The sequence below is a fragment of the Anoplophora glabripennis genome, unplaced genomic scaffold (assembly GCF_000390285.2).
Source record: "Anoplophora glabripennis isolate ALB-LARVAE unplaced genomic scaffold, Agla_2.0 scaffold270, whole genome shotgun sequence".
Lineage (NCBI taxonomy): Eukaryota > Metazoa > Arthropoda > Insecta > Coleoptera > Cerambycidae > Anoplophora > Anoplophora glabripennis.
The window spans coordinates 1-57,070 of NW_019416411.1; the positions used below are offsets into that span (position 1 = coordinate 1).

The 57,070-nt window shown below is 31.2% G+C and overlaps 5 protein-coding genes across 7 annotated transcripts; 3 read left to right on the forward strand and 2 right to left on the reverse strand.

The window, feature by feature from the left end:
• The first annotated feature begins 737 nt into the window (after window positions 1-737).
• Window positions 738-2,258, forward strand: LOC108911232 (general transcription factor IIH subunit 1-like). Its single transcript, XM_018716110.2, has 2 exons — window positions 738-906; window positions 998-2,258. Exons 1-2 carry the CDS (start codon window positions 856-858, stop codon window positions 1,112-1,114), a joined length of 168 nt encoding a protein of 55 aa, XP_018571626.1. The 5' UTR covers window positions 738-855; the 3' UTR covers window positions 1,115-2,258.
• Window positions 2,259-4,235: 1,977 nt separating this feature from the next.
• On the reverse strand, window positions 4,236-9,720 carry LOC108911211 (hyaluronan mediated motility receptor-like). The gene is made up of 6 exons (XM_018716085.2): window positions 9,675-9,720; window positions 9,368-9,519; window positions 8,279-9,058; window positions 6,941-8,161; window positions 6,687-6,887; window positions 4,236-4,678 (listed from the first exon to the last, which is right to left on the reverse strand). The coding sequence occupies exons 1-6, from the start codon at window positions 9,718-9,720 to the stop codon at window positions 4,487-4,489; spliced, it is 2,592 nt and encodes an 863-aa protein (XP_018571601.1). The 3' UTR covers window positions 4,236-4,486.
• A 935-nt stretch (window positions 9,721-10,655) lies between these two features.
• LOC108911230 (ganglioside GM2 activator) lies at window positions 10,656-12,067 on the forward strand. The gene is made up of 4 exons (XM_018716107.2): window positions 10,656-10,806; window positions 11,275-11,430; window positions 11,566-11,739; window positions 11,809-12,067. Exons 1-4 carry the CDS (start codon window positions 10,732-10,734, stop codon window positions 12,034-12,036), a joined length of 633 nt encoding a protein of 210 aa, XP_018571623.1. The 5' UTR covers window positions 10,656-10,731; the 3' UTR covers window positions 12,037-12,067.
• A 375-nt stretch (window positions 12,068-12,442) lies between these two features.
• On the reverse strand, window positions 12,443-19,320 carry LOC108911249. Of its 3 annotated transcripts, XM_018716136.1 has the most exons (9): window positions 17,398-18,505; window positions 16,813-17,243; window positions 16,425-16,580; window positions 16,182-16,364; window positions 15,329-16,106; window positions 14,700-14,941; window positions 13,962-14,150; window positions 13,387-13,906; window positions 12,443-13,025 (listed from the first exon to the last, which is right to left on the reverse strand). In XM_018716136.1, the coding sequence occupies exons 1-9, from the start codon at window positions 18,443-18,445 to the stop codon at window positions 12,601-12,603; spliced, it is 3,972 nt and encodes a 1,323-aa protein (XP_018571652.1). In that variant the 5' UTR covers window positions 18,446-18,505; the 3' UTR covers window positions 12,443-12,600. The 3 variants fall into 3 exon arrangements, with proteins under 3 accessions (XP_018571652.1, XP_023310243.1, XP_018571653.1); XM_023454475.1 differs by lacking the exons at window positions 16,813-17,243; window positions 17,398-18,505 and adding an exon at window positions 19,227-19,246 and having other exon boundaries at window positions 12,446-13,025; XM_018716137.1 differs by lacking the exons at window positions 16,425-16,580; window positions 16,813-17,243; window positions 17,398-18,505 and adding an exon at window positions 19,227-19,320 and having other exon boundaries at window positions 12,446-13,025.
• Window positions 19,321-20,351: 1,031 nt separating this feature from the next.
• LOC108911251 (neurotactin) lies at window positions 20,352-29,936 on the forward strand. The gene is made up of 6 exons (XM_018716139.1): window positions 20,352-20,907; window positions 21,372-21,507; window positions 21,570-21,848; window positions 22,094-22,229; window positions 22,493-23,306; window positions 26,652-29,936. Exons 1-6 carry the CDS (start codon window positions 20,662-20,664, stop codon window positions 27,246-27,248), a joined length of 2,208 nt encoding a protein of 735 aa, XP_018571655.1. The 5' UTR covers window positions 20,352-20,661; the 3' UTR covers window positions 27,249-29,936.
• Window positions 29,937-57,070: the final 27,134 nt, after the last annotated feature.

A 57,070-nucleotide genomic window follows, 5' to 3' on the forward strand; every position in this document is an offset into this window, starting at 1 on the left:
AAAAACGTTACAAAAATGCCCCCGAACGACTAAGGAGGAACGACTGAGTAATTGTGCCTAGTCGCACGCCGTTTCGAGGCTCGCGGAGAAGGAATTTTATAGGGCAAAAAAAATCGGATTTCTCGGCCTTTCTAGACAGTGCATTTTAACGTATTTACGGCCGCATTTCGAATCCCGCGTTTGATTTCGCGTAAATTTGTACATAAAAAGTTGGAAAAAGGCACCCGGTCGATAAATATTAGTATTTTCGGCACGGTTTTAAATAAAATATCGTAGAAAATAGGGGAAATAAAAAATAAAAAAGCCGTACCCGCGCGCGATTCGAGGCGATCGGCGGCCGCCAGATTTCAGCGGGTGGGCGTGTCGGACTATCGCGTTTCACACAAAAATTGGGCCGCGCCCCTCGCAGAGCCTGGGGAATTCAAAGAATTCACGGTGAAGGCGTCGAGTAATCGGGTTCTAAATACGACGTTGGGACGCGGGAAGGACGTCGCGACGGGGGCCGCTACGCGGCCCCGGGGCGAAGCCTTTGCTAACACAAATCGGCTCTTTTTCGAGGCGATCGTGCGACGCAGACGGAGCTATAGGATTTTAATATATATTGATTGAATTGATTTAATTGATTTATTGATTTATGAATTTTTGTATGAATCTTGTATACGATATAATTTTTTTAGCTGAATAATTTGCAAATATTTCACAAATGGCGATCCTATTTTCTTAATTTTAGAACTAGTTCCTCCGGATATAGAAAAGGAAGTTAGAAACCTATATTTGGCTCTCTGTGAATTGCTCAATCATTTTTGGAGATGTTTCCCACCTACAAATTCCAACGCAGAAACTAAGTTAGTAAAAATGCATGAGGCTTTGAACAGGTTCCATACAGCTAAATTAAAACCTTTCGAGGTGAGTTATTGTTATATCGTTTTTGAATTGTAAATTCGTCTTGCAATTTTGAACTTTATCGCAGTGATGAAGAAAACCTATTTCTTTACAGGATAAATTAATTAGGGAACTTTCCCCTCTGTCGCACCACTTAACGAAACACTTAAACCAGCTGCTGAATGCAGCGTACCAGAAGTTTAACAACTGGCAGAAAATCAAAGGACGGTAATTAAAACAGTTTACGAGATATTTATAATTACGATTATAGCAATACGAGTACCTTTGTGGGTATTTACTAATAATAAGAAAATGATTTACTTATAAGAAAACTGATGTAATAAAAGACACTTTTCTGTTGTGGCCCGACGTGGGTCATTACTTAATTTTTTCGCCTTGTCTATCATACAAACTTAGTACAGATCTTTGATATTTTATACCAAATATTCAAGATATTAAACGATAAACTGTATTACTACCTTTAGTTATCTTCATTACTGATTATTTATTTTTTTGTAAAAATGTATGGTACTAATTTTAATTTTTATTACTTTTTTTTGTTAATTAAATTTTTGTGTTCGACGTTTATGTTAATCGGTTACAAAATATTTCATTTCAACAAAGATAGTTTTGCAAATACATATATAAAAACCCAAAAGCAATAAACATAATTTTGGGTATTGTTAGTAGTATGAAGATTATATTAGAAATGGAATTTTAGGAAAAAATGTACATTGCAGCCCTTTTGGCTTTTACACAAAGATGCTATCAAACTGGAAAATTATATAATTTTGATATATTTGTCACAATTATCACTCAACATGCTTATTTTGCTTACATTTATACGTTTTTAAAATTTGTTCTACGCAGTTGTCAGCTCAATATAAAAAAACAAATTTGCGATTCACTAATATCACATTTTTTGTGGAACAGTACTTGTATCTATAATTTTTTCCAAATGCCATTCTCCATTCGTACTCTTAAATACAGGGCGATTCACATAAAATTCCTTGGTCTTGTAACTTGACAACGGAAAGAGATATTTTCATTCCATAGCTAGTTGATTGAGTTATATTTAATATATTTTTCAAAAGTATCTCACGGGGTGTCCCGATTTTACTGATACAGATCCTAAAGTTCTTCGTTTTTGAGATAGACGGTGTTAAAGTTTCCTGGATGCAAAGGCAGTTTAAATTCGACTAGTTTGGGATTGCTACCATGAACAAAGATAATATTTGTACATTATGAAATTCGAATATTTTCAACTTGGTCGTGAAATATCTCGGAAACTATTGAATTTTCGACACATGTCTATAGGAAATAGTTTAAATAGTGAAAATCGATATACTTAAGAGGGCTCTATAGCAAATAGGCAACCAGCAATACATTTTTATAAATTTTAATACACAGTTTGTCTAAATGTGAATCAATGCACAAATGACAGACTTTCCTCCATTTTAACGCAGATTTTCTATAAAATGGAGTTAGTTTGAAACTCAAATAACTTTTTGTTGTAAAGAAATTTGTAATTTGCCGCTTTAGAACAAGCGGCATTACAAATTTCTTTACACCAAAAAGTTATTTGAGTTTCAAACTAACTAACTCAGCTTTAAAATGGGGCAGTCTGTTATTTGTGCATTAATTCATATTTAGACAAACTGTGTAATAAAATCTATAAAAATGTAATGCTGGTTGCCTATTTGCTATAGAGCCCTTTTCAAAATTCCTACAAAACTAAAATTTGTTGCAACTTCAGTGCCACCTACGATTTACTTTGGAAAAACTCTACTTGAACGATTAATTGCTGCCATGGAGGATTCTATTAATTGACTTACAGAATCATAAAATCATTATAAATTATACAACCACACAAGAAAAAAGTTGTCTGTACTTTTCATGTGACATATGTTATCCGCAGTATTTTTGTCTCCTGATCACGAATCTGGTGTCGGAATTAAGCTAACACATCACAAGAATTTCCTAACCTCAAAAAACAGGTCAAAAATAGCAAAAATTCACGAAAAAGTACTAGGAAAAATACAAACTTTTTTTTTATATTGAAATGTTCATTTATAAGACCCTGCCGAACGTGAATAAGTTTTGCAAAATTCAAGATGGCGGATCCAGGATGGCCGACCAAATTTTCAAAAAATAACCCATTCGCGCTAAATTTGGTATACGGGGGTTTTCGGGGTCGCTGATGACGGATCCGAGGTCAATTTTGCAAAATTCAAGATGGCGGATCAAAGATGGCCGAACAAATTTTCAAAAAATAACATTCGTACCAAATTTGGTATACGAGCATTTCGGGGTCATCTGAAAATTTTTGTATTTTTCCTAGCACTTTTTCGTGAATTTTTGCTATTTTTGACCTGTTTTTTGAGGTTAGGAAATTTCTGTGATGTGATAGCTCAATTCTTACACAGGATTCGTGATCAGGAGGCAAAAATACTACGGATAACTTATGTCGCATGAAAAGTAGACAACTATTTTTTGTGTGTGGCTGTGTTATCGAACCAGAAAATTTTATGTGAATTATCTGTTATATTGTTTTCCTGTACCATCGAATTATTTTTAATTCGTTTTTTTATTAATTTATTTATTGTACAGTTATTATAAATGAAAAACGATAATAAATATCAACTTTGTGTTAAATGTATTTTTATTCCTACTTAACCATTTGAGTCGAAGAAAATAAGATGAAAGGAACTTTGTTGTTGAAAGCGTTGGAGCTAATTTTTACCAAGGAACATCCTGCAGAAGTTTGGCAGAAAAATTAAGGAACATACACTTCATAAAAAGTAACATTACTGATCACTATCTTTATTCAAAATTATACAAAATAGTAAAAATGAAAAACGTCGTGCTCGATTTTAACTACTCGACTTGAGATCATTTTCTTTCAGACTGAACATACAGGAGAAAGTGTCAAGCCTGAATAATATTATGCTGTGGCACTAATACAGATCCGATTGTAACATAAATTATTACGCAGAAGAAAATTTATTTTCTCTCAGTTTTATGCTTTGTACTACAAAGCATAAATTTCAAAAGAGCAAAGTTAAACATATATATTTTTTCCTGCAAGGCTCTTTTTGTTATCAAGAGAGTTCAAAAATTTTATTACATGTATTCTCATCTTACACTCATTTTTTCTATTCATGAGCAAAATACTTTACAGAAATGTACAATTTTAGAAATCTTTATCAAAGCAGATTCTCATTAAAAAAAATTGATTGACATATTAATCATTTATTATAAAGAGATTTTATTTTTATTTCAATCTGAAAAACAAAATATATTAGAAAACATTTCTTAACTATAATAACTCAGCCTTTTTAAAAGAACGTTAACCTAAGTAATAATATTTGGTATAAGTTAATATATTAAAATATTTTACTTACAAGCTCTGTAAAATAAACACACTACAACAGCGTCAATAAAACTGTAAAAGGATACAATACGGAGGTCTTTTAGTAATACCTAAGAATTATTTTATATAATCCTAATGTTAATCGAAAAAAGTTAAAGCTACTACTCTAGATAAAAAAAATAAATAAATACTATAATTAATTACAATTAATACAAATATCTAACCTATACATCAGTTCCTCTCTCTGAATGGTGATTCAACTCTACTAGAATTCAGGGAACGATTAGGACTATTAATATTTTCTTTGTCCTCGGGATGTAGTTTTGTTTTTCTTAGACACTTTTTCAAGTCAGTATTCTCTTTTTTCAGTTTTTCCATGACTTTTAATTGTGACTGTACCTTTAACTCCAAATCCATATTAGCCTTAAAATACATAAGAAGTTTAGCAAAACTCAATATACAAAGAAAATGTTCAAATAAAGGAAAAACTATTTATTATAACCTTCCGTTAACTATTTAAATATATAAATACTGGTGTAAAAGAATATGTTCTTATAGATTTAAAATCATAAAATTCCATTTAAAAAATTGAAGAAAATACAATTTGAAATTTGTAGAATTGACATGTCAATAGAAAACACCTTGTATAAAATTATTAATCGTACAAACTTGAAAATTATTACAGATTTTAATTGTATATTGAAAATACATTTAAAATATACTTTATTGATCCGTTTCAACTTTTATTTGAATGCCTTTTTGTTGTACAGTAAAACCTCTAAATAAGATACCGCTAAATACTATGTAGCATCTCTTAATAATGGACTGTCACTAAAACACGAAAATATTTGTAGTTATTATTAACTGCAGACAGAGACAGCACCCTGTTAGTGCATATACCTACTAACTATTCGAATTGATTGAAATTGCACGAGTAAATTATGCTGCTCCGCTTGCATAATCCCCCACTCCACACTCTTTGACTCTGCTTGATTGCTGTAAAATGTATCAATCTTTTTTGCATCAGAACAGTTAAAAGACATTTCCGATTTAAACAAATTTTCATAGTTATAAAGTCTTAGCTTCAAACAATCTAAATCACTTCTGACTGTTTTTGTACAGTACATTGTTTTGGCATAAACTCACTTCAATTTTGAGCTTTTATATCTCGATGACGATTCATCGTATCCACAAGATCAAAAGTGGATTTTGTTCGTCAATCCTTCCTCTGTTTGATCCTATAATTACATTTGAAGAATATGCAAATACGGCTCTAAATGTTTATAGGTTTTTAAAAGAAATTTTGAAAGAATTCTAATTGTTGCAAAAATGGATAAAATTGAAAATTTTTAAATGGGGAATGATAGTTGAGACTCCAAAGGGTATGTATATATAAAAATTGGGAGCTCAAAATAATCATTGGTTTTACTGTGAGAGAGAGAATTGAAAAATAAGTATAATTCTGTATTTTCCTAATTAACAACTGAATCGTGCTAAGTCTACTACGCCGATTTTGATGAAAAAATTTCTGCAATACTACCATGTCATGAAGTACTCAGAACCATACTTTCTATATGGTTGCTCTAAAGTCAAGGTCCAAAATAAATTTATGAAAAACATTTTTTTTTCAATTTTTTTTCGGTCTATACTGTATTGCAGCAACAATAATGCACATAAAAATTTCGGACCACTTTTATTTTGAAGAGAATCACAAAAGGAAATGTTTTTTCCTTTGACTATTTTCTCCAATGTCAATATTCTACGAATTATACATGAAAGAAGGGAGAAAAATGCGCCTTTAAAAATTTTTTTTTACATTTTCTTGCGTTAACAATTACATATGCACAACTTTTTCAGCGGGCGCATATCGCAATTATCATTTTACATAATATTTTGAACTATTTCCAACAAAAATTAGCGTTACTATATGAAACATCCATACAACCTACTTTTAAAACAGATACCGACTGGACTAAACAGTTTTTTTGCACCCTTACATATCCTTTTTTCCATTTAATTTGTGGCAAGCGGACAACATAATTTAAGTATTCAAAAACCCGTTCAAATGTTTAGTGTTGGAAAAACGCAGGTTAGCGATATATTTAAAAGTAAAAGTGAAATTAAAAAATTCTTTGAGGAAAATGGAAATGGAGAAAAGAAAATTTCCAAAAATTCTGGTGTGGCTGTTGATAAAACAGTTTTTGTTCTGTAAGATGTGAAATAAGAATATTCCCATACCTCTACTTAAAGAAAATGAGTTGGAAATGGCTTAAAGTTTACAACTAACTGACCTCAGAAAAATTCATATCCACAGAAAGGAATAATGCCATTTACATCCAATAATTAAATTATTAAAATTAAAGATAAATTGTATATTTAAAGAAGGAAAAATTAAATATATAGGTAATTATTGCAATAACTCTATTGTTACCTTTACCAACTCCTCATTTTTTGCTTTTAGGTCCACTACATGTTTTATCTTCTGCTTATTATTGGTGTGTCCTGCTAAGTCTGCATATTTATCAGACACTTTCTTCAGCTCATTCTCCAAAAACTGTATTCTTCCTAATAATGTGTCTTTCTCCAGTTCAGTTTGTTTCAGTCTATTTCTCAGTAATTGGTGTTCAACAGTCTAATAAGTAAATAATATTTCTGAACAAGTTTTTTTAACCAAACTTAACTTACCTTTTCCATATAATTTTCTTTCTCCTGGCAATTCTTAGATATTCTTAAAATTTCCTTTTGATTTTCCAGATTTTCGCGTTCTAACTGCTGGAACTTTTGTAAAAGTTCATCATATTTCCCAGAGAGTTCAATGTATTTCTTATGGATATTCCCCGCATCTTCCAACTCTTTCTCATATTCCAGTACCTTATTCTTGCAATATTCAGAATGATGGAAATATGACTCACATTTGTCCTGTAGGTGTGCAACCTGCTTTTTGAAATCGTTAACCTCGTCCTGTTTCATTTCTAACAAATCTTCTAATTCCCTGACGTTGTGTTCCAACTTTTCTTTAAGATTACTCCAGTCCATTTCTCTTATGCGATAATCCTCAAGTTCATTTCGAGATTGCTCCACCTCAAATTCATACTGACAATTAGTAGTATCGAAGCATTTAAACTCTGTCTTCAATATCTCTATTACCTCATGAGCTTTGTGAAGCTGTTGCATGATTTCCTTTTTTGTTTCTTCACTTTCTATTAACTTTTTTTCCACTTCTTTTCGGTAAGTTTTGACTTTCTGCCATAACTCAGCCTTAAGTTGTTGGATTTCGCTGGTATTAAGCTTTATCGCGGACTCATGTTGCATTTCCAATTCTTCATTATAATCCTGCGCTTGTTTAAGAGCAGACGCTAACTGCATACACTTGTTTTCGTATTCCAGTAACCGTGCTTCGTTTTCCGAGACTTCTTTCTTTAATTGCTCCACATCTCTATCGGAATCGATCAATCTCTTTTTTATAACTTCTATAGTATTCTGCGAACTTTTGATCGTAACTAAGTATGTTCTATTTTCTTCCAGATATTTCTTTATTTCGTTGGTTTTGTTACGTAATTCATTACTTAAAGTGTCATTCGTTTGTTTTAATCCCGTCACTGAACTGGAAAACTCGTGTTGTAAACTATTATACTTCTTTTTAAGGTCTTCATAGTTTGATATAACTTCACTGTACTGTAATAAATTAGCTTCTAATTCCTTAGTTTTTTCCATTAACTTTGTTTCGATTTCTTTTTTTTCTAACTCGCACTGTATTATATTATACTCGCTAATAGTCTGACATTCCTGCAATATAGCATTTGATTGCTGTTGCTGATTTTCGAATTTTATTCTCCAGTTGCTTTCCATTTCATACAATTGCTCTCTCATTCGAGATTTTTCGGCTTCCATAACCTGATCTGTAATCTGAAATAGGTACATTAACTAAAATATATAGTAACAATACAAGTTCATAAGGACCAAGGGGATGAGGGCAAATTAAAAATATTGTAATACAAAATCTCCTTTACTATATACTATTACCTTTTTTATTTTATCTTCATACTCCAAGATTAGCTGTTCCTGCTCTTGTTCAAATTTCCATTTCAAATCAGCAACTGTTTTCTGCATAGCAGATTCAAGTTCATCTATTTTACGTGAAGCCTCTTCTTTTTGTTTTTGTAGTTCCGTCATGGTTTTCAGAATCTCGAACTCTATATCTTGTATTTCCATTTGGTGGGCTTTTCGTAATTTTTCGATTTCCATGGAATGTTTTCTTTGGAGTTCGATAAAGTTACCCTCCAAATCTTTCAGTTCACGTTCCTTATTCGTTAATAACAGGTTCTTTTCTTCAACAAGTTTATTACACTCCTCAAAAGACTTATTATATAAAATGTTAAATTTATCACAGTTGTTTTTAAGTTCATTCATTTCTTTTCTGTTAGCTTCTTTTAAAAGTTCATACTGTTTCTTCGCTAATACTATTTCATCGTTCACTTTAGTTTTCTCGTCAACAACCTTTTTTATGTCATCTTCAAATGTTTCCTGCAACTTCTTAATCTCATTTTTGTGATCAGTTTTTAAATTTACAACACATTCTTCCACTTTCTGTTTCTCTACGTCAAGTTGCTTTTTTTGTTCTTCCAAATTACTAATATTGTTTTTAAGTATCTCAATTTCCTCCGTTAAACTTTTTATGGAGGCATCTTTATTCTCACATTCAACAATTTTTTCTTTTAAAGCTTCAGATTCGACATGTTCAGCAAAAAGGTTTTTTGATTTTGTGTCAGAGGTAGTTGTTTTCTTCTTCTTTGGTAAGATAGGCTAAAACAAATTAAAGATAAATTTGTATGATCAGATACAAATTTTAAAATTGAACTGAAATGACACATAAAGATTAGCTCCAGACAACAGGCACTTTTGGATGTTAGAGATTTTAATTATTTTATAGTTAGTTCAAAGACAACAACGACATGTACAGTGATATTTGACTATCACAAAAAATGTTGTAAGAAAGTAATAAAATAGAGTTAGAAGATATTGTGATTAATAATTAGAGGTATACATATGCAGCACATCCAATATATTAACAAATCTAGAGACAGATAAAGCAAATCCAACATAGGTACTTACTGTCCTAAAGCGACATGGAACACTATGTGTAGACCCCGATTCCGAAACAGATGGGCTCCTTAATTCTGCAATACGATCTGACTGAGAAGCCACAGAAATTTTTGGTCTATCTTTAATAAGAACATTATATGCTGTTGGGCCTGGGGCAATAGCTGTAAAAGAAAAATATTGAAACTATGAAATATTGAAAAGTACGACACACCTCCATCTAAAGTAATAAAAAATAGTAGTAACCTACTGTTGTACATAAAAAATAGAACAAGCTTTAATGTTTTGTTTTTTACGAGTAAGAATGTGCTATACTTACGTTTAATGTCATTAAATCGTTGAATTTTGGCTTTACTGAACGACATTATTATACTATATAAAATGTTTATTAAAATTTAAAACAATGTTTTCTCAAGTTAAAATTATAAACTATTTTCTTTTTGGTATTTAAAAAACAGCTGTAATGTTAGGTAGTTAAATGCAAACGACCAGTTTCGGCGCCTTAAGATGTGACCGTTACATTTTAACAAACAGCCCTCCTACTTCAAAAGAGCTCCCAATAAAAACTCTGAACGGTAAAAACAGTATTTCATTATTGGTCAATTTTGATTTTTGATTTTGACATCTCCATTTGAAAAGTGAAACAGTTAAACGCTTCTTCTTCTCCTTTCTCTTTGACCTTCGTCCATTAGACATTTAGCTATCGCCACCGTTTACTTATTTTTTTTTTTAATATTAAATTTACAACTTTGGGAATGAAAGTACTTATAACCTATCAGATGAATCAAAGAAAGATAAATAGATACCTCATCACCAACGTTTTCTCTAGAAACCTTGTCCTCCATATCAAATTAATTCTTTCCATTTTTTTATTTAGACCTACCAACGATTTTCTTAACGAGCATATTATGTAATACTTATTATATAAATTGGTATCAATTTTTTAAATACTTTATTCTAATTTCTGCAATAAAGTAAAAAAATAAACCAAATCACCGCATTTTAAATTTAGTACACGTTTTACCCATATACCTACTGCAGTTTTTTAAATTATACCTAGTTTTAATAAGGTATATTGTTACTATTATTTTGTTATGAGACTGTGGAATCCACCAAGAAACGCGCGCTTTGACCTTATTTTAGATTTCCTGATGAAATGAGAAATATTTTGCAACAACTACATATTATAGACTCATAGATTAGGAAAATATTTATTGAAGTTTACTCCAATTCGTTATCGTGACACATTCTTCTGACCAATCTAATTTATTTAGGATTAAATGCGATTATCACAACGAAAGCGAGTATTGCTCAATTAAATTTGTTAGCATTTTCGTATTTGATTCTGTCGCGGTTATAAAAAATTATTATTGAAGATGATATACAGGGTGCTTAAATTAACAATATTGTTTTTAAGTATTTCCCAAAGCAGTGCAAAAATTTCAATACCTGTAAGTATTTACATTTATAAAAAAATATATAGCCAGTCAAAATTCTAGGGGATTTCCCTATAAATTTAGGGGATTTATCTAGAATCTAGAAAATACATTTTGTGACATTATAGGTACATCACATACTCCATTAATCTATTTTGTACATTAAATATGTTTTAGAAACTGCATTTAAAATTATTTTTTTTAGTTAACCATGTGCAATGCAAAACACATGTTAAATGGTAATACTCAAAAGATAAAATTGAAATAAGTATTGCCAACCCTAAAATTTTGTATATGAAAAAATATTTTTGTTCATAATTAATCATATATATTTTGCACACTTATATGTGATGCAAGTGCAACTCTTTGAAATATCTTTTATCGTTATTTTAAATTTTTTTCATATAAAAATTTACATTGTGTAAAATTATTAAAATTAGGCCATCCCCTAAAAAATAATGCCAACATATTTGCATGTTTCAGAGTGATTTGAATGTGATTATAACAAGTTTAACAAAATGCCAAAGGAGTGGGCAATATCCAGTTGAGGTTTACAATGTTGTAGTTAATTTAGATAAAGGAAAGATACGAGTTACAGGCACTTTAAATACATCAATTGATCTTGTTTCTCCAATAAAGGTAGTGAAAATATTTATGGAACACATATAATGTTAGATAAGTAATTATATTTCTGGATAAGAAAATAGTTTAAATGAATATTTTATCTAATTTATAATTTTTTAATTATTATTACGATTAGATGTAATTTTGTAGGCGATATTAAAAGTTGAAAAGGACGAACTTGGAGCTTGGATAGAAATTCCTTGCATTAACAGTGTTGGATCCTGTACTTATGACGATTTATGTATTCACAGCATTCCATCAAACGAAAGTTGTCCTAAAAGTTTTATCGATAATAATGTGCCGTGCAGATGCCCCATCCCAAAGGTAGAGTTTATAAACAATAGTTTTCAAAAATAAAAAATGTAAATATGTAATTAATATACGCACTTTTAGGGAAATTATACAATTCCTTCATCATTGCAATTTGAAATATATCCAAATGATTATTCATCTGTCTATAATGGGAAGTATTGGACAAGAGCCACCATACTTCATAAAAATATGAATTTAGCATGTTATGAGGTTTACTTTACGATTGAAAATAGTATCCATGAAGAAAATAATGAAATTGATATGGATTATGATAGTTACATGAACAGAATATTTGTTACATTAGTGTAAATATATTATTAGTAAATTTTATGTGTAAATAAATGATTAATATCTTTGTACTTTTTTTAATGTAATTTACGTTTTATCTATGTAAGCAATAAAATATTGTTTTCGTGATTTAAAGTCAATATCTTATTCTAATTAATGATCAACATTAGCCCTTATATCGATTGTTAATACTCAAAAAGTGTTTGAATGTGGTTTTGATCTAGTTCAATGCGTAATACAATGTCCTCCATGTTGGTATACCCTCCAAAAAATAGTATTACCTACTTTTGGTGCACTCCCATTCCAACCTAGCTTAAAGCTGTAATGTAAGAATTTAAAAAAATAAACACTTTGGATATCAAGGAGAAATCATAAGCACTATATAATTTTTTATTAAATAAAGTTAACATGAAGAATTAAAAAATTAAATAAATCATTAAATACTATTAACAAGTTTTACCTAAAAATATAATCAAATTTAACAAATAAAACCAGCGATATATGTATTTACGACTCCATTACGTTTAAGTCTTAACTATATAAAATACTGACATTAAAACGGAAATAATGAAAGCACACAAATTATTACTTCTTAACTATTTTTTCATCTAAAACATTCCCCTGCCCATCAGGTGCAGGCCTACAATCGGAGAAGTTTGTAATTAAACTTGTATCACTATTCGAGGTATGCGAAATACTGGACCCGCTATTATTTTTCGAAGAGCCGGCATCACAAGAACCTCCATATAATTGCTGAAATCTCAACGGTTCGAATCCCAAAGATGACTGTATGTTGGGACGAGACGAATGATCCAATTCCTTTAAAATAGCTTCCGTGTCTATGTTTATCGCACTGTAGTCGTTATTTAAGGAACATCCCGATACATAGCGGCTAGCAAAGGTATTATTCGTGTCTGCTGAAATTAACGACAGCTTTTCTAATAGAGTGTCTATTTTCTGTTTTCCCTCCTGCAGGTGTTTATCCAAGGTCGATAACTCCTTCTCCCTCTCTAAAAATGGTATTACAGATTATGGCAACTGTAATATATTTCTTCTGTAGATATATTAATATTAATAATTTAGAATATTTTTTACAACAATCATAACATCCTATAAACATGATTTATTAAACAATTTCGTATAATTTTTAATTTTATTTTAGAACATTAGTTGTTTATTAGGTATTGTTGGGTGTAATTCAATGTTAGTTGGCGCATGTAGCCCGTTTCCCGTGGGGATTACATATTTTTACATACTCGGTAGACAAGAAGCAGACAATTAAAAAAAAATAAGAGACACCCATCATCGTATCAATTTAAAAACACTGCAACACCATTAAACTTATACCAATTTTATGCAATTAGTACTCACCTGAGTTACTACTCAATCCTAATATGCTGCCATTATCCTGAGTTAGAGATGACGCTGTATTTGAACTGCTAATTATATTTTTATCTGCACCTTCTTTTGGATCACAACCTTTTTCTTTTATAGTCAACAGCGGCAGCGATTTGCTTGTTGAACTCTCACAATTCATCTCATTTTCCTTACTATGACTGATATTTAATTTCTTCGCTTCTTCTTCGAAATCGATAAGATCAAAATCCTCTTCGATACACAATGTGTTAATGTCTCTTTCAAAATCTTCTGCAACTCCATCACTAGAACTGTCAGAATCGTCGTTAGTAACTTTTGACAAACGTAACCTTAACCTTTGCGTGATTTCATCTAGTTCTGTAAATTTCCTTTTAAGAGCCCTTGAGAACACCTCGGAAGGTTCGTCTTCTGGTTTGGATGTCTTTGTTTCTACGTTTTCGGTGGATGCATTACAGCTGCACTCCTCCTTCCGCAGTGTATATTTCGAGATGTCTTCTAACGGCATAATGTGAATCTAAAAACTCAGAAGTTAGCAGTGGACGATAGTAAACAAAGAAAGTTTTGCTTACGTTTATTTGTCCATTACACTTTCCCGTAAAGTCAATGATATTAAACCAACCCTTTACGTTAGGGAATCCTGCCAAAAGTATAGTTAAGTCAACGGCTGCAAAACCAAGTACGACGTCAGTTTGCATATTCGGTGATAATACCGCATTAGTAGCCTTTCTCCAGACTTTGAAAATTAAACGCCTTTGACCCTAAAATTAAAGAGTAAATCAAAGTAGTCAAACTAACTACTATAGTAGTTTTCTATACAAAATATTATTCAAAGATAAAATATTTTAAAAACTGCAGTCAATAAATGACATAATTATTTGTTTATCATGTTTCATTGGAATTCCTGTATTATTAAAGTGAGAGAATGATGATATTGGAAACATCAGCATCGAACACTTACATTACATTTACATCATCAATTCTGTTTATGTTGCTAAGTTGACATAGCCAACAATGGCCAATCGTAGTAGCTAGTCACTTAAACGTAAATCTTCGTTACACTGAATTTTATCACAACAAAAGGCAAATGCAAATACCTCCCTTGATTGACAAATCGTTTATGTCTTATCGGAATCATACAATTGATTTGTGCATTTATCTGTTTTGAGAAAAATGGTCATGGACATATTTTACCTCGTTACTTTATAAAATGATCAAAACCTCAATACATTTCAAATATTTTAAGTAAATCTTAAAAAATGGAAAGTACCCTCTATTATCTACAAAAAGTAGGTAAATTAATTACTCACATTTGTCAAGAGGTCTACTGATAAATTTTCTTCACATTTAAAATTCCAAGCAGGATTAGTTGTTTTCCCAACAACTGGTGTAATTTTAAGATCGTTCTCCGATGTTTCAAAAGTAACGTAACAGCTGGGTAAAACATTATCTTCATTTTTAATTGACCTATTTCTAGATTTCTTGGACTTACATTTTTTTCTACTAGGTAAATGATTGGCACTATTTATTGCTATACTTGCTTTAAACGTCCCTGCAACAAATTATCAAAAAAAATGTCTTAAATGTTCTATACAGGGTGTTACAAAATAACAGGACTAAGGGACTGTGTACTAACTATATTTCAATTAAAATATAAAACACATCACAGAAATGAGACAGCCCCCAAATCCAAAGCCAAAGGCTGTGCGGAAGGGGGCTACACTTGAAAAAACGGGGACAAACACCCATTATCCATCGACATTGCCAGTGCCGAAGCCAGGGATCAAACCTAGACCAGGATAGGAAGCCTGGCCGAGAAATGCTTGCCACCGCACTCTCGACCAACTACGCTACCGTGGCGATAATTAGTTGCCTCTTTACGTACTACAATTAAAATACAAAATAAAAAATATATATCTATACATACAAAGTATATTACCTGGTTTCTTTTCACTGCTTTTAATATTTAGTGGGCCATCCAGAGATAACGCTTTTTGTAGAGAGTCTAGTAGGTCAGTGGTTTTCCTTAATTTCAAATTTGTATTATTCTGAGCGTCTTGTAAACTTTTACTGCAATTGCTTCTGCTGGTTTCCAATGCATCGGTATTTGTACTGTTTTCTACAAAAACATTCTTTTGCCTTTGAACCAACAGCTGATTCAAAAAATTTCCCAACATTTCTTGCGTCGGGCTAATTTTGTCTTTATCTTGTGTGTTGGGCACTTCATCCATTTTTAAGTTTAACTGGGTACCAACATCAAATTTTTGTATGGGAGGAGTAAACACTTTCTTAGGAGATACAACGGTATTGACTGCTTTATCTGCAAAGTTATGTTTGTCCTTTTCTTCAAGCTCCGAAGATAATCCTTTAGTACCTTCCAATTTATTTAAATCGGAACTTCTATTAGTAACATTGTGTATAAATTTGTTCCTGTTTTTTGACAGCAAAATGTCTCTTATATTGTTTTCATGTTTAAATTTATAAACACGATTTGGTTCTGTATGTTGTTTTTCCGTAGTTTGTTGTTCACATTTATACTGGGATTGGGAAGTAAACAATTTTGCTTTTACAATGTTGTCTGCGAAACCCCTTTCCGATTTTAAATTACTAATTTGTTCTTCTGTACCGAGTGCGGAAAGAATCTGAACTTGTCCTATAATATTGTCTGTATCCACACTGTAAATTGGTTCCCACCAATCTGTGTCAATTATGGGCAACTAAAATGAAGTTGAATTCATAAAAATGTTTTAGAAGCATTGGAGTAGATACTACAAAAAGTGTAATTTCCTTACCTTGTTTTTAGAAAGGTATTTTACAAAAACAGGATTCCTGTAAGCAAGATAAAACTGATGTAGAGGAATTTTCGTTAAACCAATTATGAGATCCGTTGATTCTATTTTCTTCCAAAATTCAATGACCATATAGTTTTCTCGTAACAATTGAAGCAGCTCATCTTCATATAGTAAGGGGACTAACTATAAAAAATCAATAATCAAAAATATCACCACAGTGAAAAACAGTTTATGTAAAATTACCTGGGAAAAATTAAAAACAGGGTTTGACGTATCAGTAATCAATTTGCTACAAGATGTTTCACTCTGACCAAAAGGTCTACAAGTAATGTATGTATTTATAGGAGGGCTTAAAAACTGCACTTCTGATATGTAGAGAAATCCAAATAATATCTGCTTCTAAAAATATTTATTTAAAAAAAAACTGATGTAAATATTTTCGTTACAAAAACCTATGGGAAATTTTAAGCTAAACAAAAGAACTCATATGAACATATAAAAGTAGTAAATATAAAATTTCCTGTAGGGTTCTAAAATTTATATACTTCGTATAAAGACATTTTGAAACAAAAGTATAGATAGGGGTATTATTATCAAAAATAGTAAAAATTTGTATGCTAAATTTTATTACCTCATTGTCGCTAATTTGTGGTTTTAAAACTTTTTTATTTACTGGGTCACTAATTTCATATTTGCTCGTTTTGTATTCATTTTTATTATATTCTCTTACATTAATATTTTGTATTGTACTGTTTTGTGCAAGCTTTTCTGTTTTTTCGGTCAATTTAGTTGTCTTTAACGCTGCTGATTTTGGGAAATTATTTTCATTTATTTCTTGTTTCTTACATGTTGTACTTTTTTTGGGTGCAATTTCCCTGATGGTCTGTTGATTTGTTTCCACAGTGTTTTTATCTTTAACTGGATATTTTTTCAAATTACTGTCTTTTGACAAATCATCATTTTGTGATATAATATTATAGAAAAATTCTTCTCTGTTCAACTGGTTTGTGCTGTCGTCACTATCTAATACAACTGGGTTTCCGTTAACGGAATTTATGGCATCTAAAATAAATTATATTTTTGTTGTAATTTATTGTTTTAATTATGTAACTTTTATGTGGACATTTGAGTAACTACTTCTTCAAGGTAAGAACAAACGGTTTCAATGTCTATAATAATATGGACCTAAATTGTATACAACATTGATTGTACATACCTATAAATTCTTGTCCAAAGTATAACCTTCCACACCCTAATGAAAGTGAAACTTTCAAATGGCCAATGACGATGGGTGAACATTCATTTAAAAAAACGGGTAAATTTCTGGTGCATACTAAATTTTTTGATAAAAGAAAGGAGCCTAAATTGAACTTAGCAAATCCTAAAGTTGACGCGTTCTTCTGTTTTTGAGTTCTGTAGCTTATTTTAAATTTAACTTCATAATCATCTAAATTGCATATATCCAAATTCTTGATATCATGGATTGTTATTTGTTTGAAATTTATCGAATCATTACTCCTTCTGGAGCAGAACCTAACGAAGTTATTTTCTAAACCAGAATTCACTTTAGACTTACTTGTGGTACTCTTATTAATAATGCAATCAGGTAAATAGTACTCTAAAAAATATGTCTGACTAAAATTATAAGGCACTTTATCACTGTCCGATACTTTTCGATTACCGATTTCGTTTAACATAAGACTATTTACTACCACTTTCAAAGAATCTACATATCTCAGCAAGTTTTTGTTTTCATTTTTATATTTTTCTTGGATGTCTTTGGTTATTTCACTAGATGGATATGATGGGTTGGTATTATCTACAACTTTATTTTTTCTTTTTAGGTCACAATATAAATTATTTGAATTATATATTTCACAAATATAACACTTGCAGGTACTTAAACAAGTAGAATTTAATGTTCTCTCAGTAGTTTTACACAAATCTGGTGCAGACATTGACCGCAAAGTATCTAGAGCTAATTTTTCTTCATTTTTTGTCATGTATTCACCTTTAAGATATGCTTCTAGTCTTTTTTCATCAACTGAAGTTAGTGGGTCAATTATTGTATTATTAATTAAATCATTGCTACTTGTTCTAGGAGTGTTAAAGTGTTTATTGTACATAATATCTATATTGAAGGGATCATTTTTTAAAATTGATCCAACCATGGCATTTCTTAATTTTTGACCTTGTTCTAATATCTTATTTACTAAACTTGCATCCACAATTTTTACGTTACTGCTTGCATTAAAGTGATGCATTTTAAAAATTTCTTATGAAATAAATAAATATTGAAAATTGTAGAAACAGAAATATTTATGTTTGTGATTAACTGTCAAACGTTAACTCTGTCAAGTACAAGCCTAGTGTCAACTTCCTCAACATCAAAGAAGCAATGAGGTAACAGTAAAATAACATAATTCCCTAGTTTCGAAACGCTTGGTACCCCGGAAAAGTAGTTTTGAGTTAGATATCATAATCCTGATTTACCTTTACATTTTTAAATTTGTAAAAAAACATCATACATCATAATATGAATTAAAATTAAATGTTTAGAATACCTTTAAAGATGTAATTAAAGCAAAAAGGTAAATATTACAAAATTATTATTTTCAATTTCTCTTATGAATTTACTTATTACACTGCGTACATAATTTTCAAACTACACTTTTGGTTTCTTATTTCTAGACATTATTATCCCAATATTAATACAATTTATTTAATAAATTTGCAACAGACTGTCAAGAGCTTTCAATCAACATAAAACAACCTAGCAGTTAAATACTTTAGTTTTTAGCGCGAACATATGTTCAATAATTTGATTTTACTTAAATGGCAATTCATTTTATAAAATAATGTTCGATTTGTCGAATCAATGCAGATATATCAAAATTACTTTCCCTTGGGTAGGTAACAAGCGTTTTGAATTTTATTAATGGCGACTATAAATCACTGTTCATTCTATTCTGCGCATATTTAAAAGGAAATTATAAATAGGATAATACATGTAAAACCTATAAGTACAAAAATATATATACTTACAGAAAACTCAATCAAGCATGAAATTGTCAATTCTATACACCTACAAGCTATTTAAAAATAAATCCTCATATACACATTCACTAACTAGTGTAAATATTTAATACCAACTGACATGTATGTAGGATAAAGTCCCTAAAGTTGAGAAATATACAGGGTGTATAATGTTAGACGTGTTAATGGATTCTATGCGATGAATTAAAAAAAAATCTATAAATATAAATGTTTTATTTTTGAAATATATGTGGTCAGGGTATGAACATGCTCCGATTTTTTTACGTTTAAAAGCATTGGTGTCCAGAATTAAATTATTGGTATTTCTCTGTATTACCTATTTATTTCTCGTGAGACTATTTCAAATTTGATTTATTTCTCTCTTGAAAGGGTATGACAGTTCTTTCTCAAGTCAGCATTAAGAATGGCAAAGAGCTGAAACTACAAATGAATTTGTAAGCTAAGCTGAAAGTTACAAAAAATACATTAGATTTTTTTGCAAGTACTTGCTGGCGGATTTTTTTAGTTTGCAAAATCAATATTACTTTATATGTTATTTAGTCTAACAACGATACCAATAACACAGAATATAAGTGTTTAATTCTGTGCCAATAATTCTAGTCTCCCTGTACATAATAATGCATACAATTTTTACATCCTAAAGAGGTGATTGAACTATTTCTTTATACCTCAGTACGCTATTGCCATGTGGGTGAATAAAAAAGGAAAGATGAATACTTATATCTGGCTATTCACACCTTTTCTCCTAAATAAATAAAACACATATTCAAATACTACCTTTAACATGTTTCATCTCTACTGTTAAATTACCTACATTTCCTTTACTGTGTTTTTCCTATCAACAGTGTAGGATGTACTCGTACTTGAACTAGATGTGTCAGATATAGTTGAAATATAATGTGTTATTAAGGTTAACCATTTCTCATGTTTATAGATTTAAAATTATCTGTAGGTAATTATTTTAAATTAGTTTAATTGTCAAATTATTGGGAAAATTAAAATAGTACCTATTTGCAAGGAAAATTCTAATGAAACTTGGCAACACCGCAAATGGTGAAGCTTTGTTTTGATACAGTAGATTGTTTAATGTTTAACGACTGAATTTTAATTGGGTACAAACAAATACTTCGGTACTTTTTGAAGAAATTGTGTGAAATTTGTGAGTGAAACTGTTAAGTTTTCGATAAACATAAATTATCGCCTACTTATTTTCCTTGTTTGGCTTACAAAAGGGCAGAAGCCAGAATTTTGGACGCGCATGGTTGTATAAACTAAGTTTTAAAACGGGTAGTACGAATAAAATCAATAGAAAGGCCAAGGGCCTAGCCAAAGAAGCTTTGAAAATTTATCAAGTTCAGGTACAACTTGTGAAAGTTTAGTTAAAGGATAAAGTACGAGTAAAATCGTATTTTGTCATAAAAAAATGAGTAACGTTAATGAAGAAAAAAGTGAGGATAAGAAAAATATTGAAATGGAGGAAAGGGAAAAAATGTTGAACGCTTCAAATAAGGCCCACGAAAAAGAAATTGATGTTGAAAATTCAGAAGAAAAGAAAGGTATTGCAAAGGAGATTAAAGAAGGGATGGAAGTGAAACCAAAAAAGATTCCTATAGGAGGTATCCAGATGCCTGGATTTTTTACAAGAAGTAAATCAAAGGAAAGGTGCAAGGTAAAATAATAAACCATAATTGTACTTATCTAACAAATATCTAGTATTTTTGTTATACTTAATTAGGATGCTAATACTTAGGTATGTTTTATTTTTTATTTATTAACATTGCATACCTACAATTTTAATATTCTATCAACTCATCAAATTTTTTGTCACAACTAGAGTTTAGGCACTCATCCAAGGCCGCATCTAAGGGTCTACTTTAATAGTAATATAATTACCTCGATAATTACTATTTTCGCATAGGAATTAATAAAAACTGAACCACTTTTCAAGGTGATTTCCAAAACTTGCTACTCATTTTTGTCATTTATGTAAAAAATGAATTATCTTATTCATTTTAATTTATCTGTGAGTAACTTGCTGATGTGATTCTTTTTCAACTAGTTATTAAGGATTTGGGAACACTGGAATATGTTCATCTTTTTTTAACAGGGAAAAATAATCTATTTTTTTTAAAGGAGGATAGTGAAAATATGGAACAAGAAGGGACAGACCTCATTGACAGAAATACCGAAAACAAAGATGATTCTCTTAATTCTCAAACAAAAATTAAATTACCAAATCCATTTAGAAAATCAAAAATCGAAGAAGAAGGTACAGATATAAAACCTATATTTTATTATTCTGAATAGTTTCTAATTAACCATGTTTTTAAGGTGATAAACCGTCAGAAACCAAAGAAAAGAAAAAACTTTTGGATACTATAAAATTACCGTTAGTATCAGTTTTTCCCAAAAAGAAGAAAGAAGGAGAGACTTTAGAAAGCGCACAAGCAGAACTGGCTTCCATGGAAACATTGGATGAGAAAAGTTCAGATGACAAAAATGATGAAATGAAAAATGTTGCATTGGACGACAAAAAGGACGTGGAGATGCAAGGTCCTGAAGATGTGACAACATGGAAAGATAAATTGGGAACATACAAAATTGCGATCAGTATGTACATTTTTTTTATCTACATTTTGTCGAGAGGAGTGAAAAATTTATACATTAAAATACTAACTTTTGTTATTAATTTTCATTAGGTATTATCTACTATAATTTTTGTTAAAATATTTATCAAGTTACTCAAACATTGCTCAAATTTTTTAAATTAACCGTAATAATAAAAGTAAAAATACGTCGGAATAGCCTGTATATATATTTAAAATTCAGTCCTTATTATTTCAACTTCTTTTTAGGTGCCTTACTGGTATTTTTGTCGTTAATAGCAATCATAATATTCATTGCTATTTCTGGTAATCGGGTTAGCAATTCTCCTCCTGTTAAAGATGGACGCTTTGTGGAAACGATAACAAGCTGCGGAAAAATTGAAGGGTAAGTTTACAATAATTTACACGCATAATGTTATTAATAAGCTCCGTGGGTCAATTACAGACATCGCAGGGTCTGTAATTGTAAGTAATTGGATCTGTTCGACCACATACTATGTTACAATCAGAAATACACATAAAACATAAAAATTAGGTCATATATAATAAAAATATTCAGTACGGCAGCTGTAAGAATTTGAGTTGATCACTTTTATGCATTAAAAGTGTTAAAAGTCTAATTTTTTTATTATCATTATTCTGTTTCAGTCTGTTAGAAGACAGTGCATTTGCTTTCCGTGGAATTCCATATGCACGCCCTCCTACAGGAGATCTACGGTTTAAGTATGCCCAGCCTTTGAATAAGTTAGAATATTGTTGGAACGGAACATTTTTGGCTCACAATGCCACTGATCTCTGTCTTCAAATATTGAGCAATGGAACCGTTATAGGAAAAGAGGATTGTTTGACACTAGATGTCGTAACGCCATATGTTCGCTACGACAACCCTTTGCCAGTAATAGTGCTAATCGGTTCAGAAAGTTTAATTGGAGGTTCACCGGGAAAAATGAGGCCGTCAGCCCGTTACGCAAGGTCCAGGGATGTCGTGTTTGTACGTCCGAATTTCAGACTGGGCGTACTTGGATTTTTAGCTTTAGAAACCCTTTCAAAGTCAGATTATCCCAACACCTCTGGAAATTATGGACTGTCTGATATTCTATTAGCACTGCAGTGGGTTAAATTAAATATCGAACACTTTGGTGGAGATCCGAAATCTGTAACGCTATGGGGTCACAGGGCTGGTGCTACCTTGGTTACAGCGCTGTCGACAATGAGTGACGCTCATAAATATTTCACTAGAGCCTGGGCGTCTTCAGGTGGAGCTATTTATCCCAAGAAACCAGTAGTCCACTCAGAAATCGACAACAAAAGTTTTCTTGGCGCGGTGCAATGTGAAAACGCAGAATGCCTGAGAGGAGTGGATGCAGAAAAATTAGTTTCGGTGGTAGAGGACACTTGGAGGAAGCCTCACCCTGATCTTCCGTCAAAAGACGAAGATCCAAGTAGAAGACATCAGTGGCTGGTAAGTACTGTTTTTTATTCACGGTTATTGTTTTTTAATAATGATGTATTTTTAATGTGACATTAATTTGCCAACCGTTTTAATAAGGTATAAGCGGTAAACAGTTGAATTTTTAAATTTATATTTTTCTAATTTATTTTTAATAGAACGAGATCAGAAAATGGTAAAAATAAATAATGGGCAAAAACTAAAATCATAGAATATAGGGTGTGGCGTGTATAATCTATAAAAATTAAACTACAGCTTCCTGACCGTATTAGTAATAGAAAAGTCTTATACGAAAAAGTTCTATTTTCACGTTTTTTTTTTTGTAAATTAATGTTCAATTATGGAGCAAAATATTTTCTCTGAAACGGTCCTATCTGTGTGTTGTACGATGAGTTATGTGCTGTAGACCAGCCGCGTAAACAAATCGTCGTTGGAAGATAAAAAGATACTTCTCAATTTTTGGGGAATTTTTCAATGCAAAAGTAGAAATTAAGAAAAATAGATATTAAAAAAAAACTGATATTTTCTTATTATAATAATTAATAGTAATTACTATCTTAAATGCATTATTGTTACTGCAAGAGTTCATAAACAAAACCACATCTCTAAGCATCTGTAGTTGCTAACTGCGTGCATTAAACAAACTCCATTAAAATATGGAACAAAATGAAATAAAACTTCCCATTTCTAGAGAAAATGTTGAAATTGATCCCCATTAGCGCGGATACAGGCATGGCACTGACGCACCCAATTTTGGCGAATATTTTCCCAAATTCCAGGTATTTCCCTAATTGTGTCAGCAGCTTTAAGTATACGATTTCGCAATTCTTCCACCGTAGCAATTGGAGTATTGTAAACCAATGACTTCAAGTGACGGGTGAACGTGGTGGTCACGGCACAGGACCAAAGCATCCAGTCTGAGGAAACATTTCATTCAAAAGTTTCGTTACTTCTCGAGTACTGTATCTTCATCGCGTATTATGCCAGCCCAAATATTTACCAATAACCGATGTTGAAAATCAGTTTCCCTAATCACGTGAGGATTTTCATCGGCCCATATGTGCATATTATTGAAATTCATTTCATCACGGGTAAATGTCGCCTCATCTGTTACACAAACATAAGCAAGTCTACTTGATTGACACATTCCTATAAAAAACATCTGCAAAAACGCATTCGTTGATCACAATCCGGGGGTAAAATCTGTTGAACTGGTTGCAGATGATAGGGATGCAACAGCTGGCGCCTTAAGATGCGATGTATAGTACAAGATGAGGTTCCTACTTGCTGTGCGAGTCATCGAGTACTAATCGTGGGGTCTTCATCAAGATTTTCTAATTCTGCATCTTCAACATTAAGCTTCACTTGCTGACTACGTCCTTCTCCTCGAGGAATAACACTTCCCGTATCTCGCAGCCCTTGAACGCACTGTAGGATTGTATTTGCACATGGGGGTTGACGTTGCGGCCATCGTTCCTGGTACAACCTAATCACCTCGAGCACATTTTCTCCGGCTGCACCATACACTAACACCATATCGACATGTTCGGAAATAGTAAATGTATTGTTTTCTCGGTACATTGTAAAACTAGTTGGTGCACAAACTAAAAAAATTAAGCAAAGTAAGAAATAAGAATCTCGTTTTTAATGTAATCGGCACGCTGCTCTTACTTTTTACTTCTTTATAAAAATTACACTGTCACTATTGTGGAATTACAAAAAAAAACTTTTGTCCGAATTCTTTCACTTTTTAACACTGATGGGTCGATGGATGATGCTTAATATTTAAAAATTAAGTGAATAATGTACTCAATACAAATACAAAATCAGTTGACTGCACAATTTTTTTGACAAGTAACCTAACCTTCTTTTAGTATTACTAGTATTAGATTATACCGACTTAAATTATAAGGTTGTATCTCGGGTCGCATAAAAACATTTCCAAAGTTTTTAATAAATGACACAGGGTCGGCCTTCATTTTCGTTGAATAAATAAACTTTAATTTACAAAAAAAACACGAAGATAGAACTTTTTCGTATGAGACTTTTCTATTACAAATATCATCAGGAAGCTGTAGCTTAATTTTTATAGATTATACACTCCACACCCTGTATAATGGTGGGAAATTCAATTTAATTTTTTTTAACATTCTTAAATTTGGTTGACAATATTTTTTTGTGACGGTAGTCACCAAAAATTACCAAAATAACCGAAGTCAATGCCATAAGTGACCAGCAGCATTTGAAAATTACCAGTGAATATTTAAAATGATAAATTTTTACGAATATTTCAGTAATTCCTTTAAAGTCATTATTTATAGTTTTCGATAATTATTTTTCTTATAGCAATTTTACACAATTGATATACTTTATGACTTTGAATTAATTCATGAAGAAAATGTAAGAATCGAATTGGCTCTAATTTTTCAACACTTTTTTTAGTGAATTTTGATTACATTTTGATTTAAAAATATAATGCCAACAGTGTTTTTTGGTAGAATTGGGCTAAATTTCTCCTTTCAGGGATTTGAATTATCGATGCCAATTCACTTGTTGGAATCGATGCTTTCAACTTGTTCATGATTGATTCCAAATCTGCCATGGTGGTGTCAAAATTGATAAATGCCACTCAATTCCGTTCTATTAATGATACAAAAACCGTTGATTCAACTTTATAATTAAGTACTTGAGATATTTAATTATTTGGTTTATTTTGTACAAAAATAACAGTTCCTTTATTTATTTTAACGAAAATGTCCCATAAGTTTATGATCAGTCACAATTAACCAGTGTGATGCGACTTTTATAAATCCTAATTCATATTTATAAACAAATACATACTTGCAATAACAAAAGCGGATCGGTGGATGGAATGGGATTTGTTTTCTATATCACCTAGTTCTCATTCCCCACAAATCGTTCGCGTTGAAGCAGTGTCAGATTTGTGAATCGTAAATCCAACACCATAGGAATTGAATTCTTCGAATCTATCTTCGGTATCTTTCTTTTGGAACGACTTGTTCAGGACCGACATAGCTCTATTTTTTGGTAAAAATCATTGGTTATCATTAAACACGATTTAAATTGGTTTTGATCCTCATAACTGTACCCATGAACACCATTTTACCACCAAATTCCTTCTAATTCCTATACCACTTGTTACTTCTTTACTACTTTAAATCAAGAATGAACTACAATATATCTTCATGTTACTCTTATTTATTTTGACAAGAGGAACGAATTTTGAAAGTTTATTGCATCGTCCCTTTTACATTGTACATATTTTACATGGATGGTGTGTTTCTTTAAATATTTTAATAAGCAATTGTAAACACGGATGGTTAACAAAAGATATAGGTTTTAGATGGTAGAATCCTCAAGGAACATCCTGCGGATGTGTGGTCTAAGGACGAGGATTTGCCGGTACAGCTGGTAATAGGTTCTACCGCTCACGCCGGTGGTTCACAAAAGCTTCTATTAAAGCACAAAGTTTGGACTGAGGAACTCGTTAAACAGCATGTGAAAGAATCATTCTTGTCTGAAAAAAATCTTACCGATGATGCATTAAAAATGTATCCTCCTACATACAAAGGGCTAAGTGCGATGATATCCGATATAAGGATAGTCTGTCCGCTGTTCGCTATATCTACAGAGATGCATAAAATACCTTTTTATGTAGTAAACCAAACTAGGTTCGAACAAGATATTGCGGACATTGACTCTGATGTAGACGCAATATTAGGACGATATGAACCAAAAACTCCCGAACAGAGGCGATATTTCTCAGCAATGCAAGGTTTGTTTTACCACTATGTTTGGCATGGTAAGATTGAACAGAATATGATCGGTCAAAAAGTATTAGTAGTTGGCCAAGATGTCCTGCCACAAGCTTCATATTCTCATTGTGCTTTTTGGATTGTAAAAAATGTTTCGTCTTATGCTGCATTAGATTAATTTTATTCGTATATTACAAATAAAGGGAGGCTATATCTGGATAAATGAATCTGTAACAGCAAATTTTTTAAAATACGAATCTCCAAAATAAAAATACTCATATTTTATCGCTACCTGGTATTATTATGTTTAGTACCTGCCACTATAAACTAGATAGTGGAATAAAGAGGTATATTAGTACTTCGTGATCTCATTTAAACTTTTGTCTAGATATTCCTCCTAATCATATTTTTTTGTGATTAAGTTTTAATGATACAACGGTACATAACAGTAACAAATATTTTTTGTATGTAAGTTTCATGGAAATTTTGTAGCTGTGACTAAAAATGCTCATTTGAGACATTTTTAATATATTCTTAGGTTTTGTTGACTCAAACCTACTTGTAACTATGAAAAGATTTTGTTTTACTTGCCAACATTTATTTCAATATCGTAAGATCTCCTAGCTGTGACGTATTAATGCTCATTAATTTAGGATTTCAATTAAATATATAATATATTTTACACGTTTACAAAATTTAAATTATATGCGTAGGTTTGTAACAATTTTATGTTATACATATACAATTTTTTTTTTAATTTAGCAGTTATGCCAATGAATTTCTTCTTTATAAAATTGCTGAATAATCGGTATATAATTGATGGACTCGGTTGGTAATTTGAAATAATGCGGAATATGTGGAACAAACCGAAGAGACTTAAAATAAGACTAAATTTATTTAAAATTTTTACGTTTTTACTAATAATACTTATTTGTGAGATTATGTTATAGTACTTATATATTTTATAAGACTGACTTGTCTTGAGCCCATATATCTGCATATTATTTCAAAGCCTAACCATCTGGAGACCTTACAGGTTACTCTTAATTATTTTCTTTGGGAAAATGGACAATAAAAGGGATATACACTTTTATAGAGACTGAAACAGCAATACAAAATACACATCGCTATATATCGCTTACTACTCCAATAAGCTGGCAAACACCCAAAGAAATAAAGAAAAAACTGAAACTGCAACAAATAACTCTTTAAAGGGGTATATCTCTCTTATTATATCTTTTCTAAATAAGTTTATAACATGTTTTCAGTAAGAAAAAAAAAATGTGACCAAGACTTTTTCTCAGAATTAGAATTTTAGCTGTAATATGTTTTTCTTAAGTATTTTAATTAATTTTGTACAAGCTCTATTAACCATAATTTAAACAGAGAAATTTACTGTATTTACTGAAAATCTAAAAATAAGGTTTTTTAACTTAAAAAATAACCGACTGATAAGAAATCGTACTAGCTTTTCATAATATTCTCATATTAATAGACTGAGATACGAAGGGAATATATTTACAAGTTACAGTCCTGAAAAGAAAACCACTCTTCCAAAGTGGAATCAACATCAATTGTTGTTGCAATTATCGTCTGCCAGTTTTATATGTATATTAAACAGAAGTTGAAATATTTTTGAGAAATACATTATAGCAACTGTAGCGTAGCTGTAAGTTAGTAGTAACTCTTAAGGATTTCAGGACTGAATATTGTAATTTTCCAATTTGTTATTAATTACGTTAGTACCACATAAAGGAATGCAGTTTCCCTATCATTTTTTAAATCCAACTGGCAACATTCGGGTTATTGAATATTTCCTGTTTTTACTCACATTTGTCTGGTTGTGATAGCTTTTCATATTTAGCTACTGAATTTTTAACTAAATTTTATGAATTATTGTCTATTAAACTTCACCGATCACCTTCACCTTCAGAACAAAAGTTATTGTAATTTCCTGAGAAGACAATTTTTATTTTTAAATACAACACTGACTTTTTCATTTAAATAGTTTCTTTAAACACCTAATTTTTTCTCTTTGTCGACTACTAATGCTATGAATAAAGGATTTTTCAGTTATATAAGTAAAACTTGTTTAGAAATGTCTTGTTTTTAATGAATTACCACTTGCTCAATAATTTGATTCACTGCATATTTGAAGTTTCTCCATCAGTTGTTCTTATGTCTGAGGCTTTTGAAAGGCTAACTGCATTTCTATTTCTAGTACCATGTACTAACTGTACAAAAACAAGAAAACTAGGAAACTTCTTCGTACATTTCACTAAACAATGAATTCTTTAATGAACAAGCAACGATAACATTCTTTTTTTCAAATAATTTAAATTTATTTTCAATACTGTTTTATACATCAAACCCTCACAGTGGTATTCACAGTCACGTGCTTAATAAAGGCTATTGGATTTTTGAAGTGCAAGAGACGGGTTATGAATACCACTGTTAGATATCCAGCCACAGTTGGTGCATAGTTCTAAGAATGATTTTCTGTAATTATATACTATTTTCTTTACCACATTTCACAAAGAATACACCTTAAATATTATTAATAAATCTGGTAATGTAACATTTTCACTTGATATGGAATGTTGTCTTGAAAAGTCATACAATCATGTGCTTTAAAAAAGATAATTGGTTCAATTTAATTTTGTTTGGCTTCGTTTTCCCTTATCATATATTTTTGAATATATATATTTCAATGTCGAAATATAATAATACATTACCAATTCTGCTACATTTAATTATAATCTCCCAAGCCAGATAAAATCAGTGTATCAGCTTAACTGTATTGCAAAGTACTGTCCATAGTCTGTAATCTATGTAACTAATTATTGTATAAGTAAAATAATTTATATAAATTTTACAATGTACCACGAGAGTTTTTTTTTCGACCTACTTTTTCCTAAAGAATTCCTTGAAAGTGTCTTACGAAGCAGGCCTGGATTGGCCCACCGGGCCGATGCGCCTTTTCCCATAGGTTTGACGCCTTGTGCTGTCAAGGCACCTACATTTTTAAAAAAATCCGATAAACTGATCACATCATGCATGGAAATTGGAAAGACTAAAAATGAAAAAAAAAAGAATGACCAGGGAAGTTAATCCCCAGATTCCCAGGGCAAATTCAATACAGCTAAACCCTAGATAGGCGGGGCAGAGCGAGTTCAATGCTCGTAAGACCGGAGACAAGCGACTTAAACCCTAGATAAGGGAAAGCGAGTTCAATACTCGTAAAACCAGAGACAGGCGACTTAAACCCTAGATAGGCGGGGGAAAGCGAGTTCAATACTTGTAAAACCAGAGACAGGCAACTTAAACCCTAGTTATAGATATATTATAATATATCTACAATTTTTCTTCTTACAAACGATATCTCAGAAAACATGAAAAATTGATATAAGCTACTATAAGTTCGTTTCTAAGTTGTTTATTTTCAAGTACTGAAATAAAAAAAAGTTCAGATGAATCTACATAAAACCAAAAAAAATAAAAAAAAATTAACATTCGAAAACAAAAATTAAGGTTAAGCCTTAAAATGAAATAAATATTATGCCACGGTGCTTCGCACCGCGTCTCATTCATAGCACTTTGCTAGTCTTGAAGAAATTAATTTTTTTGAGATAAAGTGGATCAATTTAGATAAAATTTTGCACATGGTTTCTACTTATTAATTATTATTTCTATACTTAACCATCGAAACGATTTTCTCAATAAAACAATTTTAATCAGATTTTCACTAAAAGCCAAAGTTTGGTTAAAACCATACACATTCGTTTTTGAGACATCACATGAAAAGAATGCAAAAAGTACGTTAATATAAACAGTATAATTACATGCAGAAATAAATAATCGCAATTAATAACCCTAGATGTAATTTTTATAAAGTTTTTTTTTAAATCATTAAATGGTTTAGAGAAAGAATCGTATTGCCAAATCAGTTAGCAGCGGTTTGTTACTTATTGACAAACAGTCGACAATTAATATTTTATTTTTATTTAATAAATAAATAAATGAAATTATTTATTTTTATTATTTGTCTGTCTTCAACAAGGACAAATGTCCTTGGTCTTCAGTTAATAGGATTTTTAGGAAAGTGTTTTGAATTCATTTAAATTAGCCTTTACCTTTAATATAAAGTATAAGTAAAATTCTTGAATTTATATAGATTTTTGTGTTAATCCGCATCTGGTCTATTGCTGCTTTTGCTACTTTAACTTGAATTGTGAGCTTTTCGTCATGAAAAGTTTTATAATTTCTAATGGTATCTGGATGAAAACACCAATTCTGTCATGAATATATTTATTATTAAATAGTAAATTATAAATATGAATTTTAAAACTAAATACACTTAATTTGTTTGCGGTAAAGTACCTACAGAACAGATTTTTTACCCTTTGGAACCAATATCTACAATTATTTTAGAGAAAATAATAGAGATATTGAGTCCTTATATACTACACTACAATTCAGAAATAAAAAAAACCATGGCAAGTATCTACCGCATATCTACATATAGCTTCCGAGTATGTTCCATACATCGTTTATGATTTACAAATAGAATGCAAATTTTAATGAAAACTGTATGTCTAATATTGCACTGGATTTATGTAAAAACCCCGTTTTTAACGCATTAGCTTTGGTACTCTTTAGTAACAGTTAAAGAGTAAGTATATGTATTGTCAAATTAAACACAACTACATCATTTCTAATAAATTTTGACTAAAGAACCTATGAAAGATAAGCAAGCTGTATAATTTCGTGCTTTAAGCTACCTACAAGGAATTGAAACTATTAAATGCATATTTATAATATCACTACTACTGTAAAAAAAGCCTGATGCATAGCATAATCATAAATCAAGTGCAATAACGTAGTTTATCGCCAATAAACCAAACTTCGTACAGCCGATTTACAGAACATTTAAATTGTAATAAGCGCTACTTAATAATACTCGTGTGGTGATCTTCTTGCGTAATGTCTACCTTGTGGTCTTACCACGTCTAATTCAACATAATCATCGGCGTAACGGGGCGGTTGGTGGTGATACGGCGCTGGTCCATGAGCTGGTGCCATGTATCTGGGATCCTCATAAATGGTTATGCGCCTCTTGCTTACCGGAGGTTTATGGTAGGCTTCCATATGAGGCGGTGGCGGAGGAGGATGATGGGGATATCCATAAGGAGGTTTGTCCATATATTGTTCTTCATGGTATCTACCGGTTTCACCATAGTCATTAGCGGCGTTCTGCTTTCCTGTATTTTCTCTTCCATCATAATAGTTGTTCCGGTGGTACTGTTGTCTGTCTCCGTGGTCTCTATCATATGCCCCCGCTTGGTCATACAGTCCTCGTTTAGTGCCTTCGTTTGCGTAGTGGGCATTGTCCATGTTGCCAACACGATGACGTCCTTGGCCCAGATTTCCATAGGTTCCTGAGGATTTGCAATAAAATTTATATTAATTGATGGGACTTGCAAACAATTTCAGTATAGATTTTTTGATGTTTCAAAAGACATGATGCCCTGTTCAGAAGAAAATATATCTGGTTTGAGACAGTCTCCCTGTTATGGAAAGGTAAGTTATGAGGATTAAGGGCACAACGAAATTTGAAAAAAATATAGCAAAACTTAGAAAAGAGACATGTGTCATGTGTTAAGGAATCGTAAAAACTCAAGATTTAAATACTTACCTTTCTGAGTCCTGTACATGTACTGATCCCCTTCATCAGCAGCATCATCAAAGAAACTGGAGTTACTTCCTTGTTCGTCCTTGTGGTAAGAGTTGGTGAAACCTGACTTGTGATGTCCTTTTTTGTGTGCGATTTTATTTCCAACGTCAGAGAGACTACCGCCCCCGTTTTGGAAAAATTGTTCTTTGTTCAGGTGACTCTGGTCTAGGTGATCTTTCCGTTCACCATTTTGTTCAGCAAAATTTCCCGAGTCGGCGGAGGCTACGTGTTTTCTTTCGTTGCCTCTGTTGAAACCTTCGTCGTCCTCAAAATTTGAAATTCCTGGATGAAAAAGAAAAAGCAGGAATCAACGATTTGAAAACATAAATTATATCACAGGTTTTAAAAAACCACAGAGGTAATGCTAATCTATACAACACACCATATTTTGTAGCAGTAAGGAAATTAAAATCTATTTGAAATTAAAATAAACTTATAATTTTTTATTTTGTACTAAAAGTCTAAATGTTTTCATATTTTTGTATTATTGAATTAACTGTAAAAGGAAGTTTTCTGTATAATTTTACATGACTAAATTTTCCAACAAAAAGAAATCCTTATGTACAGGAACAAGGACGAATTCTGTAAACAGGCTCTTTAGAAACACGGACGAATTCCATAAACACGTCCTTTTAATTCCTTTGTGGAATGGTAGATGCCGTGTAAGGCAAGTTGGAAAAGATTGAGAAGATACTTTTCCTTGGTTGGAAATGTGTAAGTAGTGGGCACAATGTGGCACTCTATGTTGTCTAATGTTGATAATAATAAGACCAAGAAAAAGTATTTGAAATACACTAGAAGAATAAATTTAAAAAAATTAGAATATATTTTTTAAGTCAATTTTGGAAGTCCGCGGAAAAATATCTTTCTGAAACACATAACTTAATTTTTGGCGTGAAGTGTTCAAGCCAAAAGCTCACAGTTCGGATAATTGATTAGTTGTTTATTCATAGTGAATTCCATCGAAGGTCTTTAACGAATCCGTGTAAATGACATCCGCGAATAGTTGTTCTCAACAATGTCCGTTAATTTAACCTAATTAGCTTTCAACGAGTCATGATTGTTACGGTTTTTTAAAAGGATTTTTGTCATTATGAGTTCTGCGAAGCTATTCGTTTAAGTTTAGCAATTAAATATCACAATAGTATTGGTGTTAAATATTTGAATTAGTTTTCGCGTTGGTCATTTATGTATATCAGATGAGTGGCAGATTTCTAGTTCTATTACTGATATTGGTAGATGAAATTTAGATTAATATGTCGTTAGTGATGGCAATGAATAACTCGTACAATTTCAAATGTATAGCCGAAAATAATTTTGGGAGCATTTAAATATGTATGTACCTATCTTTTATTTTCATCAGTATAGAAAGATGATGTGACCATTTGTATATTATTTTTTGAAATTTTCGCAGCTAAACAATTCCTTATGTTCTTTTTTGCTGTAAGAGCCTTGGTTTATTCCGAAAACTTAGAACACTAAAAAAATTTACAATAAAGGATAAGAATTACTAAACATTATCACTTAAAATTGTAAGATATAAAACATATAATAATTATAATTTTATGTACGATTATAATCCTCGCTTATACAAAAATGTACCAAGAATAAGAATTTTGCAAAATTATACCGACGATAAAGGACATCATACAATAACAACCTTCCCATATAATTTAGTTTCACCATGCAGCAAATTTTCTTTTATTTTCTGCTTATTTTTACAGCTTTTCAAGACTTTTCTAATATGAAATGAGGCAAATGTTGATATTATGGAAATTGCAAAGCAATATACAGAGTACAGAGTGCTTCCTAAGTATACCTAAGTGTAAAAAAACTTATTTCTTGAATCATTTTGGTCTTAAAAACCACGGTTTCTAAGATCAAATTGCTGAAATTTAAGAAATGTATGACTTGCTCAAATTTCTAAAGGTTTTTAAGTAGACTGATTAACTAGGTTCCATTCTATAAAAAAAAAACAATTTTTAATTTCTCTGCTGATGATTTTTTTGGATTTTTGAACAATGCAATAGTTGATAATCATATTTTCGCGTAAAATGTTTTTGGATATTTCTATAATAATTGAAGCGATTAATTCGTTAAATTTTTCTAAATCAAGGAATAGTTTCTTTTATTTAATGGTTCTTTTTTGCCACACTAATAACAAAATAATTACAAAGTATTTAAAAAAATAAATAAGTAACCCCTAAAATTTTTATTTAACGAGAAGTATTTAAAAATGACGGTTAAATCTTAAAGTTTCTTTTGTTTCTCGTTTGTAAGTAACATATTACTTATCAAATGTACACATTTTTAAAACTGGAAAATTATATAACTATTGCTATTTTTGATGGTATTAGAACTGAAATTAATTTAAAAAAATCATTAAAATTTTGGTAATCATTTAATATTTTTGGGAAATAACATTTTATTACAGTCACATAATTTAAGAATATGAGGGGAAGTTAATATCTGGTTATTTTAGTGGATTATTAAGTGGTTTAAAATTTGGTGAAAATTTACTATTTTTGGGATTTAATTTTTTTTTAGTGGCAATAATAATAATTATACGGTAAATAAGTAAATGTCTAGTTGACACTTATAAGATTAAATATGGTCTAAAATTTGCTGAAAATTTACTAAAAAGGCAGTGTTAAATGAGTTAGTATAAACATTTAATTTGATCTCAAAATAAATTATTGCACACTAGATATACGGAAAAATTGATTGCAGTGAAAATTATTTTTAATTTTACCATTTTGAAAAGAACGACTTAATGTTGTTTCGGTAAATATTAGTTTAGTTAAAATAAAGCAAGAAAAGTCAGGCGAAAATGTAAAAATTAAATCTATGCCGTCGGAAAACAAACTTCTTTAAAAAATTCTTCTTGGTGATAATTAAATCACTTTGTTTCCGATATTTTTATCAAATTTCGCTTTGTAAAAACTGAAATTCTAAATGACGAAACGACTAATAACCAAAGTATGTAAGTAATTTGAATTCTAAAATTTCGTATGTTATTTGACATTAAATATTTTTAGAGAAATATATAAATATTAACTTCTCTATGGAACTATTGCTGTATAATATTCGATATTTGATATCAGAGTACATTTGACTTCGTCAAAATTTTAATCAAATTTTTAGAATTATTTTGAATTAGTTTGACTTTAAAATATAAATAAAAGAGTCAAAATAAAAAAAAAATATATATGTAATTAAAATAAGGATAATATTGAAATATTGAATTTTTAATAGTAATTAAATAATTGTATAGTTTGTAATACTTGATTAGAATGATCAATTTTTGCCAAAAAACTAACCTTTCTGAAGAGCCGCATCGTACAAATTTGCTTGTTGGTGTTGTCCTTGGTTCTTGATTAAGCCTGTTCTTATAATAATGGGAGAGGAATCGACACAAACAAAAAACACAAGAATAAAGTTGGCTATATATCCAAAGTTTCTGGCACACATCGCACACAAAATTCACCTAACGGCTCAACGTTCTATCTTCAGACTATTCGTCTTCGAGGGTTTTTTCTTCTTATATATACTTTGGGTCATTGTAATTTTTAACCTTCAATAACACTGTATCCTGTCTTGGAATTTCATGGTATAATGGGACAGGAGACATAGTTATTTTCATAGAAAAGAAGCAAGAAAGGTTGATTAATTTTTATGAATTTTGTATTACATGATGCAGGTATTGGTTGGGTGTTGGAGTTTTTACCCATCCACGTACCTTTTGAGATTAACACAGTGGCGTGCGAATTAAAAATGCACATTTTTTGTAGGATATATAATATTGCCTATGATGTTAGTGTTACAGTGTAGCTGTTATTTAGATAAATGTTCACTTTTGATAAATTATGCGATCTATTTTTCAGAAGAATTTTTGAAGTTTTAGTCCTCTCATTGGTATGAATATTTACGAGGTCTATTCATAAAATAACTGAACTTTTTGAATTCCGCGGAAACGTTTCAACTTCTCAAACAAGCTTACGGAGATGATGCTTTGGATCGTGCGCGATATTACGAATGGTTTTCACGATTTAAAAGTGGTCGTCAGTCAGTTAAAGATGATCCTCGACCAGAAAGGCCTTCAATTTCAACTGATGACTCTCACGTTCAAAATTCAAAGTTCTGGTGCAGATCGACTGTCAGAGAAATTGCAAAAGAGGTTAGCATCTCAATTGGGTCATGCCATGAAATTTTTACCGAAAAAATGAACATGCATCGAGTTGCAGCAAAATTTGTTCCTCATTTGATGACGGAACAACAGAAAAAAATCGTGTGGACGTTTGTCTTTAACTCCTTGAACAATCTAATGACCACCTCTGGATCTCTATCTAAGAGAAGTGACCTTGACATCCATGCTTCGTCAAGGGACACGAGCGGTGCAATGGCAATAAAGAAGCTGACAAGTTAGCCAAGAGTGTATCGGGTCTCAATATTTTTTGATTCGGTTCCACCAGTATACTTCCGTTGTCAGCACTTATTGGCATTATTAAGGAAAACACCCACAAAGGGTTTATGAAAGGATGGGATGATACAAACAATTTGCTGTCAACTTGTCAATTTGCTAAGGGGTTCTTAGAGCACCCCAGCAAGGGTATGGCCAAAAAATACCTGGCCATGTCTAGGTCAAATCTTCGCCTAGTGACAGGTATTCAAACTGGACACTGCTAGCTAAGGAAGCACCTTCACAACATGAAGAAGTGTGAAACACCTCTTTGTAAGGGTTGTCAACAGGAAGACGAGACAGTACTACATGTGCTATGCGAATGCACTGCCGTCTCGTCAATAAGAAGCCTATATTAGAGAGATCCCTCTGAGCAACGTCATCATCCTCTTTTTCTCTGTAATAGGCCGGCGGCTCAGGTGGATTAATCTCTCTAATGGGAGGAAGTACAAAGGGCCTAATGGGGCCTAAGTGCTGCAGCTTTTAAGCTACCCTCTCCTAAATTCCAAATTCCAGAAGGGGGAGGAGTACTTTGAAGGAGACAAGAACCAATGATAGTCGATTATTTTCTGGACAGATCTCGTATATCTATCGCAGGCATTCCAGTGCATGGATTGAGGTTACTGCCCTGTGACGTAACGAATCTTGGTTTTAAAATTCCAAGGAGTTCTTAACCCTCGTTTCGGTTAAAATTATTTTAATTTTTTTTTCGAATTTCTGTTGTTTCTCTGTAAAGATTTGGCCAGACATGCATTTTGAATTGGTTAGGGAGCGAAGTAATGATGTGCCAATAAGGAACATATAGCTGATGTAGCTCTTATTGGACATAAAAAAAATCACGTCCAACTTGGCATAACACAGACAGCAGTATCTACAGTTTTCGGTGTGCGACTGGCTTAACAATTATTTCCGACAGTTTTCTTTTATCAAATTGGATCCATTTGGAAACATTTCTGCTTAAATTACCATTTCATTTCTGATTTCGTCGTTAACGCATATCTTGGCGCTACTGGCAAAACTTGTTAAATCGCGGATTGCGTTCTTTAAGCTTTTGTTTTGTGCTTAATTAGCATAACGGTTTTTTACATAAGCATGGCAGAGGAATAGGATGAGATCATTCATGCGTTAAATTCAGTTTTATTGATTTTAACGCCTAAAAATAAGCGATGACACCTTGTCTAACAAAAGCAGTGGTCCAAACAAGTGTTTCAATTTTACTTATTGACGCTTCTGGTTTACTAAAACTCAAGAAATCTACATAATTAGAGTAAAATTAGGGGGTGGCAAATAGTAGCTTTCATATAAATCATATAATGGTGAGGGCATGTGTATACGAAGACCGTCAGTAACAAGTATCGTCAGCGTGATGATGAACCATTGATGCTATACTAAAAGTGTAAACTTAAAGCAGCAACTGACAGATACGTGTGTACCGTTGTGTTTTTTCGTACCTACGTCAGTGCCAATTTGGCTATTATGTTGAAATAAAAACAAGTCTCATTTCTGGCAGTCCCAGATAGTTGTCATCTGTTGAGGCAACATCATTTATTTAAGAATTAAAAATTCATTAGCAAGATTGAGTGCGATATATTATACATACATCCTACATTATACGTATGTACTTATTTATTACATATTATTTTATTTAGGACAGTTTTAAAGATTTGTTAGAAAAATACATTTCAAGATCTCCTCTAAGGGGCTGGAAAGATTTTTTACGTCCTTTACAATCTTGCGAATATTATGTATAGAAAGGTGGGGGGTCTGTAAGGCTGGATTTTGACCCAAACTAGATTTGGACCAAAAATTTCGAAAAAAAATCCTACAGTGTAATTCCACCCTAAACATCACCTCCACCACCCCCGGATACCCTAGTCAAGTCTGGTGGGGAAAGTAGACACTTTAGGAATTTTTTCGAAATATTTGGCCCAAATCTAATTTGGGTCAAAAACCGGCCTTAGAAACCCTCCCCCCCCCACCTTTTCCAGTTAATTTATGACGCAAATTTAGAAGTCACGCTTTACCTTTTTAAAACTGATGCGACAGTAATTTTTAAGCAAATTTGTTTACTGTGAAAAACGCGTGTACGATGTAAGTCGATTGCAAATAAAATTGATCGAAATTTTTAAGTCGATTAATTTGTGAATAAAACAGTTATGCGTAGCTGTGTAGAAGATTTAATATTCCATAAAAAAGGAAAGATTGCTAAAATAAGGTTGGTAAATCATGAAGTTCAGGAAAGAATTTTTAATTATTTTTTCTGTATTCCAATAAATTTGAATATAAATTACCTACCTAAATTAGTAAAATAACCTAATGACGGAAACTGAGATAGATATTGTGATTTTTTTATGTCATTTACGGTAAGAGCACTTATAAATGAGATACAGTTTTCGCTCAATAATTCATCAGCGGAATGTGATAAAACTGTGTTTTTTTAAAGGAACTATAAATATTATTTTACTTGAACGCTGGTTTTTAAATTTTCAAAAAAGTTTAATATGAAATTTTTAAATTTTTGAAATTCCGAAAAACAGCGTCAATGAAAAAAAATATTTGTGAACTATTTAAAAATAACGGGACATTTTTATAACGTTTCAAAGATTAGCTACGTTTAGTTCTCGACGTTTCGGCTCCCATTTTGGAGCCGTTTTCAAGAGTTTAAAGTTGGATAAATTTTGGATAGAACTGTTTAAGGAACCTGCTAGAGTCGCAGAACATTGATTGACTTCTTTTGATAGGATTTTAATACCTTAATACTTTTAAAATAAAGTAGAAAGAGCATACTTTTATAGGATGTTTCCATTTTTTCATACATCTTGGCTTAAACTAAATGTTCACGGATGACTCAAAAATAAGAATCTTTTATTTCGTTTTGACATGTGTCAAACCGGGTGCGAGTGCTAACAAAATTATTTTGTAATTAGCGCCTAATTTTTTCATGGCAAATAAAGCCTGCTATATATTTTTAAAATTGTAATCCATGGTAGTTTTGCCGATTTCAATACTATTTTCTTGAAAACTGTCAATAGTATGTAAGTAGAGAGTATTTAAAATGTTGTGTATAAAATACAGATTAAAAAAAACATGTGTCGCTTTTTCTTACAAGTGGATTATATTTACAGTTCTTAGTTCTTCTAGATTTTTCCTTAAATTTGATACCGATAACGTTTTTTAAAACAAAGTGCCATGATCGGCAATAACCTCTTAGACACGGGCTATTTCTAGAACAACAAGAATACTGTGTTTCACGTAATAAAAGTTAATTTATTTTAAATCGCTCCAATCGCTTGGAGGGAAACTTTTTGTCTCAAACTATTTTCTGTATAACGGATTAACATCAGGAGAGAAAAAGTAAATGAGCAATAAATTCATAGTTGACTGACTTGTAGAGTTCTGTAAGAGTTGTAAATTTTCAACAAAATCGATTGAATTTTAAGACATAAATTTATATAAACCTTGATAATTCATTTTAATAAAATACCATATTCATTCAGTTAATGGTACATCTATATTAATGGATCCTAGGATTTTACTAATATTTTTTTGAAAAATCATGTAAATCTTTGTAGAAATTTTCAAAGTGCTGTAAGTGAAAAATTTTGTATGCAATGACATATTTTTGTCATTGTTTTATGTATTTTTGTACAACACAAAAGGGGTCTCTTAAGATTTTCTCAATTAAGAGGAAACCGTGATTTTATAAATTGTTGTAGTAGTAGTAGCAGTAGTAGTTGTAGTTAAGAAAAAAAAAAGTTTATGCAATCAGGAAAACTGAGAGACATAAAGTTTTTAATCTTCATTCATTTATTTTTACTAAAAAAAAAATCAGTCAAGAAAGACGAAAAATTTTTATCTATATTAATTTATTCTGCTTGAACCTGCTCATCTATATAAATACATTTACAGAAATCCGTAGTTTCCAATTCATCCGATGGTGGAAAAAGTTACAGACGTAATTTTTCTGCAGACGTTAGGACGCTGCAGATAAGTAATGTGTTTTCTATGGCTAACAAAGTACAGCAATTTTTGCTTGATCGCTTCTTTCTCAAGTAATGTCTTATCTTTCTAATTAAGTTGATAGCCTCTTGGATTAACGGTTTTCCGATTCCAAGACCGCTACCCATAAATAAAACATAAGGATATATAGTTTGGGAGAATTAGGGACCATTTAACACTGCTGGCTCCTAGAATATCAAGCGTCACTTCTTGAAGATGAATAACGCTAAATTTTGCGAATAATATCTGCTACTTTAAATTGTATTATACAGGGTGATTCACAAATGGTGACCAAAAATGAAACCTCGTATTCTTTGGTGACTTTTAAGGGGAGTCTTTCCTATAAAGTTTTTATCTAGAACGCTTCGTTAAGGGCCCCATATTCTTTAAATAGTGTTTTCCGCAAAGACAAGTAATTTCAAACATTTAATAACTGAATAATAGGAATGTTATGTCATGCCACCTGAGTATTTTCAAAGACGCCGCAGTAAAACGAATAAACAGGTGCAAAAAACGATCAAACCATCAAGGTTTTAGGTACTGAAATCTACGAAAATACTAACTTTTTTATATATAATTCCACATTTAAATATTCTTATAACATTTACTTGCTTAGTCCTACATATAAAATTGTTTACTTTTATTTATAAGTACGTGAAAATGATTCTTAAAATGTGGGGTTAGAATAACAGCAAACGCACGTTTTACAAACGCTTTTTTTTTAGTTATTATTTTATTTGAGTAAATTTAAACGGTAATAATGAATAAACAAAACATCAAGGATTTTATTTTTGTGCTTACTTTTGTTCTAAACGTTTTACTTTCAAAGATTTCAGTACCTAAAAACGCCAGAAATTTCACTGTTCCTCGGCCGGGAATATGGCCACCTTAAAAAGATACAAGGTGTTGAACTAAAAATATTTTTAATTTTTTAAAATAATTTAACTACTAACTAGTAAGCGAAATAATTTGAAATTGGGTATATGTATTTATGTAAACATTCCAAAATCTGATGGCTTTTTCTAAAATTTATATGCTCCAGTGGGGGAGATACAGGGTATCGGTGGCATATTTTACTAAATAAAATACTACGCCACTGCTTTACGGTAACAACTATGATATTATATATATAAGACTGACCTGGAACAGATAGCCGACCGACATCACAGAAAAACTTTTTTAATAAAAGTTGTCGAAAAAAAAGGAGTCTAAGGCTCATTTGTATTTTGCAGCTTGAAAAAAACCACATATTCTCATTAATTTCGAACACCTTGTATCTCGAGGACCTTTTTTTGTTTATATGTGTATTTTACTTACAAAGGGTGAATTAAAAGGCCCAGTTGTCTCTTTAAAAGTCTGTGGACTCAATTGTGAGGAACTGTTTTTTTGAAACTGGAATTTTATAAAATCCTATGTGATTCTTCATTTAAAATTATTTAAATTATTAAGAAAGCATATTTCCTATTTAATCCAGTTCCGATATTTTTTAGCATATGAATAATAATTGAACAGATATTATTAGGACTGGCAAATATCTAATCATAAAAACATTAAAATATCTCTGAAGTCATTAGTCATTTTGATATGAGCGCAACATACTTTTTTAGTGTGAGTATTTCGCTCAAAAAGTAGTATCATTTTTGAGAAAAATATTTTATTTCAATTTTGCAAATATAATTAGGAAGCACATCAAGTTTCATCTGAATTATATTAATTTTTCCGAATTGATAAAAAAAATTTACCTGTGCTCTTGTATATTTAACACCCTCTGTTTATTAAACGACGGGTTTGGGGACATACATTTTTAGAAAAATTCTTTCTTATTCAGACGAGTTATATCAGCTTTAGATTTCCCAGTTGTAAGAAGAATAAAAAGAAAAGCGTACTCTAGTTACTTACCTCACCTAGTACTATGAGCAGCGAACAAAGTTGCCATTACTGTGAAATCGAACCAGCGACTTGACTGTTTTATTCCACTCGTTATTTGCGAAGTTTGTTTCCAACTTTCGAGAGACTTACAATCGCATAAAAATTAACGCCCCTGTCTCTGCCTCGGAACTGCTCTCTGCAGTTTACCAACTCTTTATTGTGAGGAACATTTAAAAGTAATTAACAACTTGAATAAAACATCTTTATATTTTTATTTTACGAATAAACACAACAATAAACTTTTACAGGAGTGTAAGGGGGGCCGCTTTTTTCCGTTTTTCCTACGGTGTGTAATTACATTTCGTGTAACAAAATAGCAGAGGATCAGAGTTATTTGCTTACATTTGCGAGCGTAAGAAAAGTTTGAGGGGTTAGTGGCTAGTACAACCAAATTAGCTCTTGAAAAAAAAAGAGGAATCTCCATGGACAATGGCATAAGGAAAGTCCCATTATATTTTTCTAAATAATTTGTGGTTAATGGCTTCAACTAGGTACTCGATTATTCTAATACTTAGTTATGTCGAATAACTTAAAAATCAAGTCAAGCCATGAATTTCTAGATTCCTGTAAAAAACTGTATTTTTCAAATGTTTCTTTTTCGTTTTCCTAAAAAATAATCTCAGTCACGTCCTTTTCATCTCTTATACACACTCAGCATACTGCTCATTAACATTTAAAGTGTTCGAATGAAACTCCATTAATCTCCATATAGCAGAACTACAATATCCAAATCCCATATCATGTAATATTCAGATCGCCTCATCCGCGGAATAATTTAAGGAGATTTCAGCCATCAATATTCCAAACATATTTCAGCGTTCAGAATATTTTCGACACGTATGCACCAATCATGCAGTTTTCATGGTTCATTTATAATTTACGTAGTTTTCGTGTAATAAGCGGATAATGGTTAATTTATACGTGAACTGATGATTTAGTATTTTTCTCTAATGGATCGACCTCGAATAATAGCAAACGTGTTTCTCGGTCATCAAAATAATAACTGGGCAAGATTTATTTTTCCATATAAAATTATTTTTTAGGTATACTGAGTATTTTTGGAATGTTTTTTGGATATAGTACCTAAATACTGATTATATGGGACATTCGTACTTAAAAGTGTTTGTTGTAGAGTCTAAAAAAGTTATACTTGACATTTGCTATGCTGCTAATTGGGAATACTTCAGACAAGAACTTTATTGAGGTTATGAATTTTTATTACTAACACTGGAAATTTTTAAGGAATCGCTAGAGAATGTTAACAAAGAAGAGACATATGTTTGTAGGGTGGTATAAATTTTCAAAGTGTAACAAATCTTCGGTCTCGCTGGGCGCAGGGGTAGTCCGATCGGAGTGATTTCGGTGTCGTGTAGGTCGGACATTTCTGCCTCGAATAGAGTCAGAAATCCACTTGCGAGGCAGTGGATTGGAAAATGGTGAATTTCTACATTTTGGCTATTTTTATTACCCCGTCGATGTTTAAGTGCGCTATAAGTGAATTTAACTAGAAAACTAGATTTGCCAAGAAAATATTTTAATACTTCTTTATCTCTAGAATTTATGGTACGTGTCTCTGAAACGGCCTGTATTTATTTCCATAAGGTATTTGAAAATAAGTAAATATTTTTGTAGAAGGTAGTGATAAAAGTGATAACAAGAATACTTATTGAAATTTATACGACTGCAATGAAACAGCACGAAAATTCCCCGAGACAACATAAAAAGTAAAATATTGTTTTATTAGATGATGTACATTTTATTTTATTTTTGAAGTCGTAAAAGTTATTCTGTTGAACTTTGAAACGATATGCAAATTAAACGGGAGCAAAATAAAGATTAAGACCTAAGGTACTTAGGAATTCTCAACAAATTAAAACTAATTTGAGAATCCGTTAAAGTATGTAATGCTGACATTTCCAGCATTTTTTTACTTAAACAAGTAAGGCACAAACACAAGAAAGAAACAAGTATCTTTTATATTTAAGATATTAAATATATACCTTTACACAGGTGAAAATAGAAAAAAAAAGAGAAGGAAAATGCATGAAATATTTATAAAAATTTTACGTGCAATTAGAAACAAAAAATAAATGTTACGAAAAATGATCTAACAAAGAAGAAAATCGAAAGTATTATAAAGTAAATAAAGTTAAAAATAGCTTTTTTGCGTTTTTTATATTTTCTTCTATTCTCGAAATGGGTTGCAAGTTGCAACTCTTAACGGTTTTTTCATTCTATATTTTACGGATATTTTCATAGGGACTCAAGCAGTGTTGGCAAAGCGTCTTCAAGAAATCTGCCATAAATTTATCCAATCAACCTACCTGTAAGAAAGAATGGGCCATTCTGAAACTGAAGATTAAGACCTCTGGCCGGTATTTTCCGGTTTCTATTTTCTTGGTGCTTGATTTGAGGTAACTGACCTACAACATTCCTGTCTGTAGTTTTCTAGATCCTTCATCAGTCTCAAAGTTTTTTTTTTGGAGAAAAGTCTGATATGTTTTTCGAAATGTCAAGATGTCTAAACGTGACGACGATGTGACAAATAGCACGAAAATTACAGTAGAGATATTCTACGTCCTCTTAAAATTTTTAACGGAATGTGAAGGCTCTAAAGTAAAAAAAAATAATAATTACAACAAAATCAGTAAGTAATAGAGGTAATATAGAGCTGTAATAATGTTGAAAATGACATATACGAGAGTGGGACATGAAATAAAAATAAGAGAAAGAAACAATTAACACTGAATACCATTGACGTAGTGAAACTAAGCATTCTAGATGCAGCAATAAAAATCGAAACCTGTTCCTTTCCTCTTGCGCTATATCCACGAAACCCAGCCAATTTGAAAGATCCACCCTATACATTGAGTGAGACATTAAAAGTTTGCAAGGATTTGTTGGAGTAATTAGGCATGCTATTCTCTCTCGCTTGAAAACTTGTAAAGTTACTACAGAGACTGGGTTCCATATCAAAACGGTGCATTCATTCGAGTGAGTAGCGACAACGGGAATCATAACGATATAAAATTGTTAATTAATGCTAATGAAATTTGGAACTTACCTAGATAGGGCAAGGAGAGTATCTTTATTATTAAACGGTTTCCGGATGCATAAGTTTTCAACAAATTTAATTCGTGCAAGAATTAACTTGAAATACATCATTTTAGGAAGATTTTCGTGTACCAGTATATAATTTTGGATTTAATTGAAGCAGCTTAGTCTTTTAAAGTAAAATAAAGATATATACCGATGTTGTATTTATATTTTTACTGGGTTTAGACAAGAATAGAAATATAATAGTCTCTTTAATCGTCTCTATGTAAAATTAATTAAAATTATAACGCAAAAACTCGGATTGGATCTCCTCAAACAGTTTTGCTTCATCATTTCCGAGAAAACGCCATATAATAGCCACTAAATAACTGTGTATCCTGGGGAGGTATGTTACTCTCGTGTGGTAGAAGGTCGCAATGGTTCAGTACCAATATTTTTTTTAACCTGTTGTCAAGGTAAATTACAATGCATCACCAAAACCGAAAATACAATGGAATAATGTCTGGCTAATCTTAGGGGATTAGTCACATTTGCTGAGTAGTTCTCTATGTCGTATCCTTGTTCTCCTTAACAAAGAATGACGGAAATGGTTTTAGTATACTTATATTTCAAATTTAAATATATTTTTGTTAAGGTTCACCATATGTTGTTGTTTAGGTTGGGAACAACTACTCTCTGGACTATTCCTATGCTCCGTCCACTGATTCTTAGCCGTCTGTAAGATATTGAGAATGTAATTCAATGCTGAACGATTCATGTAGCTAGAAGAGTAGTTGTCTTCTACAAATGATTAGTTAAAAAAATAAATTCAACTTCTTTTTGTAGATTTACACTTAAGTGATACGTGCCTGTATTGGCTGTAGCTGGCACTGCCAACTTAATAACATAATTATAATCTTTTAATAAAAATATCGTTATTCTCCTAGTTTCATATTATTATGAGGAATTCCAATAAAACATTACAAACAAAAAAGTAATACAACCGTCTAATCTGAAAGTAATGTTTTCCTTTAGTCATTACTTTGCGGAAAATTTTTCCGAATCTTAACTGACCATTTTTATGATATAATGAATAATAAATCATATATTTCCAACGAATAGCGCAAGTGCCTTTATCATATTACTGTTTGATATGGCTAAATGCAATATATACTAATGTACCAAAGGGACATTTGTACTGCACGATTCCAAGTATATCTCGAAATGAAAAATACCTTTCTATAGGCCATCCAGGCAATTTCTCGCTTTATTAGAATATAATATAAATTCCTTTATATATTTGAATGGACACTTCTCGACGATCTGTTCAATATGTCTTTGTACGCTTTCGCAAAATCTGGATTCCTTGTGAATAATAGCAGCTGTTTACCTCAAAACTAAGAAAAATAAAGCAGAATATATAAAAAAATGCATCACATCTTTATATGTAAAGTATGAACGATACGTAAATTTTTTAGGTTGAAAAAACAATTTTAAAAATTTAAATTTTCGAATTTCCAGCTAATTCCTCATAATTTACAGGTTATTTCAAATTAAAACAGCACCATTGCTGAACTAATTATTATTGTTGAGGCTAAAAAATCTATTAAATAATAGTTTTTCGACCATTCGTCATTATAATTATTGCAACCCATATTTACTGTTTTTTACTGTTAACTAATCGTTGAAAAAATCGTTAAAACACCCTGTATATATACAATAACTTACCGTAATTACTGTCATCATTTTTAAAATCACTTGTTAATTGACTATTAATCGATCTGCCTTTATTCAGCATTTAAAAAAAATCGTAATGCTGATGAGCATTCTATATAATAGGTATTGTTTCAAAATTAATATTTTTAACACACCACTGGCCACTCAATAATTGTATATTTTACCAAGTTGTATTCATACTAAAAATTCATGATGATTGTACAGGAAAATTTATAAGATAATGCCAAATAAGGTGTAACGGATTCTACGTCATAATTTAATAAGAAACAAATTATTTACGTAGTTTATTATGGGAAACCTTTATGAAGGTTCACCTAAAAATTGACGTAGAATTCAAAATTGCAATAATATACAGGGTGTTGCACTTAAAATAACGAAGATGACGTCAACTTCTGGTATAACCGGAAGCGTTAGGTGGACGCCATTATTTTAGTTCAGAAGGGCATGTCCGAAAACAGTATTGCCCAAATTTTCAAAGTTAAAATCGAAGTAGACTCTCAAATATTTCTAATGCCTCGTCACCGTGAAACACCCTGTATAATAGTAATTGTCACAGAAGTAGTAAATTAAATGGTAACTATTATTTAATGATATTTCATCCTGTTAATAAATATTTCGGGAGTGAAAAATCTAATAAAAGACGCTCCATAAATGCAAGCTCGAACCGTTGCTTGATATTCCTTGCGGGTCCGTGTCATAAGATTAAAATTTGTAATAAATGCTCTGAGGAGTGTACTTGCTGATACTTTATTACATGCAATTTTGTTGGCAGCTGAGCTGCTATATAAGGTGGTTTAAAATAATATGTTTAAAACGTAAAATATTCAATGTTCCCTCTGCCAAAATGTGGGTAAAATTCGATATTGGCCTTAACTAAGAGGAATTCACATTTCAAAAATGCAATCTATTTCTGCTAAATACTATATTAATGTGTAAAATAAATATTTTATGCGTAAAAAAATAATTTGTCATTAAAAGCGATAAGATTTAGGAATTTTTAGTTGATAGCACCAGCCGTGTTATGTTGGTTGCCTAAGCTCGGTAGTCACGTGGCTTGTAATCATTTATGTACTATTTTAGATATAAGAAAAAATTGTAAATACATCAACTCACTTTTATTGTCGAATTTGATGATAATGATTCTTTCTGAATTCTACTTTATAGCACATTTTTTCATATCTGAGTATTTATACTCGCACTTCTTTTGTAATAAAAAGATCATAAAAATTAATAATTTATGAATACACATCTGGGTAATAAAAGGAACAGCAACATTTTTTCCAAGTAAAGTTCCATCATCACTAAAGTTCAGGCACCTTCTAATAAAATTTTTCATTTTCATTTCACGCGAGCAACATATCTGTGACTATAAAATAAAACTTCAGTCACTGTGTAGAAAAGTCCACATGCATAAGAAAAAATTTCATTTCGGCTTTAATCCACTTCTACGATTTAAAAATCATGCACGTATCAAATCGGACAGCAGATGGCATCCGATATTACGTTTTCAGAGGGTACGGAAAGGCGTAAGGGGTATTTCAACATTACTTACACGGTTTAGAGTGTTTACACCCTCGTATAAGATTTTCGTGATCATAGTGTTTTGTAGCTGCTTTTTCTCTATGTCAATCTTATTTCGATCATTTATATTTTATTAGACACTTCTCGAGAACTGGCCTGCGCACATGCAATCGATATATGCCGGCATATAAAAGTCTCTAGAAATGTTCCAGTACAAGAAATATTTCGTATACATTGTATATACAATCCTTATACAACATAATACAATTCGAAGGTATTTAAGAAGGTAATAACAAATTGACAGTATTTCATAAACTCATAGAAAATTGGTGTAATATTTTATACTGAAATAACATTCAGACTCTATTCACACTTATGATAAATAGCAGAAGCTGGTATATGAGATGTATAAGAACATAATGCATTGTAAAAGATTACTATTGGTATTATTGTGGTGCGTCACAATATTAATGATTCGTTTACAATGAACAATGAACAATGAAATTGTTGTGTTGCTCGAGATAATGTGATCGTTGATTGGTTGAATAAAAACTCGTGAAAAACGATATTTTGCATTATATTAGCTATGTCCTGTCCAAATTTGGTTAATGCAACTCTCTCGGTTTCAAAATGCAATACCTATGTATGTTTTCAGCCACGAAAATTGAATAATTCTAGATATTCCGAATTTTCACCACCAAGAACGGCGGTGACAACATTTTTAATAGTAAGGCGATGTTTGACACTGTATTAGCTATGTCTTGACCAAATTTGGTTAGTGCAACTCTCTCGGTTTCGAAATGCAATACCTATGTATGTTTTCAGCAAAAAAAGTTGAAAAATTCCAAACATTTCGAATTTTCCCCACGAAGAACGCGGTCGACAACATTTTTACCAGTAAGGTGATGTTTCGCATTGTATTAGCGATGTCCTGATCAAATGTTATCTCGGTATCAAAAATTCAATACCTATGTATGTTTTCAGCCTCGAATATTGAATAAGTCCAAATATTTCGAATTTTCACCACCAAGAACGGCTGTGTCAACGTTTTTACCAGTAAGGCGATGTTTCGCTATGTCCAGACCTTTGGTTAGTGCAACTCTTTCGGTTTTGAAAATTCAATACCTATACCACCTATAGGTACACCAATCACCAGTCGGTGCCACAGAACGTGGCTTGTAATCATTTTTGAAGGCTGTGTTTAAAAATAATTTTAGTATGATTCCACAAACAAACGTATTACTTGTATTGAAGTAAAATTATAAAATTGTTCTACTTATTGAATTATACAATTTATCTATATTGTGTTTGTAGTAGATATTTAAATTTTATCACAATTTTGTGTGTTTTTTAAATTCTTTTACTTCTTTATTAGGTATATTAGATTAATTTTGTAGTTAGCTTTAACTTTTACACATATGAAGACGTATCTTTCTTGCTATTGATCCTGGATGTGAATAATTGTAGACTTTTTTATCTAGTTATTTCGTACTGTAACATATTGTTCCCCTCAGCACTTATAGTATGTATAATTCCCCTTAAACACTCAATATTTTATTAAATTAATTGATTTCTATGATAGCCATCCTAAAAAACAGATTAATGAGGTAGGAGACAGAAAAAAAATTAGTTGTACTTTGCTTAATCTTAATTTATTACTAACGGAGTAGAACTACTTGCAATTCATGGATTTTTTGTTACTTTTAAATTAGTACATATCGTTTAGCCATTAAAAAAAACTTACGCGAGCGAAAATAGCTTTGTTCGCAGAGCTATTCGAACCAGTTTGGGATCAGTCAGAAGCAATCGTCTAGCTACTTCTTTTATGCTATGCTTGTGAGAAGTAGCAGAGAAAGTAGCTGGACGACTGCTTCTGACTGATCCCGAACTAGTTTGAACGCTGTGCGAACAAAGCTAATATAGGATGTGTAGAAGCGAGTGGGTCATACGTACATGCACAATGGGTAGATTTACATGAAATATTTTGTATACGTTTTAACGACATGCAACAAGTACCTATGACTTGTTATATACATAATTTTTATCTTGATATGAAGTCAATGTTCATACAACATAGGGCTGATTAAGCAAAACTTTTTTAATACGCATGTTCCAATAAGGGCATTCTCAAATATGAGAACTGGATGGAGATAGTTGACATATCATGTTACCTTACTATTTAGACAAAACTTTGAACTGAATTTAAATATTCTGACGAGACAAGTCCTCAGAAAATGTTAGTATCAAATATGTCATATCGAAAAGGTGGCTAGATTTTCCTCCAATAAAATAGTGTCGTTCAATACTACTAATATTCCCTGAAAGGAAGTGGTTTAACAGAATTACTAATTTTCCTCAGTTCAGGAAGCGGTTTCATATGTACATATTTCACATACTTTTATTCGGGATTGCCCTACTAGACAGGTGGAGAAGGGACGATAAGTGATAACGAATTAAAAGCGTCTAAAATTTGAAATGTCACGTATAAAAAGGTGTATAAATATCTATGGCGCAGTCATTTGTCACATGCAGAATCATGGCTGTTTAAACAAGGTAGTGACACATGTAAAATATGCATAAGCACACGTACCTATCATACACGCCGACGTAGAGGGTGGTCACACGTGAAAATGTCAAAAAATATATGATATGCGCAATATCCTGTGTTCCCATAAAATTGTTTAAAAGGGGTTCTTTTATATGCCTAGGCTCTTCCATTGACTAAAATTCTGCTACTTGCTGTTACAGAATATTCGTATATATAGGATGTTTCAGTACCATAAATTCAGGGGCTGATGCAACATCGAAAATAAAATAATAAATTACATTTTCCTATTTACCATGGCCTATCGTCTTTTGTTTTTAAGATATCGGGTGTTAAATATGATTTTTATAAATATAATTCGTGTCGGATACTTTCCAGAAATAAATGCATTACATAAAAGTTTGGTACAGTGACATTTTATGAGATAACTTTGTAAAGGTAGTTTTTTTTCAGTATATGTGCCGTTTGTTATAAAATTTCCTTTTACACAAAAATGATGCTCTTGAAAACGCACCGTTTTTTTAAAGTGCACCAAAGTCCAACTTCTATCCATTAGTATAGACGATCCTTGGATGAAAATAAACCAATTTAGGTTAAGTTGGTTTAGTACAATTTTATCTCTTAAAAAAGTTATGATTTATGATTTTATTTCAGTTCTTCCAAGAACCTTATTTTTTTAAGGAAGGTTATTAGACCAAGAATCTAAATCAAGGAATAGAAGGTGATTGATTTGGAGACAATCAATAATTTTCTTTTTCAAAAAAAAAAAACGGTTCCTTTTTATCAATTTTAACGATATAACATATTTTGCACCTGCAAAAACATATCCGCCCCAAATTTCAATCTAATACTTATTTTTTTTAGAAAAGATAAAATTGAATTGTTTTTAACACCTCGTACCCCAAAAAAAATTAAATTAGGTTCTTTTTTGATGTTCTATCACCTCTGAATCCCCCATAATTTATGGTACGTCATACATATACACCCTGTATGTGACTGAAAATGATTTTTCTCAAAGAGTTTCTGTGTGGAATTTTGTTTTATCTTTACTATTCCTAGAGACTTTCATCATTTGCTTTGCAATTTTCTTTTTTTATGAGTACCATATTGAAGTATATCTACACTGGAAGAAAAGAGTATTTCAGGTACAGGAATAAATCAATAAAAAGAGATAAAAAGAAATAATGATGATTTCTTGGAACCACAAACTTGAAATCTGAGACCAGAGCGAAATTATTTAAAAAAATATACTATATTAAAGTGTTTACAGATTTATTGTGTAATTTAAAAGACTAGAGAAAAAAGAAAAATATCCCTAATATGAAGCACCCTCTATGTGACAGTTAGATTTTATTTTTTTTTATATAGCGAGGGTAATTGAAAGAAATTGCATAGTATGAAGAAGTTAAATCGACTTATTGTTTCATTCGAAAAAATTTCCTATCCTTTTAGATGATGTTTCGGATGTGAAGGGTACGTTTATTGAAGACAGTTAAGATTTATTTTGCGATTTCAGTATGAAAGAGATACTGGAAAGGTATAATTTCGTCGAACGGTCCACTCTGTAGTAGCGTGTATATGAGTAATGAGGCTCAATATTTACTGAAATCACTGCCGACGCAAAAGCTTCGCACATTAAAATATTACACGTCAAAATCCACAACACGGACATGCTCCTGAATCATTCAAGATAATATTCAAAATTTATATGGGGTTGGTAAAGTAATCAGGTCGATTGATGCGGTGAATTATAAAAATATTTTATTACAGATCCCGGCATAACATTTTTACTAAGGAAGGCATCACTGTTTGTTGCGCGATATCAGGTAGTTTATATTTCCTGGGCACTCAAATTTAGCTTCTGCTCTTCCTAGTAAATTGACAAAATGAGATTTGTGAGATTACGTAACGTTTATAAAGAGTACGCAGCCTACGTACAGTTAAAAAAAAATTAGGATAACTTTTTGATTTAATTGTAAATCGGCTCTGATCAAGGTGGTTATGAAATAATGGGTTTCCATACACCCTATATCTTTGTAAATAATGTGTGGTCAATAATTGAATCGCGACACCACATTTGTCGCATACCTACTACAGCAGCCTTAAAAAAGTCAGAATTGGTCCCTAATTCATCTAATTTTTTTCGCCTCACTTTTGATCAAACCCCATAGGACGTTGGTATACAAATCAAGGTTTCATAATATTGTCTTATATTAAAAATTACACAATTTTGTCAATTTTCCTGAATTTTTGATATAAGTTAGTTTGAGGTAGGTATATAATAACAATAAGTGACAGTAATTTTTTTTCAACCTCCGGCCAGGGGTGAAGAAAGATAAAATAAAGGGGGTTTTCAAGATAACTCAAAAGAGGTAAGAGTTAGAAAATAAATTTTCTTATAAAAGTTGTAGAGTATAAAATTGCACATAAAAATGGTCAATTGACTGTCTCTTGTACTATTAAAATTAACAGAGTTAGGGAGACTAGAAGATAAGGGATGATTTCAGAAATTTTAAAAATCATAAGCAAACAAGCAGAAAAATGAATGAATTTTATAATTTTTTTTTTCAATCTACTCTAGAAAATGTAATCTAAATCTAAATCTTTGCAGAGAAATAGATATATTTTTAATAAAAAAGTAATAACAATTTCACAAAGCATTTTTTATCTTTCTCGTAAAACAAAATTTCGAAAGCAACTTTTCATTATTTTAAATAATCATTCGAATGGCATAAAAATATTGTTTTAGTGTTATATCATAAAAATTAACGATTAAAAAATTTAAATTGTTATAACTTTTATATTAAAACTAAAAATATACAGGGTGTCAATTTTTTGTAGACAAACTTTAATAGAAGATAGAACACATGTTTTTAAAAAGAAATGTTCCTATAAACATATGCCGTAGAAGGCTTCGTTCCCGAGATACAGGGTGTTGAATATAATTTTTTTTCTCGAATTTTCATTATAACTTATAAACGAATGCTTAGATTTATTTCATGTCTGGGGGATAATGCCTATTAATTAAGGAGCGAACAAGCGATAAGAATGTTCAAAAACTTGCACAGTGGCGGAGTGGAGGAGGTGCTCAACCCCTTTCTTAAACAGAACATCTACACCAATGACTATTAGACTTTTTAAGAAACTGTTATTTTCGTTACCTATATACATACAGTTTAACAAAAATAATGTCACTTCTTCTGTTTCGAAATTCCTGTGCGTTTCCGAGTTATTTTGATTTTCAGTGTTTGATGTGGTACTAAATTGAGTAATTTATTTATTATCAATTATCGGTTAAATATTTAATTCTTCAACGAAACCTACCTTAAAGTGAAATTTCCCCAGTTTTAAAACGGGATCACAGACGCCCATATCATTTTCAACCTGTTCAAGGTTTATGTAGTAAAATATATAAAATTCATTCTTTTTGCTGCTTGTTCTGATTTTTCTGAAATCATCCCTTAACTTCTAGCCATTTAAATTTTTTAATCGTTAATTTTTATGACTATTAAGTAATACTAAAACAATTTTTTTTATGCCATTTGATTAATTTATTTAAAATAAGTTGCTTCCGAAATTTTATATTACGACAAAGATAAAAAATAACGTTCGCTTGGTGAAATTGTTATAACTTTTTTATTAAAAATTAAAAAATATATCTATTTCTCTAAAAAGAAAGTTTACATTTTTTAGAGCAGATTGAAAAAAATATATATAAAATTAATTCATTTTTCTGCTTGTTCTGATTTTTCTGAATCATCCCTTAACTTCTAGCCATTTCAATTTTTTAATCGTTGTACAAAGGAATTTTTCTATACCGAGAACAAAAGAATTACGTGTATCGTATAGTGAATTAAATTTTGGACATTTTATTATTCGCTTATTCTGTAAAAGCAACTACTTATCAGAAACTTACAATTTTATTTATTATTTCCTGCCTAAAAATAAACAATTGAATGGAATTGTGACAGATAAAACAATACTTTTGATAACCAGTTACTAGCCACAAGTAAATAATTTAGTAATATTTATTCTCTAAGATGTAACGTAGCGTATTGGATTTTAAGTATTTTCTCTTCCATTCTACCTACTAATATCCTAAGGCCTTTAAAATAACAGCTTTAATTCATACAACATTTATTTCGGAACTTATCTCGGAAATAATCTATTACTTACCGCATCTTCGAAGAAAGTTTAAGACTTTATAAAAATATACCCCGGAGGGAACTTAGAAAAATAGCCAGCTTGTAACAACAATGGCTTATCTGCCGGAGATAGCAGGAGTTACATGAATTATGCAACTTCCAACAGAGTTAGAAAGTTCCAACTTTAACAGATCAACCGCTTACGTGAACTGATATCAAACTTTATATAATACAGTATGTAAATATTAGGTAACTTGTAATATGCATATTTATGTTGGCGGGAGGTGTTATTTGAAAATTTAATGTTAACTCTGTTAGATGGTACCGTAATAGAAAGTTTATGTTCAAAAAGGATTGTATGAGATTGTTACTCACTACAGAATAGTTTGCTGCTTGAATGAAACAGTATATTCTTTCTTTTTCATCTTAAAATTCGAAAATTAATTTTATAGCTGTTAAAATCGCATTACCTACCTATAATGTTATTTTACAAATACAGGGTGTTAATGAATAGGTGTTACAAACGGATATGGTATGTAAAAAATCCAAAAATAAGTGCAGTTTACTTAATAAACATATGTCCTAAAGCGGCTCATTTTCGAGATACAGGGCGTTGAAATTTAAAAATAATAAACTATTTTTTCCTGTAGCTCCGGTATTAGTTAATATTTCTTTATCAAACTCAACAGACAGATTTACTAGCTTAAAGGATGCATAAATATGGCAGAAACCATTTATTGGCTTCTTCTAGTGGCGTGCGATAGGTGTCGTTTCACCTTTTATCCCCCCTAAATTGTGCGGCACTGTACAAATATTAGTTTTTCGTATGTTTTTGAATTTGCTAGTATTTTTTACGTAAATAATGTATACTTGTTAGACTTCCATAAAATGAGTA

What these genes read in the sequence shown, in the direction of transcription:
- LOC108911232 (XM_018716110.2), top strand. Translation starts at nt 856, where the DNA reads ATGCATGAGGCTTTGAACAGGTTCCATACAGCTAAATTAAAACCTTTC. An exon ending in CTAAATTAAAACCTTTCGAG is followed by an intron (nt 907 to 997) that starts GTGAGTTATTGT and finishes ATTTCTTTACAG; the next exon opens with GATAAATTAATTAGGGAACT.
- LOC108911211 (XM_018716085.2), bottom strand. Translation starts at nt 9,720, where the DNA reads ATGTCGTTCAGTAAAGCCAAAATTCAACGATTTAATGACATTAAAC. An exon ending in ATGAAGATAAAATAAAAAAG is followed by an intron (nt 8,162 to 8,278) that starts GTAATAGTATAT and finishes TACCTATTTCAG; the next exon opens with ATTACAGATCAGGTTATGGA. An exon ending in AAGAAAATTATATGGAAAAG is followed by an intron (nt 6,888 to 6,940) that starts GTAAGTTAAGTT and finishes TTTACTTATTAG; the next exon opens with ACTGTTGAACACCAATTACT.
- LOC108911230 (XM_018716107.2), top strand. Translation starts at nt 10,732, where the DNA reads ATGATATACAGGGTGCTTAAATTAACAATATTGTTTTTAAGTATTTCC. An exon ending in GTGCAAAAATTTCAATACCT is followed by an intron (nt 10,807 to 11,274) that starts GTAAGTATTTAC and finishes TGCATGTTTCAG; the next exon opens with AGTGATTTGAATGTGATTAT. An exon ending in ATCTTGTTTCTCCAATAAAG is followed by an intron (nt 11,431 to 11,565) that starts GTAGTGAAAATA and finishes GTAATTTTGTAG; the next exon opens with GCGATATTAAAAGTTGAAAA.
- LOC108911249 (XM_018716136.1), bottom strand. Translation starts at nt 18,445, where the DNA reads ATGCATCACTTTAATGCAAGCAGTAACGTAAAAATTGTGGATGCAAGT. An exon ending in AAGCAGTGAAAAGAAACCAG is followed by an intron (nt 14,942 to 15,328) that starts GTAATATACTTT and finishes AATTTGTTGCAG; the next exon opens with GGACGTTTAAAGCAAGTATA. An exon ending in AGGATTGAGTAGTAACTCAG is followed by an intron (nt 13,026 to 13,386) that starts GTGAGTACTAAT and finishes TACCATTTTTAG; the next exon opens with AGAGGGAGAAGGAGTTATCG.
- LOC108911251 (XM_018716139.1), top strand. Translation starts at nt 20,662, where the DNA reads ATGAGTAACGTTAATGAAGAAAAAAGTGAGGATAAGAAAAATATTGAA. An exon ending in AATCAAAGGAAAGGTGCAAG is followed by an intron (nt 20,908 to 21,371) that starts GTAAAATAATAA and finishes TTTTTTTTAAAG; the next exon opens with GAGGATAGTGAAAATATGGA. An exon ending in AGCTGCGGAAAAATTGAAGG is followed by an intron (nt 22,230 to 22,492) that starts GTAAGTTTACAA and finishes ATTCTGTTTCAG; the next exon opens with TCTGTTAGAAGACAGTGCAT.